Genomic DNA, 72089 nt, shown 5'->3' with positions numbered 1-72089 from the left:
TTTCCATGTCGACATCCTCCGTTAGCTTTATTAAAAACATGTTTCCATGTCGACATGCTCCGTTAGCTTTATTAAAAACTTGTTTCCATGTTGACATCCTCCGTTAGCTTTATTAAAAACTGGTTTCCATGTCCTCATCCTCCGTTAGCTTTATTTGCAACTTGTTTCCATGTCGACATGCTCCGTTAGCTTTATTAAAAACTGGTTTCCATGTCGACATCCTCCGTTAGCTTTATTCAAAACTGGTTCACATGTCGACGTCCTCCGTTAGCTTTATTCAAAACTGGTTCCCATGTCGTCATCCTCCGTTAGCTTTATTAAAAAATAGTTTCCATGTCAAAATCCTCCGTTAGTTTTATTAAAAACTGGTTTCCATGTCCTCATCCTCCGTTAGCTTTATTAAAAACTGGTTTCCATGTCCTCATCCTCCGTTAGCTTTATTAAAAACTGGTTTCCATGTCGACATCCTCCGTTAGCTTTATTAAAAACTGGTTTCCCTGTCAACATCCTCCGTTAGCTTTATTTAAAACTGGTTTCCATGTCGACATCCTGCGTTAGCTTTATTAAAAACTGGTTACCATGTCGACATGCTCCGTTAGCTTTATTCAAAACTGGTTCCCATGTTGTCATTGTCCGTTAGCTTTATTAAAAACTGGTTTCCATGTCCCCATCCTCCGTTAGCTTTATTAAAAACTGGTTTCCATGTAGTCATCCTACGTTTGCTTTATTTAAAACCGGTTCCCATGTTGACATCCTCCGTTAGCTTTATTAAAAACTGGTTTCCGTGTCGTCATCCTCCGTTAGCTTTACTGGAAACTGGTTTCCATGTCGACATCCTCCGTTAGCTTTATTAAAAACTGGTTTCCATGTCGACATCCTTCGTTAGCTTTATTAAAAACTTGTTTCCATGTTGACATCCTCCGTTAGCTTTATTAAAAACTGGTTTCCATGTCCTCATCCTCCGTTAGCTTTATTAAAAACTGGTTTCCATGTCGACATCCTCCGTTAGCTTTATTAAAAACATGTTTCCATGTCGACATGCTCCGTTAGCTTTATTAAAAACTTGTTTCCATGTTGACATCCTCCGTTAGCTTTATTAAAAACTGGTTTCCATGTCCTCATCCTCCGTTAGCTTTATTAAAAACTGGTTTCCATGTCGACATCCTCCGTTAGCTTTATTAAAAACATGTTTCCATGTCGACATGCTCCGTTAGCTTTATTCAAAACTGGTTCCCATGTCGAGGTCCTCCGTTAGCTTTATTAAAAACTGGTTTCCATGTCGACATCCTCCGTTAGCTTTGTTCAAAACTGGTTCCCATGTCGACATCCTCCGTTAGCCTTATTAAAAACTGGTTTCCATGTCGACATCCTCCGTTAGCTTTATTAAAACCTGGTTCCCATGTCGTCATCCTCCGTTAGCTTTATTAAAAAATAGTTTTCATGTCAAAATCCTCCGTTAGCTTTATTAAAAACTGGTTTCCATGTCGACATCCTCCGTTAGCTTTATTAAAAACTAGATTCCATGTCAAAATCCTCCGTTAGCTTTATTAAAAACTGGTTCCCATGTCGTCATTCTCCGTTAGCATTATTAAAAACTAGTTTCCATGTCAAAATCCTCCGTTAGCTTTGTTAAAAACTGGTTTCCATGTCGACATCCTCCGTTAGCTTTATTAAAAACTGGTTTCCATGTCCTCATCCTCCGTTAGCTTTATTAAAAACTGGTTTCCATGTCGTCATCCTCCGTTAGCTTTATTCAAAACCGGTTCCCATGTCGTCATTGTCCGTTAGCTTTATTAAAAACTGGTTTCCATGTCCCCATCCTCCGTTAGCTTTATTAAAAACTGGTTTCCATGTAGTCATCCTCCGTTTGCTTTATTTAAAACCAGTTCCCATGTTGACATCCTCCGTTAGCTTTATTAAAAACTGGTTTCTGTGTCAACATCCTTCGTTAGCTTTATTAAAAACTGGTTTTCATGTCGTTGTCCTCCATTAGCTTTATTCAAAAATGGTTTCCATGTCCTCATCCTCCATTAGCTTTATTAAAAACTTGTTTCCATGTAGTCATCCTCCGTTAGCCTTAATCAAAACCGGTTCCAATGTCGACATCCTCCGTTAGCTTTATTAAAAATTGCTTTCCATGTCGTCATCCTCCGTTAGCTTTATTCAAAACCGGTTTCAATGTCGACATCCTCCGTTAGCTTTATTAAAAATTGGTTTCCAATCGTCATCCTCCGTTAGCTTTACTGAAAACTGGTTTCCATGTCGACATCCTCCTTTAGCTTTATTAAAAACTTGTTTCCATGTCAACATCCTCCGTTAGCTTCATTTAAAACTGGTTTCCATGTCGACATCCTCAGTTAGCTTTATTAAAAACTGGTTTCCATGTCGACATCCTCCGTTAGCTTTATTAAAAACAGGTTTCCATGTCGACATGCTCCGTTAGCTTTATTCAAAACTGGTTTCCATGTCCTCATCCTCCTTTAGCTTTATTAAAAACTGGTTTGGATGCGATTCGGTAGGCCTTCCTCCTCGTAGATTTCTGATTTCCTCAACCAGGTGGACATTTTGTAGGCTCTGTTCCTCTAGCATTCATTTCTGAACTGCCTGTTGCGCTTGTTGGGCCAAGACAAATTGAGCTATCAACATGTCCATGCTGATGCTACGTATATGTCAACCCTGATCTGACCACGTTGTCAAATTTCCGCATTCTCCGCCACTTCTGGCAGACCAGATGCCTCCTACTTCTCTGTGAAAAAAATGGCCTTTCATCGAACCATCTTTGGCACACATTAAATCATGAACATTCTATTGTTGTTCACAACAAACACAAAAAAGACAGTCTGGATGACATCGCAGAAGAGAAAAGGGTGGAACATAGCAATAGATAATGTAAGTGTCATAATGAAGCGCTGGTGTTTAGCCAATTAAGAGGTTGTAAGTGTATTTGCCTTGGCTACAGTAAGTTCACAGAGACAGGTCAGAGCTTTCTTTCCCTCATTGGGAACCGTATCTTGTTGTCAATCACCCCACTTGAAATGCAGAGCTGGGATAAGGTTTAAAACTGAAACACAGAGCTGGGATAAGGTTTCAAACTGAAACACAGAGCTGGGATAAGGTTTCAAACTGAAACACAGAGCTGGGATAAGGTTTCAAACTGAAACACAGGGCTAGGATAAGGTTTCAAACTGAAACACAGAGCTGAGATAAGGTTTCAAACTGAAACACAGAGCTGAGATAAGGTTTCAAACTGAAACACAGGGCTAGGATAAGGTTTCAAACTGAAACACAGAGCTGGGATAAGGTTTCAAACTGAAACACAGAGCTGGGATAAGGTTTCAAACTGAAACACAGGGCTAGGATAAGGTTTCAAACTGAAACACAGAGCTGAGATAAGGTTTCAAAACTGAAACACAGAGCTGGGATAAGGTTTCAAACTGAAACACAGAGCTGGGATAAGGTTTCAAACTGAAACACAGTGCTAGGATAAGGTTTCAATCTGAAACACAGAGCTGGGATAAGGTTTCAAACTGAAACACAGTGCTAGGATAAGGTTTCAAACTGAAACACAGAGCTGAGATAAGGTTTCACACTGAAACACAGTGCTAGGATAAGGTTTCAATCTGAAACACAGAGCTGGGATAAGGTTTCAAACTGAAACACAGAGCTGGGATAAGGTTTCAAACTGAAAGACAGTGCTAGGATAAGGTTTCAAACTGAAACACAGAGCTGAGATAAGGTTTCAATCTGAAACACAGAGCTGGGATAAGGTTTCAAACTGAAACACAGTGCTAGGATAAGGTTTCAATCTGAAACACAGAGCTGGGATAAGGTTTCAAACTGAAACACAGAGCTGGGATAAGGTTTCAAACTGAAACACAGAGCTGAGATAAGGTTTCAAACTGAAACACAGAGCTGGGATAAGGTTTCAAACTGAAACACAGAGCTGGGATAAGGTTTCAAACTGAAACACAGAGCTGAGATATGGTTTCAAACTGAAACACAGAGCTGGGATTAAGGTTTCAAACTGAAACCTAGTGCTAGGATAAGGTTTCGATCTGAAACACAGAGCTTGTGTGTGTGCGTGCATGCGGGCGTGCATGCGGGCGTGCGTGTGTGCGTGAGTGCGTTGATGTGATTAATACATTTATCTACTGAGACAGTGAAAGACATCAGAGCATAAAAAGAGAGTGATTTCCCCAGGGAAACAACAGAGGGATGGAGTGATAGGGGAAAGGAGAGAGTAGGAAGGGGACATGTACTGTCACAGCATGTTCACAAACCCTTCTCACTAACCAAACCGTGACCAATCCACTATGTCCCTGATGTCCCCAAGGACATGTTGGCTATCAATGTTTTCATCAAGAACAACATAAACAAAAAGCCAGTTATGATCAACAATGGATTAGTAATATCTATGATAAAGCTATATTCATGTAGCCTGACTATGTTGAGCTACATTAAAGGGATTCTCCAGTACTTTTGAATACTTTTGAGCCAGTAGATCTGAAAGGATCGCCCACGAGCCAAAAGTGGTCCTCAAAAATTGCACATCACATACTGTATGTGCACCACGTCATTGCTCCGTCTCTCGCTCTATTGCATGTGCATCTTGTTACTGTCACTCAGATGGCAAGGGGCTGAGGGCTCATTGGCTAGAACTCGAATTGCTAGGGGAAATGGCACTGCACAGCTTCCAGAAAACAGTTGCTTTCAAACTAGGGATTTTGTGGCTAATTGAGGTAAGACAGTAATTTCTGCTCATAGATTATGCATATATGAACTACACATTGATACATCCAGCCCAAAGCGGGAGGTTTAAAACATAATTACTAGTTGACAAAGTACCGGAGCATGTCTTTAAGTTGTTACACAATAGCATTCCAAAGTACAGCACATTGTGCACCTTTGTAAAATGAGTAGTGGGAGGTATGTGTGTGTGTGTGTGTGTGTGTGTGTGTGTGTGTGTGTGCGTGTGTTGTATGTAGAGAGAAAGAGTGTGGGGGTCATTTCCACCTCTCTCAGCACCAGTCATCACTATTCTGCTAACTACTACAGTGTTTCCAAAACTCCTCCACTCTGCTGTCACTCACACATACCCACTGCCTACCCAGTATCAGCACAATGAAAAAGGAGAGAGAAGGAGAGAGGGGGGAGAAGGAGAGAGGGGGGGAGAGATTAGGGAGCGAAAGAGAGAGATGAAACAGCACACTCAGTCTGCACCTCATGTGATGTGCTCATGTCCAGCACACATAACCCACGTACTGTTTAGATGCTGTTCTATGGAGTTGTATGGAGTTGGCAGTTTTCTAAAAAAGGGAGTGTGTAAAATATTTTATTTTCACTGGAACAAAACAGCCCACTGCTAATACCACGCATCTCCTCACATCTCCTAAGACAGGGAATATGGCAGGCCCAAAGGAACTGTTCACTGAACATTTTCCTCTGGTGAATGATGACACAAGGCAGCAGTACAACAGTTCTAGTATAGAAAAGAGGGATGTCAATGCAGCCCTGCATGCAAACACTGTTTTACCTGGCTTATTGAGACACCAGTCAAGTCTGTGCATACAGAGTAACACAACAGAGAGAGAGAGAGAGAGAGAGAGAGAGAGACCACAGTGTGCAATCACAGCAGCAAGATTTGTGACCCTCTCCAAATATGATACTGACTCAATAGTATTGATTTCTTCTTTACAAACATGCACAGTCCTGATCACTAAAGCTCAGACAGTACCTTTAGGTCTCTGCATGCAAAACACTCTTCAAGTCATGATTCAAGAAACTCTCTTGTCTATGTGATGTGAAACAAGAGAGTACTGTAACTCTGCAGGAGAACACACCTGCCTCTGGATGGACGTTTCTTGTTATGGAAATAATGTCCAGCAGAACAGATCATATGATCATGTGATCAACCTGAGAGGACTGTTTCCAACTCAGTCTGGGTCACCGTCAAACCTGTTCAGAGAATAATAAACTTCTCTCTCTATCTCTGATCTCTCTGTCTCCTTCCCTCCTCTCCAGTTCCATATATGTTCCATCTTTCACCCCCCCCCCATCCCTCTGTCTCTTTCCCCAGAAGCTCTTGCCAATAGAGAGGTGCTGGATCCAGGACTCGACATACAGTACATTATAGTATACTGCCATCAAGTGGTGAAACAACAGGTTACATACCGGCTTAGTGAGATCAAGCAGCACAACAACAATCTCTACTGGTTAAAGTACTACACAACAATGTGTACATTTGATCGTGACAGTGCCCCTCTTCTAGGGGCTTTTACCACAACATTTTTTGTCAAATGAATGAAGAAATAGGTGAAAAAATAAATAAATCATGTGACAATAATCACTGGAGAGCACACACTCCTTTCCTGTCTACTCATTTCAAGCCAGACTGCAAATGTTTGTTAATGTTTGTTCGTGTTGTAACGTTTCAAGCGTTGTCAAGCATATGTCCCATAAGCCTGACATGTCCCATATTTGTATATAAAAGATCACTCGCGATTAGAAATGTTAACATTGCATCAGTTGCAACCAATATTGAGAACCGTATTTACATTTACATAATTTAGCAGACACTCTTATCCAGAGCGACTTACAAATTGGTGCATTCACCTTATGATATCCAGTGGAACAACCACTTTACAATAGTACATCTTTATCTTTTTTCGGGGGGTGGGGGGGTGGGGGGGGTTCGAAGGATTACTTTATCCTATCCCAGCTATTCCTTAAAGAGATGGGGTTTCAGGTGTCTCCGGGAGGTGGTGATTGACTCCGTTGTCCTGGCGTCATGAGGGAGCTTGTTCCACCATTGGGGTGCCAGAGCAGCGAACATTTTTGACTGGGCTGAGCGGGAACTGTGCTTCCGCAGAGGTAGGGAGGTGAGCAGGCCAGAGGTGGATGAACGCAGTGCCCTTCTTTGGGTGTAGGAGCCTGAAGGTACGGAGGTGCCGTTCCCCTCACAGCTCCGTAGGCAAGCACCATGGTCATGTAGCAGATGCGAGCTTCAACTGGAAGCCAGTGGAGTGGACACCAGTGGAATGTGTTTCAGCCTGGGGCTGCCTCGATATCATTCAGCTTTTTCCCGGGTTCTGAGAGCCTATGGGAGCCGTAGGAAGTGTCACGTTACAGAAAAGATCCTCAGTCTTCAATAAACAGAGCCAAGATGAACAAGAACTTGTCAGACAGGCCACTTCCTGTAAGGAATCTTCTCAGGTTTTTGCCTGCCATATGAGTTCTGTTATACTCACAGACACCATTCAAACAGTTTTAGAAACTTTAGGGTGTTTTCTTTCCAAAGCCAATAATTATATGCATATTCTAGTTACTGGGCAGGAGTAGTAACCAGATTAAATCGGGTACGTTTTTTATCCGGCCGTGCAAATACTGCCCCCTATCCCCAACAGGTTAACAAACGAGGATCGGATGTCGTCAACCTTCTTTTCAAAATGGTTGACGAAGTCATCCTCAGAGAGGGAGGAGGGGGGAGGGGGAGGAGGATTCAGGAGGGAGGAGAAGGTGGCAAAGAGCTTCCTAGGGTTAGAGGCAGATGCTTGGAATTTAGAGTGGTAGAAAGTGGCTTTAGCAGCAGAAACAGAGGAAGAACATGTAGAGAGGAGGGAGAGAAAAGATGCCAGGTCCGCAGGGAGGCTAGTTTTCCTTCATTTCCACTCTGCTGCCCGGAGCCCTGTTCTGTGAGCTCGCAATGAGTCGTCAAGCCACGGAGCAGGAGGGGAGGACCGAGTCGGCCGGGAGGATAGAGGACATAGAGAGTCAAAGGATGCAGAAAGGCAGGAGAGGATGGTTGAGGATGCAGAATCAGGAGATTGGTTGGAGAAGGCTTGAGCAGAGGGAAGAGATGATAGGATGGAAGAGGAGAGAGTAGCAAGAGAGAGAGCGAAGGTTGCGACGGCACAATAGCATCTGAGTAGGGGCAGAGTGAGTAGTGTTGGAGCAGAGCGAAAGGGAAAAGGATACAAGGTAGTGGTCGGAGACATGGAGGGGAGTTGCAGTGAGATTAGTAGAAGAACAGCATCTAGTAAAGATGAGGTCAAGCGTATTGCCTGCCTTGTGAGTAGGGGGGGACGGTGAGAGGGTGAGGTCAAAAGAGGAGAGGAGTGGAAAGAAGGAGGCAGAGAGAAATGAGTCAAAGGTAGACGTAGGGAGGTTAAAGTCACCCAGAACTGTGAGGGGTGAGCCATCCTCAGGAAAGGAGCTTATCAAGGCGTCAAGCTCATTGATGAACTCTCCAAGGGAACCTGGAGGGCGATAAATGATAACGATGTTAAGCTTGAATGGGCTAGTGACTGTGACAGCATGGAATTCAAAGGAGGAGATGGACAGATGGGTCAGGGGAGAAAGAGAGAATGTCCACTTGGGAGAGATGAGAATTCCAGTGCCACCACCCCGCTGACCAGATGCTCTCTGGGTATGCGAGAACACGTGGACAGATGAGGAGAGAGCAGTAGGAGTAGCAGTGTTTTCTGTGGTAATCCATGTTTCCGTCAGCACCAAGAAGTCGAGGGACTGGAGGGTAGCATAGGCTGAGATTAACTCTGCCTTGTTGGCCGCAGACCGGCAGTTCCAGAGGCTACTGGAGACCTGGAACTCCACGTGGGTCGTGCACGCTGGGACCACCACGTTAGAGTGGCAGCGGCCATGCGTGGTGAAGCGTTTGTGTGGCCTGTGCAGAGAGGAGAGAACAGGGATAGACAGACACATAGTTGACAGGCTACAGGAGAGGCTACGCTAACGCAAATGAGATTGGAATGAAAATTAACTAAACAACTGGGGAAGCGAGAGAGCAGGGCCTCCCTCACTAACCATTCACTGAAACACTGAAATATAACTTTTCCAACTTCCACTTTAGAAATTATAATTGATGTAAACTACAGTGGTTCAATGTTTCCAGGAATAGGCTCAAACTTAGTTTATTCAGCTAGATAACTTGGTACAGTATTCTTCCGTGAAACCCACCCAGTTTACCGTATCCTATGACGCCGTAGCTAACTAGCATGCTAGCATCCAATAACACACGGTTAGCACCAATACTTGGTTACAACAAACTACCAATGGATCATTCGTGTCCGTGTCTGGTTCCTTTCATAACGCAGAAGCAATTAAACGTTGGCTAGCTAACACAAAGTCAGTCCTGCTAGCTACACAAGTGGACTACACATCTCGAAAGTTCAGAAAGTTAAGCTTACGCTGCAAAAATCTTATTGACTAAAAATGATACAGTACTGCTAGCTGGTAGAGTTGGCTAGCTAGCAATGGCTGCATTTATCTTTATCTTTGATACAAAGACAACTATGTAGCTAGCTAACATTACACTAATCAAAACGTTCCATTGTAATGTATTTAGTTTCTACAGTACTGCTAATTGGTGAAGTTAGCTAGCTAGCAGTGGCTGTGGTGTTGTGGTGTTGACGCCGTTTGGAAAACGGCATCGCTGCGTCGCTGCGAACGAATACAGCTGGCTAGCTAACCTTGTTAGTTTCTCAAAGCTACACCTTTATCCTTGATACAAAGACAGCAAAGACAACTATGTAGCTAGCTAGCTAATCAAATCAAATTGTCCATATGACGAGGTGATCTCTCGGTAAACCATCAATACGCACTAAGATCACCTGCACAGCTGATCTCATTGGCAACCACTATTGGCCACTACAAAGAGATCTTCTGTTAAATCTGACAAATAATCTTGATGGTTGTACAGTCGTCTCAAATAAAACTGTGAAGGACCTCGGCGTTACTCTGGACCCTGATCTCTCTTTTGAAGAACATATCAAGACTGTTTCAAGGGCAGCTTTTTTCCATCTACGTAACATTGCAAAAATCAGAAACTTTCTGTCCACAAATGATGCAGAAAAATGTATCCATGCTTTTGTTAATTCTAGTTTGGACTACTGCAATGCTCTACTTTCCGGCTACCCGGATAAAGCGCTAAATAATCCTGACTAGAACCCCAAAATTTGATCATATTACTCCAGTGTTAGCCTCCCAACACTGGCTTCCAGTTAAGGCAAGGGCTGATTTCAAGGTTTTACTGCTAACCTACAAAGCATTACATGGGCTTGCCCCTACCTATCTTTCCTATCTTTGGTCCTGCCGTACATACCTACACGTACGCTACGGTCACAAGACGCAGGCCTCCTAATTGTCCCTAGAATTTCTAAGCAAACAGGTGGAGGCAGGGCTTTCTCCTATAGAGCTCCATTTTTATGGAATAGTCTGCCTACCCATGTGAGAGATGCAGACTAGGTCTCAACCTTGAAGTCTTTACTGAAGACTCATCTCTTCAGTGGGTCCTATGATTGAGTGTAGTCTGGCCCAGGAGAGTGAAGGTGAACGGAAAGGCTCTGGAGCAACGAACCGCCCTTGCTGTCTCTGCCTGGCCGGTTCCCCTCTCTCCACTGGGATTCTCTGCCTCTAACCCCATTACAGGGGCTGAGTCACTGGCTTATTGGTGTTCTTCCATGCCGTCCCTAGGAGGGGTGCGTCACTTGAGTGGGTTGAGTCACTGACGTGGTCTTCCTGTCTGGGTTGTGCCGTGGCGGAGATCTTTGTGGGGTATACTCGGCCTTGTCTCAGGATGGTAAGTTGGTGGTTGAAGTTATTCCTCTAGTGGTGTGGGGGCTGTGCTTTGGCAAAGTGGGGGGGGTTATATCCTTCCTGTTTGGCCCTGTCCGGGGGGTATCGTCGGATGGGGCCACATTGTCTCCTGACCCCTCTTGTCTCAGCCTCCAGTATTTATGCTGCAGTAGTTTATGTGTCGGGGGTCTTCTCTCCTCCTTGACCAGAAACCAGTAAGTGGTTGAGGAGCATGTCAATTTGTCAGTAGGAAAAGAGAAGACAGTCCTCCCATCCTCGATAGCCTCCTTTTGGCGAGGAAGCACGTTCAAAACAACTGGGATCTCGGAAATCTCCGACTTCCGATTTTAGTGCATTCAACACAACTAGGTACTTGGAAAAAAATAAGCACCAACTGGAAGAAATAGTTTTGAATGGTCTTCCAACTCGGAATTCCAAGTCGGACACTCTGGCATCGTTCTAGAGCTCCGACTATCCGACGTGAAGATCACTGACATCATGTTTTGATCTTGTTTTTTTCAGAATTCCCAGTTGTCTTGAAAGCGCCATTAGTCCTTCATGGAAGAGAAAAGGAGAAAAGCATGCAAACATTTTAAAACGATATGCTACTTTTATCTATAAAATATCTTGCACAACTACCTACATTTGTTATCACTTTATACATTTATTCTGGGATTCCATCCTGGAAATGTAATTTGCCTGATGAAGCGTGAATAGAGAAGGAGAGTTTCATTTCATCAAGCACAATTTTTGTCCACTTTCCTTCTCCTCACCACCTCTCCTCGATAGCCTTTGAGACCAGAGAGGCCAGAAGACGCAGAAGTTTAGCAAAGCTCATATTAATCCTCCTTAAAGGCACTGACCCATCTGAGCTGTTAGCTGGTAGGCCCTCACCAGTCTGAGCGGTTAGCTGGTAGGCCCTCACCCATCTGAGGGGTTGGCTGGTATGCCCTCACCCATCTGAGCGGTTGGCTGGTATTCTCTCACCCATCTGAGCAGTTGGCTGGTATGCCCTCACCCGTCTGAGCGGATGGCCCTCACCCGTCTGAGCGGTTTGGTTTTATGTGGTATTTGGTATTTTATTAGGATCCCCATTAGCTGTTGCAAAAGCAGCAACTTCTCTTCCTGGGGTCCACACAAAACATGAACCATAATACAGAATGACATAATACAGAACATCAATAGACAAGAACAGCTCAAGGACAGAACTACATACATTTTTAAAAAGGCACACATAGCCTACATATCAATACATATACACAAACTATCTAGGTCAAATAGATGAGAAGCGTTGTGCTGCGAGGTGTTGCTTTATCTGTTTTTGGAAGCCAGGTTTGCTGTTTATTTGAGCAATCTGAGATGGAAGGAAGTTCAATGCAATAAGGCTCTACATAATACTGTACGTTTTCATGAATTTGTTCTGGATTTGGGGACTACTATGTGTCATGTTTGGTGGGGTAAGTGTGAGTGTCAGACCTGTGTGTAAGTTTACTATGCAAATAATTTGGGATTCTCAACACATTAATGTTTCTTATAAAAAGAAGTGATGCAGTCAGTCTCTCCTCAACTCTTAGCCAAGAGAGACTGGCATGCATAGTATTTATATCAGCCCTCTGATTACAATGAAGAGCAAAACGTGCCGCTCTGTTCTGGGCCAGCTGCAGCTTAACTAGGTCTTTCCTTGCAGCACTGGACCACACGACAGGACAATAATCAAGATTAGACAAAACTAGAGCCTGGAGAACTTGCTTTTTGGAGTGTGGTGTCAAAAAACCAGAACATCTCTTTATTACGGACAGACCTCTCCCCATCTTTACAACCATTGAATCTATATGTTTTGACTATGACAGTTTACAATCTAAGGTAACGCCAAGTAATTTAGTCTCCTCAATTTGTTCAATGCTGTCACGTCCTGACCAGTAAAAGGGGTAATTTGTTATTGTAGTTTTGTCAGGGCGTGGCAGGGTGTTTTTGTTTTGTGTGTGTGTCGGGGTTTTTGGTTTTTGTTCTATGTTTTCTATTTCTATGTGGGTTTTCTAGTTTTTCTATTTCTATGTTAGTTTTGGGAACGACCTCCAATTAGATGCAGCTGGTTCTCGTTGCTTCTAATTGGAGGCCATATTTAAGTGGGTTTATTTTCTCTTGTGTTGGTGGGTGGTTGTCCCAGTCTATGTACCTTACAGGACAGTTTTGTCGTTCTTTTGTTCAGTGTTAATTTCTTTAATAAATCAAGAAGATGATTCACATCCCCGCTGCAGTTTGGTCCGATCATTACGACGCATATGACAAACGCCACACAATTCATTATCAGATTCAGCTGAGGTCTACCACTTAAGGAATGATTTGTACCAAATACAATGCTCTTCAGAACCAGTTTATTACTGGTCACCCATTCCAAAACAGACTGCAACTCTTAGTTAAGGGTTTCAGTGACTTTGTTAGCTGCAGTTGCTGATGCTTATATGGATGAATCATCAGCATACATGGACACACATGCTTTGTTTAATGCCAGTGGCAGGTCATTGGTTGGCTGGTATGCCCTCACTCATCTGAGGGGTTGGCTGGTATGCACTCACCCATCTGAGCAGTTGGCTGGTATGCCCTCACCCTTCTGAGGGGTTGGTTAGTATGCCATCACCCATCAGAGCGGTTAGCTGGTATGCCCTCACCCATCTGAGCAGTTGGCTGGAATCAGAGAGGTGCGGGGGCTGCCTTAATCGACATCCACAGCGCCCAGGGAACAGTGGTTTAACTGCCTTGCTCAGGGGCAGAATTACATATTTTTACCTTGTCAGTTTGGGGATTCGATCCTGCAACCTTTCGGTTACTGGCCCAACGCTCTAACCACTAGGCTACCTGCCACCCCATGTGAGAAACTTACTCCTGAACCTGAAGTGTCTAGCTTGCGTTGCCTCTTCAGCTAGCGAAGAAGCTTGAGGGTGGACGGTCTCGTGTGTTTGCGAGGCAGAGGTCCCGAGTTTGCGCCAGGTATGGCCCAAACCGGGACGAAGTGGTACTCTCTAAGCAAGCAGTGTAACGTCCTTTACACCTGCAATAGGAATATATAACCGGAATGATAAGGATATTCATATACCAGCACATATACATCAACAAAACTTATAAACATTTCTCTGGTGAGAGAGAAACTAATAACTCTGACAGGCTAGACTCTCTCTTGACTGGTGGAGAGCTTATCTGATCTGCCCCGGTGCCACAGGGTTGTAAATTACTCTGTGCATGTGCAAGCCTCAAGAACTGTCTCTGAAACGTCTATTAGGGTCTAGAACTGTCCATAGTACTAGTGAATGCTGGCACAGACAATATAAACAACATGCAGATGTTGTATCTGAAATATACATACAAATTAGCTGCATGTTACACAGTACAGTATGCACAGTTACAAATGTAGGGAAGCAACTATTTGGGACTGAGCATTGCTGACAGCATAAAACCCACAACTGGAAACAAACACCTCACTTTCTGGATGCACACAGAATATTCCAAGTAAACACACAGATAACATGGTCGGTAGCCAAACGTGCGTCTTCATCTGCCGACAACCACAGCCACTCTTACCTGGAGTAGAAGGGGTCAGAGTCCAAATGTGCATTCGGGCCTTCTGATTGGTGGAAACCAGGAGGCTGTGATATACAACTGAAAAAGAGATTAATCACAATAACCGGACTGTGGGGAAAGTCACATGCACAATTCAAATTGCTTTAGCAATGGCTAATATACAGTACTTCACATAAGTAGGCAACACTGACCAATAAGCCATCCATCCTCAACAGCTCCCACCTGTTGGCTTATTGGCCAACATGGCTGTTCTGCAGACTGAAGGAGTCGTGCGTTCCACCTGGCCAACATGGCTGTTCTGCAGACTGAAGGAGTCGTGCGTTCCACCTGGCCAACATGGCTGTTCTGCAGACTGAAGGAGTCGTGCGTTCCACCTGGCCAACATGGCTGTTCTGCAGACTGAAGGAGTTCTGGGTTCCACCTGACCAACATGGCTGTTTCTGCAGACTGAAGGAGTTGTGCGTTCCACCTGGCCAATTTGCCACCATTCAGCAGTGTATTTTACGCATCACAACCTAGCATCTGCACATTAAGAGTGGAAGCCTTTTCTGTTCACATAGTTGAACTTGTTTGGGGACCGTGCTTTTATGGCAATGTGGGTGCCATCTATCCGTTCATATTTGGGAACCCATTGATGGCATCCTGGTAAAGAAACCCCTCTTGACTTCAACCTGTTGTGTGATGGTGTATGGAAATTGTATGTGTTAATGTTTGTTTTGCTAACAATTGCATCCAAAACACTGGCTCATCGAATATACGTACTTTCCAGTTCCAATTTATGTCATCCATTAATAACAAGTCTAATACAGTATGTCTTCCATTAATAACTAGTCTAATACAGTATGTCTTCCATTAATAACAAGTCTAATACAGTATGTCATCCATTAATAACTAGTCTAATACAGTATGTCATCCATTAATAACTAGTCTAATACAGTATGTCATCCATTAATAACTAGTCTTAATACAGTATGTCATCCATTAATAACTAGTCTAATACAGTATGTCTTCCATTAATAACTAGTCTAATACAGTATGTCTTCCATTAATAACTAGTCTAATAGAGTATGTCTTCCATTAATAACTAGTCTAATAGAGTATGTCATCCATTAATAACTAGTCTAATACAGTATGTCTTCCATTAATAACTAGTCTAATCGAGTATGTCTTCCATGAATAACTAGTCTAATACAGTATGTCTTCCATTAATAACTAGTCTAATAGAGTATGTCTTCCATTAATAACTAGTCTAATACAGTATGTCATCCATTAATAACTAGTCTAATACAGTATGTCATCCATTAATAACTAGTCTAATACAGTATGTCTTCCATTAATAACTAGTCTAATAGAGTATGTCATCCATTAATAACTAGTCTAATACAGTATGTCATCCATTAATAACTAGTCTTAATACAGTATGTCATCCATTAATAACTAGTCTAATACAGTATGTCATCCATTAATAACTAGTCTAATACAGTATGTCATCCATTAATAACTAGTCTAATAGAGTATGTCATTCATTAATAACTAGTCTAATACACTATGTCATCCATTAATAACTAGTCTAATACAGTATGTCATCCATTAATAACTAGTCTAATACAGTATGTCATCCATTAATAACTAGTCTAATACAGTATGTCATCCATTAATAACTAGTCTAATACAGAATGTCATCCATTAATAACTAGTCTAATACAGTATGTCATCCATTAATAACTAGTCTAATACAGTATGTCATCCATTAATAACTAGTCTAATACAGTATGTCATCCATTAATAACTAGTCTAATACAGTATGTCATCCATTAATAACTAGTCTAATACAGTATGTCATCCATTAATAACTAGTCTAATACAGTATGGTCAAGTGGAAAATAAAGTGTTCCTGAACTGTCCACATCTAAAATTAGTAACTAAATCAAGCCAATCATGATTGTGTTAATTTAAAATGTTTTCATTAAATTATAGTTTAATTTGTCTACTGCACTGCACTGTACTGAACTATACTCTACCCAAGTTTACTGTACTCGAGTTTCAATTCACAATTCACTGGGTCTATATTCTTAGAATAAATATTTTTTATTAATTATCAACCTTGCTAATTTCCATGTTCCTGATAGGTCAAGATTTCATTGGGGGCGGGAGTAGAGAACCTAGACCCAGCTGTGTGGTACAGTATCTAAGTCGTTTGACACGGTAACTGGAGATCAACTGATCTGCTTGTTTATTCTTGTGGGGTTTTGGTTGTAAGCAAGTTTGTTTTAACACACTGGTGCATGTCATCTCCCGTTAGTATTGTTTTAAGGAATCCCAGTGCTGTGCGTTAAGTCTGCCTGTTGGTTGCATTTGACCCATTGGTTTTTAGATTTAAAATGTCCAAATGATGGCTGCCTGCCTACTCCCCACCACCGTGGACTGTTAGTGGACTGTTAGTGGACTGTTTGTGGACTTATCACAGGAGCACTATCCAGCAGGTGTGCCCGCTCAGTATTTGGATTGTTCCATAAAAAAAGGAGGATATTTTCCTAATATCTTTATTCATTGAATATTTCTGTGATAATATGGCCTGATATGTTGAAGTGTATTATGTATTGGCCAGTGATATACAAACTACTTAGAAATATTGAATAGATTAAATTATGTGTTTGTTATTTTGAGTTTGTACTGTATGATAGTGTTGGTTGACGAATCCTTACAACTGAATAATACAAAACAAACAAAGCTCAAGTCATACATAACTTTAATTCAGTTATAAAAACTACATATTTACAAAAGCTTGATAAACCTCTGTAATATACAGAGTATGTAAACTACAGAAAAGTTACACATTCATAATTACACACAGACATAATATTAATGTAAAAAAAAAAAACACTGTCATTGCTACAGTAGACCAGAGTAAAGATGGCCGACATCTTTGTCTGTGTGGTGTCTGTAGGACTGATACTATCTTTATGGAGAGCATCTGTGAGGGTGTGAACAGATCTATCATCATCCTGCTCAGTCTGTGGCTGAACAGCGTCTGTCTGTCTTTCTAACGTTACTGTTTGCACGATCAACATCAACAACATTTCCGTGTCTGTAGGGCTGTCTTTGTGGGTTACCTCTGTGTCTGTCTTTGAGAGGAGTCTATGTCTGTATATGTGTCTGTGTGACTGCTGTCTGTAGGGCTGTCTTTGTGGGTTACCTCTGTGTCTGTCTTTGAGAGGAGTCTATGTCTGTATATGTGTCTGTGTGACTGCTGTCTGTAGGGCTGTCTTTGTGGGTTACCTCTGTGTCTGTCTTTGAGAGGAGTCTATGTCTGTATATGTGTCTGTGTGACTGCTGTCTGTAGGGCTGTCTTTGTGGGTTACCTCTGTGTCTGTCTTTGAGAGGAGTCTATGTCTGTATCTGTGTCTGTGTGACTGCTGTCTGTAGGGCTGTCTTTGTGGGTTACCTCTGTGTCTGTCTTTGAGATGAGTCTATGTCTGTATCTGTGTCTGTGTGACTGCTGTCTGTAGGGCTGTCTTTGTAGGGTGTGTCTGTATCTGTGTCTGTGGCCGTTGAATCGCTATGTTTGATGCATGTGTCTGTTGGCATAGTCTCAGTGTTGTTAGGGTCACAAGGTATTCTGTCTATACTGTCAGTGTCCTCTGTTATTGTAGTGTCTACAAATGCACTGCTTGTTGTTGTATAGTCATTCTGTGTGTGTTCAACGTCTGCTTGACCAGGGCTTGTGTCTGTACTGTCAGTGTCTTGGTCTGTGTGAGTAGCCTCTGGGAGGATCTTTTCTGGATTTGAATTACTGGTTTCTCTGTCTCCTTTAAACACATCAGAATCGGCTTCATGGCTATCTGCATTGGTGTGACTGCTATCCTTACAGTTAGCATCTTTGGAATTTGCTTCTGCATCGATAGAGTCACCACATCCAGTCTCAGTCTCTGTTTCTCTATTTTCGGTAACTGGATGCTGTTTCTCTGTAGTGTCTGGGTGTCCTATCTCTATCTCTCCCCTCTCCATGTCTCCAAGTCCTGTATGTTGTCCCTCTGTGTCTCCCATCTCCATGTCTCCAAGTCCTGTATGTTGTCCCTCTGTGTCTCCCCTCTCCATGTCCTGTCGTCCAGCAGGCTCCAACCTCAGGCTACGTGCACTGTCCATGTCAATAGCCTCTTTGGGGATAGTATCTGTATGCTCACTGTATCCAGTCTCTGGCTCAGTCTCCATGTCTGTGTTTCTCGTCTCCAGGTCTGTATCACATGTTACTCCTCCTCTCTCTTCTGTCTCTTCTCCTCTCCCCTCCGTCTCTTCTCTTCCCTCCGTCTCCATCTCTCCTCCTCTGCCCTCCATCTCTCCTCTCCACTCCTCTGTCTCTTCTCTTCTCCCCTCTGTCTCTTCTCTTCCCTCCATCTCTGTTTCTCCTCCTCTGCCCTCAATCTCTCCTCTCCACTCCTCTGTCTCTCCTTCCCTCCCATCCATCTCTTCCAGCCCAGAGAGTTCCCTCCTCAGGCTCTGTGCCCTGTCCCTGTAAGCCTGGCAGAGCAGTGGGTCTGGCATGTGGTTGGCATGGATCTCTGCCAGCTTCATGTAGACCACATACAGCGCCTGTGGGTTGCCACGGTCCTCCAAGGCAGCAGCTAGAGCCAGCTGGAAGTAGCCCACCGAGTCATAGGTATCCTGGGGAGAAGGAGGGCGGGGGAGATGGGGGGGGTGGAGATATGGGGGGGAGGAGGAGGACAGAGGTGTTGGGAATAATTGGCCTTTTAGGTAATGTATTCATTAATAGCGTAAAAGGGTTTGTTACAATCTATCAGTGGTGTAAAGTACTTAAGTAAAAATACTTTAAAGTCCTACTTTAGTTTTTTGGAGTATCTGTACTTAACTTTTTATATTTTTGACAACTTTTACTTTTACTTCACGACATTCCTAAAGAAAATCTGTACTTTTTACTCCATACATTTTCCCTGACACCCAAAAGTACTCGTTATATTTTGAATGCTTAGCAGGACAGGAAAATGGTATAATTCAAGCACTTATCAAGAGAACATCCCTGCTTTGTCACGCCCTGATCTGTTTCACCTGTCCTTGTGATTGTCTCCACACCCTCCAGGTGTCGCTTGTTTTCCCCAGTTTATCCCTGTGTTTCCTGTCTCTCTGTGCCAGTTTGTCTTGTATGTTTCCAAGTCAACCAGCGTGTTTCCCCGTTCTCCTGCTTTTTGCATTCTCCTTTTTCTAGTCCTCTCGGTTTTGACCCTTGCCTGTTTCTGGACTTTGTACCGGCCTGCTTGACCATTCAGCCTGCATTGACCACGGGCCTGTCTGCCACTCTGTACCTCCTGGACTCTGATCTGGTTTTGACCTTTTTGCCTTTGCCTGTCCACGACCATTGTCTTGCTTACCCCTTTGGATTATTAAACATTGTAAGACTCCAACCATCTGCCTCCTGTGTCTGCATTTGGGTCTCGCCTTGTGCCTTGATATGCTTATCCCTACTGACTCTCATTTGGAGGACTCACTAAACATAAATGCTTAATTTGTAAATTGTCTTGAGTGTTGGAGTGTGCCCCTCCTGACTATCTGTAAATAAAAAAACAAGAACATCAGAATTTTACTTAAGTAGTATTTTACTGGGTGACTTTTACTTGAGTCATTTTCTGGTATTGTTACTTTTACTCAAGAATGACAATGGGTACTTTTTCCACCACTGCTATCTCTCTCTCCTGCTCTCTTTCTCCCTCTCTCTCACATGCTGTAGTGCTATTAAACTGGAAAGCCTATACAAATTAATGAACTACCCGATAGTAAAGACAATCATCTGTACTTCTGCCCTCCAGAGCCGGAGCCTTTACCTTTAATTTGTGCAGCGTCATGTCCCCCAGCCTGCAGTAGAGCTTGGTGTAGTATCTAGCCTCCAGGGGGTGCTGCAGAACAGCAGGGCTGAGAGACAGAGACTTGAGGTAGTAGTTCTCTGTCATCTCATACTGCTCCAGACTGTAGTACACCGTAGCCAGGCGGTGGTACGCTGCGCGCTCGTTCACACACACACCTGGAGGACAATAACGTAGCAGGATGGTTATCTACATGAATGGAATGAACAGATTCTAACTAAGATTGGTAGTCCTGGTTATAGGAAGCAGACCAGTAGCTGGAAGCCGAAGGGTTGCTGCTTCAAATCCCGGTCCAGGTGATAAAAGTGCCTCTCCCTTCCCCCCCTCCCTCCCTACATTACCTGTTTTGGTACTGATCTGTACAGCCAGAATGGCGTACTGTAGAGCCTCTTCATGCTCTTCCTGGGTCATCAGTAATTCAGTCAGTTTACTCAGCAGTCTGAACTCTGAGTGGACGTCATGGATGCTCCGAGCAAACGGGAGACTGCCGTCCTAAAACAAGACCACTGGTGTTATAATGTGTTGCTTTTAACAGGCTCAGGCCAGGGTATAAAGACAAGCCTGTTATAATGTGTTGCTTTTAACAGGCTCAGGCCAGGGTATAAAGACAAGCCTGTTATAATGTGTTGCTTTTAACAGGCTCAGGCCAGGGTATAAAGACAAGCCTGTTATAATGTGTTGCTTTTACAGGCTCTGGCCAGGGTATACATTTTTACATTTTACATTTTAGTCATTTAGCAGACGCTCTTATCCAGAGCGACTTACAGTAGTGAATGCATACATTTCATACAATTTCATACATTTTTCTTTCTGTGCTGGCCCCCAGTGGGAATCGAACCCACAACCCTGGTGTTGCAAACACCATGCTCTACCAACTGAGCTACAGGGAAGGCCATAAATATGTCTTCCAGCCAGCCAGGAGTCGAACCTAGAATCTTCTGATCCGTAGTCAGACACGTTATCCATTGCGCCACTGAACAGGTATAAAGCCTGTTCTAAATGTGTGTAAAATGGCACACTAGTCCAATTAAAATCTTAAGTGTCACTCATTTTCCAATTGAATTGAAACGATTATACAGAAAGTGACTTTGAAATACATGTTACCAATAAGTCATAACAATCTGTAATCTCATGGAGGTGATGGACACTCCAAAACCTAATTTCCTCCTCTGGTGATCAATAAAGTTCAATTCAATAACATCCACTCATCCACACCCTGTAGAAGGGCAGTGATGCCAGTCTGTTCCTGTGGCCTTTGAAGAAGATGTCTCCTGCCTCCTCGTAGATACTCATGGCGAAGCGAGGGTCATTCATCCTCAGGGCTGTCTTCACCGCTGCCTGCAAGTCAATCAGAATCAATCCATAATCAATACATCACCATATTGATCCAATGATGTGAGGGAACGTCTCGTATGATATTTACATTTTGGAAAATGCCAAAGTACCAGTACTATAACATGGGACATATAATTCATTAAACTCTTACCTTCTTGTTTGGCATTTGAATCATACAACGCAGGATGTTGGAAACAAGGTTTATAGAGAGACAGAGATTGTGACATCATATGATAAAACGTGCTATGAAGATGATATGATCCAGTGTGATTATAGGTCAGCTATGGGGAGAAGATGGTTATCACTGTGTTTGTTGACTGATAAGAGTCCATAATGTTCATGTTCATTCAGACACACATAGAGACACTAATTTACTTCCCTCTTTCTCTCCTCTTCTATCTTTCACTCTCCTCTTTGCTGTCTCTACTCCTTCTTCTCCATCCCTCCCCCTCTCGCATGGTGGTACATGTCAACCAGTTAATCTTTGTGGATGAGGTAATAGATCTCTCTCTGTACCTTTCTCTCTTCCCCCTTTCTCTCTTCCCCCTTTCTCTCTGGACTCACCTGTAGGTACATGTCAGCCAGTTCGTCTTCATGGATGAGGTAGTAGATGCGTCCCACCTGAAGCCACGTCTCTGACTCTTCCTCTCTCTTCCCCAGGTCAATGGAGATACGCAAACTCTGCTTACTGTAGTCCAGAGACTTCCTTGATGATCTGTTTGAATTGAATAACTTTATTAATCCTCAGACACTGCTTAGTGTAGTCCAGTGACTTCCTCGAAGACCTGAGAATAGCAAAACAGTAATTAATTCCAAATAAGTTTTTTTGCAGTGTTGATAGGAGAGAGAGGGAGATAGAAACACAGAGTGAAAGACAGAGAGAGAGATCAAAATTGAGACAGAGATGTAAACCTAGTTCTCAGTATTGAGGGACAGGTAGAGATATATACACCTATTTCACAGTATTGAGGGACAGACAGATATATAAACCTACTTCTCAGTATTGAGGGAGAGGTAGAGACAGACAGAGATATATAAACCTACTTCTCAGTATTGAGGGAGAGGTAGAGACAGACAGACAGATATATAAACCTACTTCTCAGTATTGAGGGAGAGGTAGAGACAGACAGAGATATATAAACCTACTTCTCAGTATTGAGGGCGAGGTAGAGACAGACAGAGATATATAAACCTACTTCTCAGTATTGAGGGAGAGGTAGAGACAGACAGACAGATATATAAACCTACTTCTCAGTATTGAGGGAGAGGTAGAGACAGACAGAGATATTTAAACCTACTTCTCAGTATTGAGGGAGAGGTAGAGACAGACAGAGATATATAAACCTACTTCTCAGTATTGAGGGAGAGGTAGAGACAGACAGACAGATATATAAACCTACTTCTCAGTATTGAGGGAGAGGTAGAGACAGACAGAGATATATAAACCTACTTCTCAGTATTGAGGGAGAGGTAGAGACAGACAGAGATATATAAACCTACTTCTCAGTATTGAGGGAGAGGTAGAGACAGACAGACATATATATAAACCTACTTCTCAGTATTGAGGGAGAGGTAGAGACAGACAGAGATATATAAACCTACTTCTCAGTATTGAGGGAGAAGTAGAGACAGACAGAGATATATAAACCTACTTCTCAGTATTGAGGGAGAGGTAGAGACAGACAGAGATATATAAACCTACTTCTCAGTATTGAGGGAGAGGTAGAGACAGACAGACAGATATATAAACCTACTTCTCAGTATTGAGGGAGAGGTAGAGACAGACAGACAGATATATAAAACTACTTCTCAGTATTGAGGGAGAGGTAGAGACAGACAGAGATATATAAACCTACTTCTCAGTATTGAGGGAGAGGTAGAGACAGACAGACAGATATATAAACCTACTTCTCAGTATTGAGGGAGAGGTAGAGACAGACAGACAGATATATAAACCTACTTCTCAGTATTGAGGGAGAGGTAGAGACAGACAGACAGATATATAAACCTACTTCTCAGTATTGAGGGAGAGGTAGAGACAGACAGAGATATATAAACCTACTTCTCAGTATTGAGGGAGAGGTAGAGACAGACAGACAGATATATAAACCTACTTCTCAGTATTGAGGGAGAGGTAGAGACAGACAGAGATATATAAACCTACTTCTCAGTATTGAGGGAGAGGTAGAGACAGACAGAGATATATAAACCTACTTCTCAGTATTGAGGGAGAGGTAGAGACAGACAGAGATATATAAACCTACTTCTCAGTATTGAGGGAGAGGTAGAGACAGACAGAGATATATAAACCTACTTCTCAGTATTGAGGGAGAGGTAGAGACAGACAGACAGATATATAAACCTACTTCTCAGTATTGAGGGAGAGGTAGAGACAGACAGAGATATATAAACCTACTTCTCAGTATTGAGGGAGAGGTAGAGACAGACAGAGATATATAAACCTACTTCTCAGTATTGAGGGAGAGGTAGAGACAGACAGATATATAAACCTACTTCTCAGTATTGAGGGAGAGGTAGAGACAGACAGACAGATATATAAACCTACTTCTCAGTATTGAGGGAGAGGTAGAGACAGACAGACAGATATATAAACCTACTTCTCAGTATTGAGGGAGAGGTAGAGACAGACAGATATATAAACCTACTTCTCAGTATTGAGGGAGAGGTAGAGACAGACAGACAGATATATATAAACCTACTTCTCAGTATTGAGGGAGAGGTAGAGACAGACAGAGATATATAAACCTACTTCTCAGTATTGAGGGAGAGGTAGAGACAGACAGATATATAAACCTACTTCTCAGTATTGAGGGAGAGGTAGAGACAGACAGAGATATATAAACCTACTTCTCAGTATTGAGGGAGAGGTACAGACAGACAGATATATAAACCTACTTCTCAGTATTGAGGGAGAGGTAGAGACAGACAGACAGATATATAAACCTACTTCTCAGTATTGAGGGAGAGGTAGAGACAGACAGACAGATATATAAACCTACTTCTCAGTATTGAGGGAGAGGTAGAGACAGACAGAGATATATAAACCTACTTCTCAGTATTGAGGGAGAGGTAGAGACAGACAGAGATATATAAACCTACTTCTCAGTATTGAGGGAGAGGTAGAGACAGACAGACAGATATATAAACCTACTTCTCAGTATTGAGGGAGAGGTAGAGACAGACAGAGATATATAAACCTACTTCTCAGTATTGAGGGAGAGGTAGAGACAGACAGATATATAAACCTACTTCTCAGTATTGAGGGAGAGGTAGACACAGACAGAGATATATAAACCTACTTCTCAGTATTGAGGGAGAGGTAGAGACAGACAGAGATATATAAACCTACTTCTCAGTATTGAGGGAGAGGTAGAGACAGACAGACAGACAGAGATATAAACCTACTTCTCAGTATTGAGGGAGAGGTAGAGACAGACAGAGATATATAAACCTACTTCTCAGTATTGAGGGAGAGGTAGAGACAGACAGACAGAGATATAAACCTACTTCTCAGTATTGAGGGAGAGGTAGAGACAGACAGACAGATATATAAACCTACTTCTCAGTATTGAGGGAGAGGTAGAGACAGACAGACAGATATATAAACCTACTTCTCAGTATTGAGGGAGAGGTAGAGACAGACAGATATATAAACCTACTTCTCAGTATTGAGGGAGAGGTAGAGACAGACAGACAGAGATATATAAACCTACTTCTCAGTATTGAGGGAGAGGTAGAGACAGACAGAGATATATAAACCTACTTCTCAGTATTGAGGGAGAGGTAGAGACAGACAGACAGATATATAAACCTACGTCTCAGTATTGAGGGAGAGGTAGAGACAGACAGAGATATATAAACCTACTTCTCAGTATTGAGGGAGAGGTAGAGACAGACAGACAGATATATAAACCTACTTCTCAGTATTGAGGGAGAGGTAGAGACAGACAGAGATATATAAACCTACTTCTCAGTATTGAGGGAGAGGTAGAGACAGACAGACAGATATATAAACCTACTTCTCAGTATTGAGGGAGAGGTAGAGACAGACAGAGATATATAAACCTACTTCTCAGTATTGAGGGAGAGGTAGAGACAGACAGAGATATATAAACCTACTTCTCAGTATTGAGGGAGAGGTAGAGACAGACAGAGATATATAAACCTACTTCTCAGTATTGAGGGAGAGGTAGAGACAGACAGAGATATATAAACCTACTTCTCAGTATTGAGGGAGAGGTAGAGACAGACAGACAGATATATAAACCTACTTCTCAGTATTGAGGGAGAGGTAGAGACAGACAGACAGATATATAAACCTACTTCTCAGTATTGAGGGAGAGGTAGAGACAGACAGAGATATATAAACCTACTTCTCAGTATTGAGAGAGAGGTAGAGACAGACAGAGATATATAAACCTACTTCTCAGTATTGAGGGAGAGGTAGAGACAGACAGACAGATATATAAACCTACTTCTCAGTATTGAGGGAGAGGTAGAGACAGACAGAGATATATAAACCTACTTCTCAGTATTGAGGGAGAGGTAGAGACAGACAGAGATATATAAACCTACTTCTCAGTATTGAGGGAGAGGTAGAGACAGACAGACAGATATATAAACCTACTTCTCAGTATTGAGGGAGAGGTAGAGACAGACAGAGATATATAAACCTACTTCTCAGTATTGAGGGAGAGGTAGAGACAGACAGACAGATATATAAACCTACTTCTCAGTATTGAGGGAGAGGTAGAGACAGACAGAGATATATAAACCTACTTCTCAGTATTGAGGGAGAGGTAGAGACAGACAGAGATATATAAACCTACTTCTCAGTATTGAGGGAGAGGTAGAGACAGACAGACAGATATATAAACCTACTTCTCAGTATTGAGGGAGAGGTAGAGAGAGACAGAGATATATAAACCTACTTCTCAGTATTGAGGGAGAGGTAGAGACAGACAGAGATATATAAACCTACTTCTCAGTATTGAGGGAGAGGTAGAGACAGACAGACAGATATATAAACCTACTTCTCAGTATTGAGGGAGAGGTAGAGACAGACAGAGAGATATAAACCTACTTCTCAGTATTGAGGGAGAGGTAGAGACAGACAGACAGATATATAAACCTACTTCTCAGTATTGAGGGAGAGGTAGAGACAGACAGAGATATATAAACCTACTTCTCAGTATTGAGGGAGAGGTAGAGACAGACAGAGATATATAAACCTACTTCTCAGTATTGAGGGAGAGGTAGAGACAGACAGAGATATATAAACCTACTTCTCAGTATTGAGGGAGAGGTAGAGACAGACAGACAGATATATAAACCTACTTCTCAGTATTGAGGGAGAGGTAGAGACAGACAGACAGATATATAAACCTACTTCTCAGTATTGAGGGAGAGGTAGAGACAGACAGAGATATATAAACCTACTTCTCAGTATTGAGGGAGAGGTAGAGACAGACAGAGATATATAAACCTACTTCTCAGTATTGAGGGAGAGGTAGAGACAGACAGACAGATATATAAACCTACTTCTCAGTATTGAGGGAGAGGTAGAGACAGACAGACAGATATATAAACCTACTTCTCAGTATTGAGGGAGAGGTAGAGACAGACAGAGATATATAAACCTACTTCTCAGTATTGAGGGAGAGGTAGAGACAGACAGAGATATATAAACCTACTTCTCAGTATTGAGGGAGAGGTAGAGACAGACAGACAGATATATAAACCTACTTCTCAGTATTGAGGGAGAGGTAGAGACAGACAGACAGATATATAAACCTACTTCTCAGTATTGAGGGAGAGGTAGAGACAGACAGACAGATATATAAACCTACGCCTCAGTATTGAGGGAGAGGTAGAGACAGACAGAGATATATAAACCTACTTCTCAGTATTGAGGGAGAGGTAGAGACAGACAGACAGATATATAAACCTACTTCTCAGTATTGAGGGAGAGGTAGAGACAGACAGAGATATATAAACCTACTTCTCAGTATTGAGGGAGAGGTAGAGACAGACAGAGATATATAAACCTACTTCTCAGTATTGAGGGAGAGGTAGAGACAGACAGAGATATATAAACCTACTTCTCAGTATTGAGGGAGAGGTAGAGACAGACAGAGATATATAAACCTACTTCTCAGTATTGAGGGAGAGGTAGAGACAGACAGACAGATATATAAACCTACTTCTCAGTATTGAGGGAGAGGTAGAGACAGACAGACAGATATATAAACCTACTTCTCAGTATTGAGGGAGAGGTAGAGACAGACAGAGATATATAAACCTACTTCTCAGTATTGAGAGAGAGGTAGAGACAGACAGAGATATATAAACCTACTTCTCAGTATTGAGGGAGAGGTAGAGACAGACAGACAGATATATAAACCTACTTCTCAGTATTGAGGGAGAGGTAGAGACAGACAGAGATATATAAACCTACTTCTCAGTATTGAGGGAGAGGTAGAGACAGACAGAGATATATAAACCTACTTCTCAGTATTGAGGGAGAGGTAGAGACAGACAGACAGATATATAAACCTACTTCTCAGTATTGAGGGAGAGGTAGAGACAGACAGAGATATATAAACCTACTTCTCAGTATTGAGGGAGAGGTAGAGACAGACAGACAGATATATAAACCTACTTCTCAGTATTGAGGGAGAGGTAGAGACAGACAGACAGATATATAAACCTACTTCTCAGTATTGAGGGAGAGGTAGAGACAGACAGAGATATATAAACCTACTTCTCAGTATTGAGGGAGAGGTAGAGACAGACAGAGATATATAAACCTACTTCTCAGTATTGAGGGAGAGGTAGAGACAGACAGACAGATATATAAACCTACTTCTCAGTATTGAGGGAGAGGTAGAGACAGACAGAGATATATAAACCTACTTCTCAGTATTGAGAGAGAGGTAGAGACAGACAGAGATATATAAACCTACTTCTCAGTATTGAGGGAGAGGTAGAGACAGACAGAGATATATAAACCTACTTCTCAGTATTGAGGGAGAGGTAGAGACAGACAGAGATATATAAACCTACTTCTCAGTATTGAGGGAGAGGTAGAGACAGACAGAGATATATAAACCTACTTCTCAGTATTGAGGGAGAGGTAGAGACAGACAGAGATATATAAACCTACTTCTCAGTATTGAGAGAGAGGTAGAGACAGACAGAGATATATAAACCTACTTCTCAGTATTGAGGGAGAGGTAGAGACAGACAGACAGATATATAAACCTACTTCTCAGTATTGAGGGAGAGGTAGAGACAGACAGAGATATATAAACCTACTTCTCAGTATTGAGGGAGAGGTAGAGACAGACAGAGATATATAATCCTACTTCTCAGTATTGAGGGAGAGGTAGAGACAGACAGACAGATATATAAACCTACTTCTCAGTATTGAGGGAGAGGTAGAGACAGACAGACAGATATATAAACGTACTTCTCAGTATTGAGGGAGAGGTAGAGACAGACAGACAGATATATAAACCTACTTCTCAGTATTGAGGGAGAGGTAGAGACAGACAGACAGATAGATAAACCTACTTCTCAGTATTGAGGGAGAGGTAGAGACAGACAGAGATATATAAACCTACTTCTCAGTATTGAGGGAGAGGTAGAGACAGACAGACAGATATATAAACCTACTTCTCAGTATTGAGGGAGAGGTAGAGACAGACAGAGATATATAAACCTACTTCTCAGTATTGAGGGAGAGGTAGAGACAGACAGAGATATATAAACCTACTTCTCAGTATTGAGGGAGAGGTAGCGACAGACAGAGATATATAAACCTACTTCTCAGTATTGAGAGAGAGGTAGAGACAGACAGAGATATATAAACCTACTTCTCAGTATTGAGGGAGAGGTAGAGACAGACAGAGATATATAAACCTACTTCTCAGTATTGAGGGAGAGGTAGAGACAGACAGAGATATATAAACCTACTTCTCAGTATTGAGGGAGAGGTAGAGACAGACAGAGATATATAAACCTACTTCTCAGTATTGAGGGAGAGGTAGAGACAGACAGACAGATATATAAACCTACTTCTCAGTATTGAGGGAGAGGTAGAGACAGACAGAGATATATAAACCTACTTCTCAGTATTGAGGGAGAGGTAGAGACAGACAGAGATATATAAACCTACTTCTCAGTATTGAGGGAGAGGTAGAGACAGACAGAGATATATAAACCTACTTCTCAGTATTGAGGGAGAGGTAGAGACAGACAGACAGATATATAAACCTACTTCTCAGTATTGAGGGAGAGGTAGAGACAGACAGACAGATATATAAACCTACTTCTCAGTATTGAGGGAGAGGTAGAGACAGACAGACAGATATATAAACCTACTTCTCAGTATTGAGGGAGAGGTAGAGACAGACAGACAGATATATAAACCTACTTCTCAGTATTGAGGGAGAGGTAGAGACAGACAGAGATATATAAACCTACTTCTCAGTATTGAGGGAGAGGTAGAGACAGACAGACAGATATATAAACCTACTTCTCAGTATTGAGGGAGAGGTAGAGACAGACAGAGATATATAAACCTACTTCTCAGTATTGAGGGAGAGGTAGAGACAGACAGAGATATAAAAACCTACTTCTCAGTATTGAGGGAGAGGTAGAGACAGACAGACAGATATATAAACCTACTTCTCAGTATTGAGGGAGAGGTAGAGACAGACAGACAGATATTTAAACCTACTTCTCAGTATTGAGGGAGAGGTAGAGACAGACAGAGATATATAAACCTACTTCTCAGTATTGAGGGAGAGGTAGAGGCTGCTGAGGATCTCTAGATATTCTCCCTCTAGTCTCTTGTCCTTCAGGTCCCTGGACACAGACACACAGTGCTCATAGTAGAGGATACTCTGTCCATACAGCAGCACGTCAGCATAGTGACGACTCAGGACTTTAGCCACCACCATCTGACCTAGAGAGAGAGAGAGGGGACAGAGGACTGAGAGTGGCTACTTTTGATTTACATGCAATAATCCTCATTGGTTGTTGTCTTTCTTAGTTTAGTTGAACTAGCGTTATTGTTAGGTTTTGGATTAGAGTTCGTTTTGACAGTATTATTAAACGTGTAGGTTCCTGGTGTGGAGGGTTAGGGTTAAGGTAACTCACTGGGTAGGTTCCTGGCGTAGAGGGTTAGGGTTAAGGTAACTCACTGGGTAGGTTCCTGGTGTGGAGGGTTAGGGTTAAGGTAACTCACTGGGTAGGTTCCTGGTGTGGAGGGTTAGGGTTAAGGTAACTCACTGGGTAGTTTCCTGGTGTGGAGGGTTAGGGTTAAGGTAACTCATTGGGTAGATTCCTGGTGTGGAGGGTTAGGGTTAAGGTAACTCACTGGGTAGATTCCTGGTGTGGAAGGTTAGGGTTAAGGTAACTCACTGGGTAGATTCCTGGTGTGGAGGGTTAGGGTTAAGGTAACTCACTGGGTAGGTTCCTGGCATAGAGGGTTACGGTTAAGGTAACTCACTGGGTAGGTTCCTGGTGTGGAGGGTTAGGGTTAAGGTAACTCACTGGGTAGGTTCCTGGCGTAGAGGGTTAGGGTTACGGTAACTCACTGGGTAGATTCCTGGTGTGGAAGGTTAGGGTTAAGGTAACTCACTGGGTAGGTTCCTGGCGTAGAGGGTTAGGGTTAAGGTAACTCACTGGGTAGGTTCCTGGCGTAGAGGGTTAGGGTTAAGGTAACTCACTGGGTAGGTTCCTGGTGTGGAGGGTTAGGGTTAAGATAACTCACTGGGTAGGTTCCTGGTGTGGAGGGTTAGGGTTAAGGTAACTCACTGGATAGATTCCTGGTGTGGAGGGTTAGTGTTAAGGTAACTCACCGTGGAGGTTCCTGGCCTGGAGGGTTAGGGTTAAGGTAACTCACTGGGTAGGTTCCTGGCCTGGAGGGATATGAGGAGGCCCATCTCATAACACAGCCTGACGTCCTGGCTCCTCCCCCTGTCCTTGTAGCTCCGCCCCAGCCATAGGTAGGTCTGGACGTGCTCCTCGTCAACGGGACTCTCCCAGATCTCCAGGAACAACCACAGAGACCTGAGGGAAATATAGTAGGAAACAGTTCCACTCACTCAACAGGCTACAACCATGTAGAGATACAGACCAGTCCCACTCAGCAGGTTACAACCATGTAGAGATACAGACCAGTCCCACTCAGCAGGCTACAACCATGTAGAGATACAGACCAGTCCCACTCAGCAGGCTACAACCATGTAGAGATACAGACCAGTCCCACTCAGCAGGTTACAACCATGTAGAGATAGAGACCAGTCCCACTCAGCAGGTTACAACCATGTAGAGATACAGACCAGTCCCACTCAGCAGGTTACAACTATGTAGAGATACAGACCAGTCCCACTCAGCAGGTTACAACCATGTAGAGATACAGACCAGTCCCACTCAGCAGGCTACAACCATGTAGAGATACAGACCAGTCCCACTCAGCAGGTTACAACCATGTAGAGATACAGACCAGTCCCACTCAGCAGGTTACAACCATGTAGAGATACAGACCAGTCCCACTCAGCAGGTTACAACCATGTAGAGATACAGACCAGTCCCACTCAGCAGGTTACAACCATGTAGAGATACAGACCAGTCCCACTCAGCAGGCTACAACCATGTAGAGATACAGACCAGTCCCACTCAGCAGGTTACAACCCTGTAGAGATACAGACCAGTCCCACTCAGCAGGTTACAACCATGTAGAGATACAGACCAGTCCCACTCAGCAGGCTACAACCATGTAGAGATACAGACCAGTCCCACTCAGCAGGTTACAACCATGTAGAGATACAGACCAGTCCCACTCAGCAGGTTACAACCATGTAGAGATACAGACCAGTCCCACTCAGCAGGTTACAACCATGTAGAGATACAGACCAGTCCCACTCAGCAGGTTACAACCATGTAGAGATACAGACCAGTCCCACTCAGCAGGTTACAACCATGTAGAGATACAGACCAGTCCCACTCAGCAGGTTACAACCATGTAGAGATACAGACCAGTCCCACTCAGCAGGCTACAACCATGTAGAGATACAGACCAGTCCCACTCAGCAGGTTACAACCATGTAGAGATACAGACCAGTCCCACTCAGCAGGTTACAACCATGTAGAGATACAGACCAGTCCCACTCAGCAGGTTACAACCATGTAGAGATACAGACCAGTCCCACTCAGCAGGTTACAACCATGTAGAGATACAGACCAGTCCCACTCAGCAGGCTACAACCATGTAGAGATACAGACCAGTCCCACTCAGCAGGTTACAACCATGTAGAGATACAGACCAGTCCCACTCAGCAGGTTACAACCATGTAGAGATACAGACCAGTCCCACTAAGCAGGTTACAACCATGTAGAGATACAGACCAGTCCCACTCAGCAGGTTACAACCATGTAGAGATACAGACCAGTCCCACTCAGCAGGCTACAACCATGTACAGATACAGACCAGTCCCACTCAGCAGGTTACAACCATGTAGAGATACAGACCAGTCCCACTCAGCAGGTTACAACCATGTAGAGATACAGACCAGTCCCACTCAGCAGGCTACAACCATGTAGAGATACAGACCAGTCCCACTCAGCAGGTTACAACCCTGTAGAGATACAGACCAGTCCCACTCAGCAGGTTACAACCATGTAGAGATACAGACCAGTCCCACTCAGCAGGTTACAACCATGTAGAGATACAGACCAGTCCCACTCAGCAGGCTACAACCATGTAGAGATACAGACCAGTCCCACTCAGCAGGTTACAACCATGTAGAGATACAGACCAGTCCCACTCAGCAGGTTACAACCATGTAGAGATACAGACCAGTCCCACTCAGCAGGCTACAACCATGTAGAGATACAGACCAGTCCCACTCAGCAGGTTACAACCATGTAGAGATACAGACCAGTCCCACTCAGCAGGTTACAACCATGTAGAGATACAGACCAGTCCCACTCAGCAGGTTACAACCATGTAGAGATACAGACCAGTCCCACTGAGCAGGTTACAACCATGTAGAGATACAGACCAGTCCCACTCAGCAGGTTACAACCATGTAGAGATACAGACCAGTCCCACTCAGCAGGTTACAACCATGTAGAGATACAGACCAGTCCCACTCAGCAGGTTACAACCATGTAGAGATACAGACCAGTCCCACTCAGCAGGTTATAACCATGTAGAGATACAGACCAGTCCCACTCAGCAGGTTACAACCATGTAGAGATACAGACCAGTCCCACTCAGCAGGCTACAACCATGTAGAGATACAGACCAGTCCCACTCAGCAGGTTACAACCATGTAGAGATACAGACCAGTCCCACTCAGCAGGTTACAACCATGTAGAGATACAGACCAGTCCCACTCAGCAGGTTACAACCATGTAGAGATACAGACCAGTCCCACTCAGCAGGCTACAACCATGTAGAGATACAGACCAGTCCCACTCAGCAGGTTACAACCATGTAGAGATACAGACCAGTCCCACTCAGCAGGTTACAACCATGTAGAGATACAGACCAGTCCCACTCAGCAGGCTACAACCATGTAGAGATACAGACCAGTCCCACTCAGCAGGCTACAACCATGTAGAGATACAGACCAGTCCCACTCAGCAGGTTACAACCATGTAGAGATACAGACCAGTCCCACTCAGCAGGTTACAACCATGTAGAGATACAGACCAGTCCCACTCAGCAGGTTACAACCATGTAGAGATACAGACCAGTCCCACTCAGCAGGTTACAACCATGTAGAGATACAGACCAGTCCCACTCAGCAGGTTACAACCATGTAGAGATACAGACCAGTCCCACTCAGCAGGTTACAACCATGTAGAGATACAGACCAGTCCCACTCAGCAGGTTACAACCATGTAGAGATACAGACCAGTCCCACTCAGCAGGTTACAACCATGTAGAGATACAGACCAGTCCCACTCAGCAGGTTACAACCATGTAGAGATACAGACCAGTCCCACTCAGCAGGTTACAACCATGTAGAGATACAGACCAGTCCCACTCAGCAGGTTACAACCATGTAGAGATACAGACACTAACATTCTAACACAACCTGTAAAGGATTAATCATTTTACAACCGTAACACTCACGGATGTAAGCATCCACCTACTGTACACGCACACACACGCACGCACGCGCACACACACACACACACACACACACACACACACACACACACACACACACACACACACACACACACACACACACTCCCTCCTTGCTGACCTAAATAGGAATCGTTCTGCCAGTGTGGGTGCCCCCACGCCCAGTGCCAGACAGCCCAGGTTGGCGAGGGCCAGGGCCTGGTTCCTCTGGTTGCCACTCTCCCTGGAGATGGTGAGGGCGTGATGGAGGTGGCTGCCGGCCTCTGGGATGTGACCCTGCCGCCGCAGACACAGAGCCAGCAGGTTGTGGACCACTCCCACCTGTGTCGGGCTGTCGGTTCCCTGAAAGAGAAGAGAGGAGATAGAGGTTTGATTGATTCATTGATTACAAGATCTTTACTACTCCTGTTAAAAACTACTGTAACACGAGCAGGTGGCAAGGCAGAGCTGCTACCTTGTTCCTTACATCTGACCAGTTCTTTCAGAGCTAAACAAATGTGCAGTGGATAGGGACTAGGGGTCAATGTTGACTATGGTAATGATACTCACAATAGTTTAGAGATATCTGCAATGTTGTTAGTTATCTTTAGTAGTTACCTGTAGAGACTGCAGTTACCTGTAGAGACTGTAGTTACCTGTCGAGACTGCAGTTACCTGTAGAGACTGTAGTTACCTGTAGAGACTGCAGTTACCTGTAGAGACTGTAGTTACCTGTCGAGACTGCAGTTACCTGTAGAGACTGTAGTTACCTGTAGAGACTGTAGTTACCTGTAGAGACTGCAGTTACCTGTAGAGACTGCAGTTACCTGTAGAGACTGTAGTTACCTGTAGAGACTGTAGTCACCTGTAGAAACTGCAGTTACCTGTAGATACTGTAGTTACCTGTAGAGACTGTAGTCACCTGTAGAGACTACAGTTACCTGTAGAGACTGCAGTTACCTGTAGAGACTGTAGTTACCTGTAGAGACTGCAGTTACCTGTAGAGACTGTAGTCACCTGTAGAGACTGCAGTTACCTGTAGAGACTGTAGTTACCTGTAGAGACTGTAGTTACCTGTAGAGACTGCAGTTACCTGTAGAGACTGCAGTTACCTGTACAGACTGTAGGTACCTGTAGAGACTGTAGTTACCTGTAGAGACTGTGGTTACCTGTAGAGACTGCAGTTACCGGTAGAGACTGTAGTTACCTGTAGAGACTGCAGTTACCTGTAGAGACTGTCGTTACCCGTCGAGACTGCAGTTACCTGTAGAGACTGTAGTTACCGGTAGAGACTGTAGTTACCTGTAGAGACTGTAGTTACCTGTAAAGACTGCAGTTACCTGTAGAGACTGCAGTTACCTGTAGAGACTGTAGTTACCTGTAGAGACTGTAGTTACCTGTAGAGACTGTAGTTACCTGTAGAGACAGCAGTTACCTGTAGAGACTGTGGTTACCTGTCGAGACTGCAGTTACCTGTAGAGACTGCAGTTACCTGTAGAGACTGCAGTTACCTGTAGAGACTGTAGTTACCTGTAGAGACTGTAGTTACCTGTAGAGACTGCAGTTACCTGTAGAGACAGCAGTTACCTGTAGAGACTGCAGTTACCTGTAGAGACAGCAGTTACCTGTAGAGACCGCAGTTACCTGTAGAGACTGTAGTTACCTGTAGAGACTGCAGTTACCTGTAGAGACTGTAGTTACCTGTCGAGACTGTAGTTACCTGTAGAGACTGCATTCACCTGTAGAGACTGTAGTTACCTGTAGAGTCTGTAGTTACCTGTAGAGACTGCAGTTACCTGTAGAGACTGTAGTTACCTGTAGTGACTGCAGTTACCTGTAAAGACTGTAGTTACCTGTAGAGACTGTAGTTACCTGTAGAGCCTGCAGTTACCTGTAGAGACTGTAGTTACCTGTCGAGCCTGCAGTTACCTGTAGAGACTGCAGTTACCGGTAGAGACTGTAGTTACCTGTAGAGACTGCAGTTACCTGTAGAGACTGCAGTTACCGGTAGAGACTGTAGTTACCTGTAGAGACTGCAGTTACCTGTAGAGACTGTAGTTACCTGTCGAGACTGCAGTTACCTGTAGAGACTGCAGTTACCGGTAGAGACTGTAGTTACCGGTAGAGACTGTAGTTACCTGTAGAGACTGCAGTTACCTGTAGAGACTGTAGTTACCTGTAGAGACTGCAGTTACCTGTAGAGACTGTAGTTACCTGTAGAGACTGTAGTTACCTGTAGAGACTGCAGTTACCGGTAGAGACTGTAGTTACCTGTAGAGACTGCAGTTACCTGTAGAGACTGTAGTTACCTGTAGAGACTGCAGTTACCTGTCGAGACTGCAGTTACCTGTAGAGACTGTAGTTACCTGTAGAGACTGTAGTTACCTGTAGAGACTGCAGTTACCTGTAGAGACTGCAGTTACCTGTAGAGACTGCAGTTACCTGTAGAGACCGCAGTTACCTGTAGAGACTGTAGTTACCTGTAGAGACTGCAGTTACCTGTAGAGACTGTAGTTACCTGTTGAGACTGTAGTTACCTGTAGAGACTGCAGTCACCTGTAGAGACTGTAGTTACCTATAGAGACTGCAGTTACCTGTAGAGACTGCAGTTACCTGTAGAGACTGCAGTTACCTGTAGTGACTGCAGTTACCTGTAAAGACTGTAGTTACCTGTAGAGACTGTAGTTACCTGTAGACTGTAGTCACCTGTAGAGACTGTAGTTACCTGTAGAGATTGCAGTCACCTGTAGAGACTGTAGTTACCTGTAGAGACTGTAGTTACCTGTAGAGACTGTAGTTACCTGTAGTGACTGTAGTTACCTGTAAAGACTGTAGTTACCTGTAGAGACTGCAGTTACCTGTAGAGACTGTAGTTACCTGTAGAGACTGCAGTTACCTGTAGAGACTATAGTTACCTGTAGTGACTGCAGTTACCTGTAGTGACTGCAGTTACCTGTAGAGACTGTAGTTACCTGTAGAGACTGTAGTTACCTGTAGAGACTGCAGTTACCTGTAGAGACTGCAGTTACCGGTAGAGACTGTAGTTACCTGTAGAGACTGCAGTTACCGGTAGAGACTGTAGTTACCTGTAGAGACTGCAGTCACCTGTAGAGACTGTAGTTACCTGTAGAGACTGCAGTCACCTGTAGAGACTGTAGTTACCTGTAGAGACTGCAGTCACCTGTAGAGACTGTAGTTACCTGTAGATACTGTAGTTACCTGTAGAGACTGCAGTTACCTGTAGAGACTGCAGTTACCTGTAGAGACTGTAGTCACCTGTAGAGACTGCAGTTACCTGTAGAGACTGTAGTTACCTGTAGAGACTGTAGTCACCTGTAGAGACTGCAGTTACCTGTAGAGACTGTAGTTACCTGTAGAGACTGTAGTCACCTGTAGAGACTGCAGTTACCTGTAGAGACTGCAGTTACCTGTAGAGACTGTAGTCACCTGTAGAGACTGCAGTTACCTGTAGAGACTGTAGTTACCTGTAGAGCCTGCAGTTACCTGTAGAGACTGCAGTTACCTGTAGAGACTGTAGTTACCTGTAGAGACTGTGGTTACCTGTAGAGACTGCAGTTACCGGTAGAGACTGTAGTTACCTGTAGAGACTGCAGTTACCTGTAGAGACTGTCGTTACCCGTCGAGACTGCAGTTACCTGTAGAGACTGCAGTTACCGGTAGAGACTGTAGTTACCTGTAGAGACTGTAGTTACCTGTAGAGACTGTAGTTACCTGTAGAGACTGCAGTTACCTGTAGAGACTGTAGTTACCTGTAGAGACTGTAGTTACCTGTAGAGACAGCAGTTACCTGTAGAGACAGCAGTTACCTGTAGAGACCGCGGTTACCTGTAGAGACTGTGGTTACCTGTCGAGACTGCAGTTACCTGTAGAGACTGCAGTTACCTGTAGAGACTGTAGTTACCTGTAGAGACTGTAGTTACCTGTAGAGACTGCAGTTACCTGTAGAGACAGCAGTTACCTGTAGAGACTGCAGTTACCTGTAGAGACAGCAGTTACCTGTAGAGACAGCAGTTACCTGTAGAGACCGCAGTTACCTGTAGAGACTGTAGTTACCTGTAGACACTGCAGTTACCTGTAGAGACTGTAGTTACCTGTCGAGACTGTAGTTACCTGTAGAGACTGCAGTTACCTGTAGAGACTGCAGTTACCTGTAGAGACTGTAGTTACCTGTAGTGACTGCAGTTACCTGTAAAGACTGTAGTTACCTGTAGAGACTGTAGTTACCTGTAGAGACTGTAGTTACCTGTAGAGACTGTAGTTACCTGTCGAGCCTGCAGTTACCTGTAGAGACTGCTGTTACCGGTAGAGACTGTAGTTACCTGTAGAGACTGCAGTTACCTGTAGAGACTGCAGTTACCGGTAGAGACTGTAGTTACCTGTAGAGACTGTAGTTACCTGTCGAGACTGCAGTTACCTGTAGAGACTGCAGTTACCGGTAGAGACTGTAGTTACCTGTAGAGACTGCAGTTACCTGTAGAGACTGCAGTTACCTGTAGAGACTGCAGTTACCTGTAGAGACTGTAGTTACCTGTAGAGACTGCAGTTACCGGTAGAGACTGTAGTTACCTGTAGAGACTGTAGTTACCTGTAGAGACTGCAGTTACCTGTAGAGACTGCAGTTACCTGTCGAGACTGCAGTTACCTGTAGAGACTGTAGTTACCTGTAGAGACTGTAGTTACCTGTAGAGACTGCAGTTACCTGTAGAGACTGCAGTTACCTGTAGAGACCGCAGTTACCTGTAGAGACTGTAGTTACCTGTAGAGACTGCAGTTACCTGTAGAGACTGTAGTTACCTGTCGAGACTGTAGTTACCTGTAGAGACTGCAGTCACCTGTAGAGACTGCAGTCACCTGTAGAGACTGCAGTTACCTGTAGAGACTGCAGTTACCTGTAGAGACTGTAGTTACCTGTAGTGACTGCAGTTACCTGTAAAGACTGTAGTTACCTGTAGAGACTGTAGTTACCTGTAGATTGTAGTCACCTGTAGAGACTGTAGTTACCTGTAGAGACTGCAGTCACCTGTAGAGACTGTAGTTACCTGTAGAGACTGGAGTTACCTGTAGAGACTGTAGTTACCTGTAGTGACTGTAGTTACCTGTAAAGACTGTAGTTACCTGTAGAGACTGTAGTTACCTGTAGAGACTGCAGTTACCTGTAGAGACTGTAGTTACCTGTAGAGACTGCAGTTACCTGTAGAGACTATAGTTACCTGTAGAGACAGCAGTTACCTGTAGTGACTGTAGTTACCTGTAGAGACAGCAGTTACCTGTAGAGACCGCGGTTACCTGTAGAGACTGCAGTTACCTGTAGAGACTGTAGTTACCTGTAGAGACTGCAGTTACCTGTAGAGACTGCAGTTACCGGTAGAGACTGTAGTTACCTGTAGAGACTGCAGTTACCGGTAGAGACTGTAGTTACCTGTAGAGACTGCAGTCACCTGTAGAGACTGTAGTTACCTGTAGAGACTGCAGTCACCTGTAGAGACTGTAGTTACCTGTAGAGACTGCAGTCACCTGTAGAGACTGTAGTTACCTGTAGATACTGTAGTTACCTGTAGTGACTGTAGTTACCTGTAGAGACTGTAGTTACCTGTAGTGACTGTAGTAGTGGCTGTAGGGTGTTCTGTGCCCTCTCAGGCTGTCCCGTCAGGACTAACAACCATCCCATCAGTACTGAAGCCTCGAACCCCTCCTCCTCGTTGATACCTCCCCCGGTCTGTACAGCCTGCTGGGCACAGGGCAGGGCCTTCACCAGAGCGCCGTGTTGCTGGTACACACAGGCCAAGCCCAGACACAGGTCTCTCTGGGTCTTAAGGTCCTCACCACGCTCTGCAATGGCCAGAGCCTGCTGAAGATACACCACGATCTGGGCGGGGAGAAGGGACGTCCCCTCTTTCCATCGCGGATTCAGACGCACCTATGGAAAATGTACATGTAAAACATTTAAAGAGTCATATGTTATTTATAATTTTTTGGTTTGTGTTGGATATTTCCAGTGTGTCTGTTGTATACTTTGTATCAATATGTAATTTGTTTTTGGAATATTAGAATGTGATGGCCTAACAAACAAACCATAGCCTACCGAGTTCCTGCTGAACAGTTCTATCCTGTGGAAGGCGTCCTGTAGTGAGTGGTCCTGTCCAGAGTCCAGGCTGAGTGATGCCAGGGCCAGGTAGGGCATGTATTTACGGTGGTAGAGCCGGGACAGGAGCCAGTTGAGGTCCAGGGGGGCGATGGGGCGTCCCTCCTCAGCAGACAGGGTAACAGTAAGGAACTGGAGACGCTCCACGAAGGGCAGGGCGTCATCTATCTTTCTATGTTCATAATCGGAAAAATAATAACTATATATTTGATTTATAACAAACTTTTCACAGATATATTGAAACAAAGGACATAGAGTGTGTCCAATATGGCACCCTATTCACTATATAGTGCACTATTTTTGACCAGAGCACTATGGGACCTGGTCAAAAGAATTGCACTATATAGGCTATAGGATTCCATTTGGGAGCTTTGACAACACAGACAACACCAACCTAAGGAGGAGGAAGAGGCTGGCAGTGAGGTAGCAGACCCGTGCCTCCAGGTGTTTGTCCCCTTCCACCACAGACCTCCGCAGCACCAGCTTCAGCAGCTCAAACTCATCCAGGGAGGTGAAGGTGTGTCTGGGGAGACAGAGGAGCAGAGCACTGGCCTTCTCCAGGGTCGGGGGCAGCTTGTCGGCCATCTTCTGTTTGAGGTAGATGGCTGTGAGGTTGGTGTACAGGGCGATGAGGAGAGGGAGGTCAGAGAAACCGTCAACAGAGACGCCAAGGGCTTCCTCGTAATACACACGGGCCTGGAAGAGAGGGGTGGGAGATTAACATTTAAGTTCATTTAAGAGCACACTCATAATATGTGTGCTCTTAAATTAACTGTGCTCTTATGTGCTCTTAAATTAACATATTATGCATGTGTGTTTGTGTGTGTATGCATAAATGTGTGTGTGCATGTGCTGTGTCCATATGTGTACATACTCCAGTGTTCCTCCCTTCTGCCCTACCTGGGAGTACTTGAGCTTCTTGGCGCAGAGCCTCCCCAGTAGGAAGCATGCCCGTCGGTGTGCCCAGGCCATGCCCGTTCTCTTGGCCCCCTCCCTGACAATCTCCAGATGGCCCAGTAGCTCATCCTCACTCTGTCCTGAGAACGTCAGCCACAGGAAGGAGTGGTTTAGGTCATAGAGGGGCAGGAAGTCCTCCTGGAGGAGAGGAGAGGAGGAAAAGAGAGGAGAGGAGAAGAGGAGAGGAGGAGAAGAGAGGAGAGGAGAGGGACTACTTTATTGCCAATCAACAGTGAATGAACAAACAAACACAACTATACAAACCAGACACAAACCCCTAAATCTCTTAAATTACAAAACAGTGGTCCTTTGACCTCTCACCTGGAAGTGATGCATGTTGAGCAGAGTCAGGGTTGGGTCACAGACCTCTGACTCCACCCCCTCCCAGCTCCCCTCCTCCAGGAAAAGGGCCGGGTCTTCCTGGAACTCATTCATCTCTCTGAAGGTGTCGTCCAGACTGAAGGACAGCAACTCCCCGTCACCGCCACGCCCCAAAGCATTCTGGGAGGTGTAGAAGGAGGGGCGGGGCGAGGAGTGAGAGAGGGAGGGGCGGGGGGAGGAGTGGTAGGGGGGTGTAGCGTCACTCTTCTCTGAGATGATGGATTGCCGGGCGCTGGCGGGGGGCTTATGCTCTGAGAGAGAAAGATATGAACACTGAATATAAAGGTTCAGGTACACTGTATGTGAAACCCCATGTACTGTACATTAGAAATGTAGCTATGAAACTTCCTTCACTGTCCTAGCAGTCAAGGAAGCTTGTACTTGCAGTTCAGCTTGGTGCTGCAATATGTGCCAATTCAACAAAATAATAAAATATTATCTCCCTTGTCATGGGCGCAACTTTGGTTTTATACGTTTTTTATTTTATCCTGTCGGATAAACACTCCAAACAGCCTACCCTACTGCTCAGGGGAGTCTGCATGGTCCTAAAGCACACTGTTGCCTCATTTTGTATCACATTCCAATGATAAAAATGCAATTTCGGAATGGGCATCCCCAGTGAAAGTTACGCCCCTGTCCCTTGTAAAATGAAATGTAAGCAAAAACTGAAACATTATTAGTTTCCTTCTCTCCTCAGGAAAGAAAAGTAAAGAGTTTGACTATGTATAGAGTTCCCCTTTTAGTGTTCTGGCCTACTTATTCTGTTGTTTCCAAAACATCTACAGCTGTCAGAGAAAAAATGTTCTTGGCTTTGACTGAGACAGAAGGATATATTGACCTCTAAACAATCTTCTACCATTCAGCTGAGGTTGTATTAACAATCTGATAAACAAAGTATTAACTTTGATAAATATCTTATTACCTTGTTAATAGATAACGTATTACTAACCTTGTTTTGGTTGGTTTCTGATGTACGTAAAATCAGACTGATCCAGTCTATCTGTGGGAAGAAATATATATTTAACTAGTGTTTCACATACAGTGGTTCTTCCTTTAAAAGTTGCTTCGTAATGTAGCACAGCTTGCGGGCTCATGCAGAATTCTATGGCACATTATTTAACTGTCAGCCATTGTTTCCATTTATGCTAGTTGATGCTAGTTTGACCAGCAGAGGGCATCTTTGAGAAGCTAAGTTATTGAAATGAAATGGGGCTGTAGGCCTAAGGTCCTGTGTACTGTAGCTGTTTTAGCGTAACTTACCTATTGGCAAAGCAGACAGTACAGGTCTTTAAATACAGTCAAGCATTTTAGTTACAAAATGAAATAACAAAGGGAGCCTTGAATAATTAAACAATGAATAAACCGCAACATGCCAGCTAAAGCGATTTAATTCAGGAATGGTATAACAAAGTGGTTCCCTACCTACAGTAGTCTGGCTGTACTCAGTATAACACACTGGTTCCCTGCCTACAGTAGTGTGAAAGTACTCAGTATAATACAGTGGTTCCCTGCCTACAGTAGTGTGAAAGTACTCAGTATAACGCAGTGGTTCCTTACCTATAATAGTCTGACAGTACTCAGTATAACACAGTGGTTCCCTGCCTACAGTAGTGTGAAAGTACTCAGTAATTCTCTATACTGTATAGACTAAGGGATCCTCTCCTACCTAGTCTGTAGACAGTACTGATGTCAGAGGAGAAGAGTCTCTCTAGGAGGCCGCTGTCTCTGGGTTCACTACTGCAGGGGTTAATCTGGGCCATTGACGCACGTTCCTCCTCACTCAGAAACACCAGTTGTCCATCTCTGAGAAGGAGGGAGAGAGAGCGAGAGTGAGAGAGCAGAGAGAGGGAGGGGGAGAGAGACAAAGAAAGCATTATCACCCACATGACTGCTCTCAACCACCCCTCCATCCCTCCACCCTTCCATCCCTCCATCCAACCCTCCATCCTTCTATCCCCCCACCCCCCCACCCCTCCATCTCTCTACACCTCCCTCCCTTTACCCCTACACCCCTCTGCAACCATAAATCCTTCCATCCCTGCCCTCTCCATCTCTCTACTCCTCCATCCTGCCATCACTCCATCCCACCACCTGAAGCCACTACTATTGACAACAGATAAACAGATAGACCAGGTAAATGTGAACAGAATAAGAAAACATGACATGTTGTCCACTGTCCTAACTGTTAATAGAAGACTGAGAACAGTTGAGGGGTGAATAAAAACATGTTTTGAAAGAAAATTGATATTTTGAAAATTAGATTGTGCACAAATAATTTGTGAACACATAATTGTGGAAACAAAAAGTATTTGTGTTAAAAATAACTGTTCACAGCAAAAAGATGATAAGTTCATAATATTATTCACAGTGGTTTGGTATTGTAATGCTGTTATCTATAGCCCTCACAGTGGTTTGGTATTGTAATGCTGTTATCTATAGCCCTCACAGTGGTTTGGTATTGTAATGCTGTTATGTATTGCCCTCACAGTGGTTTGGTATTGTAATGCTGTTATCTATAGCCCTCACAGTGGTTTGGTATTGTAATGCTGTTATCTATAGCCCTCACAGTGGTTTGGTATTGTAATGCTGTTATCTATAGCCCTCACAGTGGTTTGGTATTGTAATGCTGTTATCTATAGCCCTCACAGTGGTTTGGTATTGTAATGCTGTTATCTATAGCCCTCACAGTGGTTTGGTATTGTAATGCTGTTATCTATAGCCCTCACAGTGGTTTGGTATTGTAATGCTGTTATGTATTGCCCTCACAGTGGTTTGGTATTGTAATGCTGTTATCTTTTGCCCTCACAGTGGTTTGGTATTGTAATGCTGTTATGTGTTGCCCTCACAGTGGTTTGGTATTGTAATGCTGTTATCTATAGCCCTCACAGTGGTTTGGTATTGTAATGCTGTTATCTATAGCCCTCACAGTGGTTTGGTATTGTAATGCTGTTATCTATAGCCCTCACAGTGGTTTGGTATTGTAATGCTGTTATCTATAGCCCTCACAGTGGTTTGGTATTGTAATGCTGTTATCTATAGCCCTCACAGTGGTTTGGTATTGTAATGCTGTTATCTATAGCCCTCACAGTGGTTTGGTATTGTAATGCTGTTATCTATAGCCCTCACAGTGGTTTGGTATTGTAATGCTGTTATCTATAGCCCTCACAGTGGTTTGGTATTGTAATGCTGTTATCTATAGCCCTCATAGTGGTTTGGTATTGTAATGCTGTTATGTATTGCCCTCACAGTGGTTTGGTATTGTAATGCTGTTATGTGTTGCCCTCACAGTGGTTTGGTATTGTAATGCTGTTATCTATAGCCCTCACAGTGGTTTGGTATTGTAATGCTGTTATCTATAGCCCTCACAGTGGTTTGGTATTGTAATGCTGTTATCTATAGCCCTCACAGTGGTTTGGTGTTGTAATGCTGTTATCTATAGCCCTCACAGTGGTTTGGTATTGTAATGCTGTTATGTATTGCCCTCACAGTGGTTTGGTATTGTAATGCTGTTATCTATAGCCCTCACAGTGGTTTGGTATTGTAATGCTGTAATCTATAGCCCTCACAGTGGTTTGGTATTGTAATGCTGTTATGTATTGCCCTCACAGTGGTTTGGTATTGTAATGCTGTTATCTATAGCCCTCACAGTGGTTTGGTATTGTAATGCTGTTATCTATAGCCCTCACAGTGGTTTGGTATTGTAATGCTGTTATGTATTGCCCTCACAGTGGTTTGGTATTTTAATGCTGTTATCTATAGCCCTCACAGTGGTTTGGTATTGTAATGCTGTTATGTATTGCCTTCACAGTGGTTTGGTATTGTAATGCTGTTATCTATAGCCCTCATAGTGGTTTGGTATTGTAATGCTGTTATGTATTGCCCTCACAGTGGTTTGGTATTGTAATGCTGTTATCTATAGCCCTCACAGTGGTTTGGTATTGTAATGCTGTTATCTATAGCCCTCACAGTGGTTTGGTATTGTAATGCTGTTATCTATAGCCCTCACAGTGGTTTGGTGTTGTAATGCTGTTATCTATAGCCCTCACAGTCGTTTGGGACTGTAATGCTGTAATCTATAGCCCTCACAGTGGTTTGGTATTGTAATGCTGTTATCTATAGCCCTCACAGTGGTTTGGTATTGTAATGCTGTTATCTATAGCCCTCACAGTGGTTTGGTATTGTAATGCTGTTATCTATAGCCCTCACAGTGGTTTGGTATTGTAATGCTGTTATGTATTGCCCTCACAGTGGATTGGTATTGTAATGCTGTTATCTATAGCCCTCACAGTGATTTGGTATTGTAATGCTGTTATCTATAGCCCTCACAGTGGTTTGGTATTGTAATGCTGTTATGTATTGCCCTCACAGTGGTTTGGTATTGTAATGCTGTTATCTATAGCCCTCACAGTGGTTTGGTATTGTAATGCTGTTATCTATAGCCCTCACAGTGGTTTGGTATTGTAATGCTTTTATCTATAGCCCTCACAGTGGTTTGGTATTGTAATGCTGTTATGTATTGCCCTCACAGTGGTTTGGTATTGTAATGCTGTTATCTATTGCCCTCACAGTGGTTTGGTATTGTAATGCTGTTATGTATTGCCCTCACAGTGGTTTGGTATTGTAATGCTGTTATCTATAGCCCTCACAGTGGTTTGGTATTGTAATGCTGTTATCTATAGCCCTCACAGTGGTTTGGTGTTGTAATGCTGTTATCTATAGCCCTCACAGTGGTTTGGTATTGTAATGCTGTTATGTATTGCCCTCACAGTGGTTTGGTATTGTAATGCTGTTATCTATAGCCCTCACAGTGGTTTGGTATTGTAATGCTGTAATCTATAGCCCTCACAGTGGTTTGGTATTGTAATGCTCTTATGTATTGCCCTCACAGTGGTTTGGTATTGTAATGCTGTTATCTATAGCCCTCACAGTGGTTTGGTATTGTAATGCTGTTATCTATAGCCCTCACAGTGGTTTGGTATTGTAATGCTGTTATGTATTGCCCTCACAGTGGTTTGGTATTTTAATGCTGTTATCTATAGCCCTCACAGTGGTTTGGTATTGTAATGCTCTTATCTATAGCCCTCACAGTGGTTTGGTATTGGAATGCTGTTATGTATTGCCCTCACAGTGGTTTGGTATTGTAATGCAGTTATCTATAGCCCTCACAGTGGTTTGGTATTGAAATGCTGTTATCTATAGCCCTCACAGTGGTTTGGTATTGTAATGCTGTTATCTATAGCCCTCACAGTGGTTTGGTATTGTAATGCTGTTATCTATAGCCCTCACAGTGGTTTGGTATTGGAATGCTGTTATGTATTGCCCTCACAGTGGTTTGGTATGGTAATGCTGTTATCTATAGCCCTCACAGTGGTTTGGTATTGAAATGCTGTTATCTATAGCCCTCACAGTGGTTTGGTATTGTAATGCTGTTATCTATAGCCCTCACAGTGGTTTGGTATTGGAATGCTGTTATGTATTGCCCTCACAGTGGTTTGGTATGGTAATGCTGTTATCTATAGCCCTCACAGTGGTTTGGTATTGTAATGCTGTTATCTATAGCCCTCACAGTGGTTTGGTATTGTAATGCTGTTATCTATAGCCCTCACAGTGGTTTGGTGTTGTAATGCTGTTATCTATAGCCCTCACAGTGGTTTGGTATTGTAATGCTGTTATGTATTGCCCTCACAGTGGTTTGGTATTGTAATGCTGTTATCTATAGCCCTCACAGTGGTTTGGTATTGTAATGCTGTAATCTATAGCCCTCACAGTGGTTTGGTATTGTAATGCTGTTATGTATTGCCCTCACAGTGGTTTGGTATTGTAATGCTGTTATCTATAGCCCTCACAGTGGTTTGGTATTGTAATGCTGTTATCTATAGCCCTCACAGTGGTTTGGTATTGTAATGCTGTTATGTATTGCCCTCACAGTGGTTTGGTATTTTAATGCTGTTATCTATAGCCCTCACAGTGGTTTGGTATTGTAATGCTGTTATGTATTGCCTTCACAGTGGTTTGGTATTGTAATGCTGTTATCTATAGCCCTCATAGTGGTTTGGTATTGTAATGCTGTTATGTATTGCCCTCACAGTGGTTTGGTATTGTAATGCTGTTATCTATAGCCCTCACAGTGGTTTGGTATTGTAATGCTGTTATCTATAGCCCTCACAGTGGTTTGGTATTGTAATGCTGTTATCTATAGCCCTCACAGTGGTTTGGTGTTGTAATGCTGTTATCTATAGCCCTCACAGTCGTTTGGTACTGTAATGCTGTAATCTATAGCCCTCACAGTGGTTTGGTATTGTAATGCTGTTATCTATAGCCCTCACAGTGGTTTGGTATTGTAATGCTGTTATCTATAGCCCTCACAGTGGTTTGGTATTGTAATGCTGTTATCTATAGCCCTCACAGTGGTTTGGTATTGTAATGCTGTTATGTATTGCCCTCACAGTGGATTGGTATTGTAATGCTGTTATCTATAGCCCTCACAGTGATTTGGTATTGTAATGCTGTTATCTATAGCCCTCACAGTGGTTTGGTATTGTAATGCTGTTATGTATTGCCCTCACAGTGGTTTGGTATTGTAATGCTGTTATCTATAGCCCTCACAGTGGTTTGGTATTGTAATGCTGTTATCTATAGCCCTCACAGTGGTTTGGTATTGTAATGCTTTTATCTATAGCCCTCACAGTGGTTTGGTATTGTAATGCTGTTATGTATTGCCCTCACAGTGGTTTGGTATTGTAATGCTGTTATCTTTTGCCCTCACAGTGGTTTGGTATTGTAATGCTGTTATGTATTGCCCTCACAGTGGTTTGGTATTGTAATGCTGTTATCTATAGCCCTCACAGTGGTTTGGTATTGTAATGCTGTTATCTATAGCCCTCACAGTGGTTTGGTGTTGTAATGCTGTTATCTATAGCCCTCACAGTGGTTTGGTATTGTAATGCTGTTATGTATTGCCCTCACAGTGGTTTGGTATTGTAATGCTGTTATCTATAGCCCTCACAGTGGTTTGGTATTGTAATGCTGTAATCTATAGCCCTCACAGTGGTTTGGTATTGTAATGCTCTTATGTATTGCCCTCACAGTGGTTTGGTATTGTAATGCTGTTATGTATTGCCCTCACAGTGGTTTGGTATTTTAATGCTGTTATCTATAGCCCTCACAGTGGTTTGGTATTGTAATGCTCTTATCTATAGCCCTCACAGTGGTTTGGTATTGGAATGCTGTTATGTATTGCCCTCACAGTGGTTTGGTATTGTAATGCAGTTATCTATAGCCCTCACAGTGGTTTGGTATTGAAATGCTGTTATCTATAGCCCTCACAGTGGTTTGGTATTGTAATGCTGTTATCTATAGCCCTCACAGTGGTTTGGTATTGTAATGCTGTTATCTATAGCCCTCACAGTGGTTTGGTATTGAAATGCTGTTATGTTTTGCCCTCGCAGTGGTTTGGTATTGTAATGCTGTTATCTATAGCCCTCACAGTGGTTTGGTATTGAAATGCTGTTATCTATAGCCCTCACAGTGGTTTGGTATTGAAATGCTGTTATGTATTGCCCTCACAGTGGTTTGGTATTGTAATGCTGTTATGTATTGCTCTTACAGTGGTTTGGTATTGTAATGTTGCTATGCCATCAAACCCCTGCAACTTATCCAGAACGCTGCAGCCCGCCTGGTTTTCAACCTTCTCAAGTTCTCCCATGTCACCCCGCTCCCCCACACACTCCACTGGCTTCCAGTCGAAGCTCGCATCCACTACAAGACCATGGTGCTTATCTACAGAACAGCAAGAGGAACTGCCCCTCCCTATGCTCAAACCCTACACCCTAACCCAAGCTCTTCGTTCTGCTGCATCTGATCTCTTGGCCCTCCCACCTCTACAAGAGGGCAGCTCCCACTCAGCCCAGTCCAAGCTCTTCTCTGTCCTGGCACCGTAATGGTGAAACCAGCTTCCCCCTGAAGCTAGGACAACAGTCCCTGCCCATCTTCAGAAACCCCCTGAAACCCTGCCTCTTCAAAGAGTATCTTAAATAATCCCCCTCCTCACCTCGACCCCCCCACTTCTAGCTCTGACTTTGCTGACAGCTACTTTATTGAGGAAAAGTGTGTTAATAGGCCTGTGATATGTGCTTGTCTCACCTAGCTATCTGAAGATGAATGCACTAACTGCAAGTCGCTCTGGATAAGAGTGTCTACTAAATGACTAAACATTTTAAATTGAAATGTATTGCTCTTACAGTGGTTTGGCATTGAGTGGCTTGACGTGAGCCTTGTGTACGAAGCCAGTGTTTCCTGTAGAGCAGTGTGTTCCTATGAACAGGTCCAGACCTCGGAGTAGCATCCCCTCTATTTCAATCAGGTCACCTTGACTCAGCTGGAGCTCATCAGAACCTACTGGGTTGTGGTCCACTACAGCCTCACAGGATCCGGTTACTGCAGGGGGAGGGGAGAGAGGAGGGGGTTGGAGGAAATATCTAGTATTTGTATTGAACACTGGCCATGGCATGAGTGTGGTGTGGTGTAGATAGAAGGTTCCTGCCCTCACCTATAGGGTGATCAAACTGTCCTCTCTGAAGGGTTAGGTTTAGGGTTAGGTTTAGGTTTAAGGTAAGGGCCTCACCTATAGGGTGATCAAACTGTCCTCTCTCTGAAGGGTTCGGTTTAGGGTTAGGTTTAGGGTTAGGTTTAGGGTTAGGTTTAGGGTTAGGTTTAGGCTTAGGTTTAGGGTAAGGGCCTCACCTATAGGGTGGTCAAATTGTCCTCTCTCTGAAGGGGAGCATCCGGCACAGTCAGAGTGCTTCCTCAGGAACCACCTACACAAACAGGAAACACATCAGCTTGGGACAAAATGGCTGCCATATTTCCCTACAAAATATGAGGCAAGAGGAAATACAAGTGTGAAAATGAAGGATAGAGGTTGATAGCTTATAGTGTGACTGAGTATGTCACTGTGTCATGTTATAAGGTGTACATACAGCATAGGATATAATGTGACTCACTGGTAGAAGGGGTATGGGTTAGGGGGTAGAGACTAGGTATCTCACTGGTAGAAGGGGTATGGGTTAGGGGTTAGGAAATAGGTAACTCACTGGTAGAAGGGGTATGGGTTAGGGGGTAGGGACTAGGTAACTCACTGGTAGAAGGGGTAGAAGTTAGGGGATAGAGACTAGGTATCTCACTGGTAGAAGGGGTAGAAGTTAGGGGATAGAGACTAGGTAACTCACTGGTAGAAAGGGTAGAAGTTAGGGGATAGAGACTAGGTAACTCACTGGTAGAAAGGGTAGAAGTTAGGGGATAGAGACTAGGTAACTCACTGGTAGAAAGGGTAGAAGTTAGGGGATAGAGACTAGGTAACTCACTGGTAGAAGGGGTAGAAGTTAAGGGATAGAGACTAGGTAACTCACTGGTAGAAGGGGTAGAAGTTAGGGAGTAGAGACTAGGTAACTCACTGGTAGAAAGGGTAGAAGTTAGGGGATAGAGACTAGGTAACTCACTGGTAGAAGGGGTAGAAGTTAGGGGATAGAGACTAGGTAACTCACTGGTAGAAGGGGTAGAAGTTAGGGAGTAGAGACTAGGTAACTCACTGGTAGAAGGGGTAGAAGTTAGGGAGTAGAGACTAGGTAACTCACTGGTAGAAGGGGTAGAAGTTAAGGGATAGAGACTAGGTAACTCACTGGTAGAAGGGGTATAAGTTAGGGGATAGAGACTAGGTAACTCACTGGTAGAAGGGGTAGAAGTTAGGGAGTAGAGACTAGGTAACTCACTGGTAGAAAGGGTAGAAGTTAGGGGATAGAGACTAGGTAACTCACTGGTAGAAGGGGTAGAAGTTAGGGGGTAGGGACTAGGTAACTCACTGGTAGAAAGGGTAGAAGTTAGGGGATAGAGACTAGGTAACTCACTGGTAGAAGGGGTAGAAGTTAGGGGATAGAGACTAGGTAACTCACTGGTAGAAGGGGTATGGGTTAGGGGGTAGGGACTAGGTAACTCACTGGTAGAAAGGGTAGAAGTTAGGGGATAGAGACTAGGTAACTCACTGGTAGAAGGGGTAGAAGTTAGGGGATAGAGACTAGGTAACTCACTGGTAGAAGGGGTAGAAGTTAGGGGATAGAGACTAGGTAACTCACTGGTAGAAGGGGTAGAAGTTAGGGGATAGAGACTAGGTAACTCACTGGTAGAAGGGGTAGAAGTTAGGGGATAGAGACTAGGTAACTCACTGGTAGAAAGGGTAGAAGTTAGGGGATAGAGACTAGGTAACTCGCTGGTAGAAGGGGTAGAAGTTAGGGGATAGAGACTAGGTAACTCACTGGTAGAAAGGGTAGAAGTTAGGGGGTAGGGACTAGGTAACTCACTGGTAGAAGGGGTAGAAGTTAGGGGATAGAGACTAGGTAACTCACTGGTAGAAGGGGTAGAAGTTAGGGGATAGAGACTAGGTAACTCACTGGTAGAAGGGGTAGAAGTTAGGGGGATAGAGACTAGGTAACTCACTGGTAGAAGGGGTATGGGTTAGGGGATAGAGACTAGGTAACTCACTGGTAGAAGGGGTATGGGTTAGGGGATAGAGACTAGGTAACTCACTGGTAGAAGGGGTAGAAGTTAGGGGATAGAGACTAGGTATCTCACTGGTAGAAGGGGTAGAAGTTAGGGGATAGAGACTAGGTAACTCACTGGTAGAAGGGGTAGAAGTTAGGGGATAGAGACTAGGTAACTCACTGGTAGAAGGGGTAGAAGTTAGGGGATAGAGACTAGGTATCTCACTGGTAGAAGGGGTAGAAGTTAGGGGGATAGAGACTAGGTAACTCACTGGTAGAAGGGGTAGAAGTTAGGGGATAGAGACTAGGTAACTCACTGGTAGAAGGGGTAGAAGTTAGGGGATAGAGACTAGGTAACTCACTGGTAGAAGGGGTAGAAGTTAAGGGATAGAGACTAGGTAACTCACTGGTAGAAGGGGTAGAAGTTAGGGGGATAGAGACTAGGTAACTCACTGGTAGAAGGGGTAGAAGTTAGGGGATAGAGACTAGGTAACTCACTGGTAGAAGGGGTAGAAGTTAGGGGGTAGAGACTAGGTAACTCACTGGTAGAAGGGGTATGGGTTAGGGAGTAGAGACTAGGTAACTCACTGGTAGAAGGGGTATGGGTTAGGGAGTAGAGACTAGGTAACTCACTGGTAGAAGGGGTAGAAGTTAGGGAGTAGAGACTAGGTAACTCACTGGTAGAAGGGGTATGGGTTAGGGGGATAGAGACTAGGTAACTCACTGGTAGAAGGGGTATGGGTTAGGGAGTAGAGACTAGGTATCTCACTGGTAGCAGGGGTAGAAGTTAGGGGATAGAGACTAGGTAACTCACTGGTAGAAAGGGTAGAAGTTAGGGGATAGAGACTAGGTAACTCACTGGTAGAAAGGGTAGAAGTTAGGGGATAGAGACTAGGTAACTCACTGGTAGAAGGGGTAGAAGTTAGGGAGTAGAGACTAGGTAACTCACTGGTAGAAGGGGTAGAAGTTAGGGGATAGAGACTAGGTAACTCACTGGTAGAAGGGGTAGAAGTTAGGGGATAGAGACTAGGTAACTCACTGGTAGAAGGGGTAGAAGTTAGGGAGTAGAGACTAGGTAACTCACTGGTAGAAGGGGTAGAAGTTAGGGGATAGAGACTAGGTAACTCACTGGTAGCAGGGGTAGAAGTTAAGGGATAGAGACTAGGTAACTCACTGGTAGAAGGGGTAGAAGTTAGGGGATAGAGACTAGGTAACTCACTGGTAGAAGGGGTATGGGTTAGAGAGTAGAGACTAGGTAACTCACTGGTAGAAGGGGTATGGGTTAGGGAGTAGAGACTAGGTAACTCACTGGTAGAAGGGGTAGAAGTTAGGGGATAGAGACTAGGTAACTCACTGGTAGAAGGGGTAGAAGTTAGGGGATAGAGACTAGGTATCTCACTGGTAGCAGGGGTAGAAGTTAGGGGGTAGAGACTAGGTAACTCACTGGTAGAAGGGGTAGAAGTTAGGGGATAGAGACTAGGTAACTCACTGGTAGAAAGGGTAGAAGTTAGGGGGTAGGGACTAGGTAACTCACTGGTAGAAAGGGTAGAAGTTAGGGGATAGAGACTAGGTAACTCACTGGTAGAAGGGGTATGGGTTAGAGAGTAGAGACTAGGTATCTCACTGGTAGAAGGGGTATGGGTTAGGGGGTAGAGACTAGGTAACTTACTGGTAGCAGGGGTAGAAGTTAGGGGATAGAGACTAGGTAACTCACTGGTAGAAGGGGTATGGGTTAGAGAGTAGAGACTAGGTATCTCACTGGTAGAAGGGGTATGGGTTAGGGGGTAGAGACTAGGTAACTTACTGGTAGCAGGGGTAGAAGTTAGGGGATAGAGACTAGGTAACTCACTGGTAGAAAGGGTAGAAGTTAGGGGATAGAGACTAGGTAACTCACTGGTAGAAGGGGTAGAAGTTAGGGGATAGAGACTAGGTAACTCACTGGTAGAAGGGGTAGAAGTTAGGGGATAGAGACTAGGTAACTCACTGGTAGAAGGGGTAGAAGTTAGGGGATAGAGACTAGGTATCTCACTGGTAGAAGGGTTATGGGTTAGGGGGTAGAGACTAGGTAACTCACTGGTAGAAGGGGTAGAAGTTAGGGGATAGAGACTAGGTAACTCACTGGTAGAAGGGGTAGAAGTTAGGGGATAGAGACTAGGTAACTCACTGGTAGAAGGGGTAGAAGTTAGGGGATAGAGACTAGGTAACTCACTGGTAGAAAGGGTAGAAGTTAGGGGATAGAGACTAGGTAACTCACTGGTAGAAGGGGTATAAGTTAGGGGATAGAGACTAGGTAACTCACTGGTAGAAGGGGTATGGCAGCGGCTGCATGGTGTTGACAGGCACTAGTCCATGTTGCCCGGTGGAGAGAAGGGTGCCCTCCCAGTGACTGTCCTGCCCCGTGTCTCTAACCATCAGCAAGTCGTTACGTCTGAAACACAGCTCCTCTTCCTCATCACTATGCTCACCACTGCTCACCAGCGCCTTGGCAAAGAACGAACCTAGGGGAGAGAGATACATAGAGGTGAATAACATGCAAAGGAACACCACACCAGATGCAGGTTTCTGTAAAGAATGAACATTCGACAGAACTAAAGGATCTTTTCATGGAACTGAGGCTCTGTCCTACGTCACAGAATACTGGTTTAAAAATCAATTCTCATCATACACACGCCTTCCTGTCACTGGCTATTGATTCCTCTCAGCCATTAGGGAGAACAGTGCTTCCTCTTAAAACAGTATGCCTACAATGGAAATGGAGGGTAAGAAAATAGCTCTCTAAAGTATGTTAAGTTAATGGCTGACAAACTGTATAGTGAAAAAGGGCACTGTGGTTGTTTTGCTGTTCCATAAGGAGTTCGTAGAGTGTATAATGTCTTCATAACGTGTCCATAAGGAGTTCGTAGAGTGTATAATGTCTTCAATGAGTTCAAGTGTCTATCCCAACCCTTCTGCAGCAGCAGTCCCAGGTAGTGTGGCCAGGTGTTGTTCATAATATGGTTATAATATGTCATAAGGTGTTCATAAGGTGTTCATAGGGTGTTTATAAAGAGTTCATAAGGTGTTCGTTCACCCTCCTGCAGCAGCAGTCCCAGGTAGAGTGTGGCCAGGTGTTCCTCGTCAACAGTCACAGTGATCTCCAGGTCCCTCAGTAGCTCAGTGTCCAGCCAGAATGACTGGTCACATAGGAAATTCTCCAGGCACCGCGCCACATAGCCTGGACATACAAAATACACATAATATGTTCATAACATGTCATAAGGTGTTTATAACATGGCATATGGTGTTCATACGTTTCACCACGCCACATAGCCTAGACAAACAACAAAGTAAGAGGAAGTTGTCCCTATATCCTGATGTAAGGCCTGTTTTTTCCAGGTCGATTCATTAGGATTGGGTGCGGGGACGCTGATCCTAGATCTGTGCCTATTGGCAACTTCTAACCAGGCTGGACATAATAATCAGCTATCAGACTATGTTAATGAGAGTTTCATCCAGGTCAGGTAGACTAGGATAGTACAGCATACCCAGAGCCAGGTAGGTAGAGAACTTCCACATCTCCTCTACAGTCTTGAAGGTGATGACAAAGCTGTCCTTCTCAGCGTGGACAGACAGCAGACGGGCAGACAGGTCCTGTACGGAGGCAGAAAAACCAAAGACATTGATGAAGGAGCAGAGAGGATGCAGAGGTCACCTTTATGTTAAACCGATTCCTGGCCCCTACATCAGGGAGAAAATACTTTTAGCAGGACACTGGTTGGGACTGCACCTTTGGTCTAGGCGAGGTCATCTGTTTCGGCATGCCTTGACCTCTAACTTCTAATCCCTGACCTATGACCTGTGACTAACCTTGAAGAGTTGGATGACGTCCTGACTGTTGCTCTCGACGACCCTGAGTCTGGTACGGAGCGCCTCCTGTAGTTCAGAGTCAGGTATTACACCTGAGCACCGCCGACCGCTGAACACTAGAACCACGTCTACATACACACACACACACACACAACACACACACAAACGCATGTACACACGCACATATGCACACGTGCACACACACACACTGTCAGTCTCGACATCACCGGTAGGCGTATTGACTAATAGTGTGATATTGTCATGTAGAGGTCAATATGCAGAGGTAAAGCTGTTTATGTGACTTTTCGATAAAGGTAAGTGAGTGTATTACAGAGCCATTCTCAGTGAGTGTATTACAGAGCCATTCTCAGGGAGTGTATTACAGAGCCATTCTCAGTGAGTGTATTACAGAGCCATTCTCAGTGAGTGTATTACAGAGCCATTCTCAGGGAGTGTATTACAGAGCCATTCTCAGGGAGTGTATTACAGAGCCATTCTCAGTGAGTGTATTACAGAGCCATTCTCAGTGAGTGTATTACAGAGCCATTCTCAGTGAGTGTATTACAGAGCCATTCTCAGTGAGTGTATTACAGAGCCATTCTCAGGGAGTGTATTACAGAGCCATTCTCAGTGAGTGTATTACAGAGCCATTCTCAGGGAGTGTATTACAGAGCCATTCTCAGTGAGTGTATTACAGAGCCATTCTCATTGAGTGTATTACAGAGCCATTCTCAGTGAGTGTATTACAGAGCCATTCTCAGTGAGTGTATTACAGAGCCATTCTCAGGGAGTGTATTACAGAGCTATTCTCAGTGAGTGTATTACAGAGCCATTCTCAGGGAGTGTATTACAGAGCCATTCTCAGTGAGTGTATTGCAGAGCCATTCTCAGTGAGTGTATTACAGAGCCATTCTCAGGGAGTGTATTACAGAGCCATTCTCAGGGAGTGTATTACAGAGCTCAGTGAGCTCATTGAGTGTCTCAGTGTTAGACAAGGAATAACAGATCTATTACAGCCTTGAGTGACTCTTAGTGGAAGTTTAAAAGGGACCGTTTAACATTAGGTCCATTTAGGAGAGAGCTAGACAGGAACCTGCTGGAGGAAAGTCACAGATTATCATAGAGTAGCTAAGTAGCTGTGTCTACTGCAACATTAACGTTAAGGGAAGATGAAGAGTCATCAGTTTTCTTGCAGGATTCTGACATACAAACAGACAACATGAATGATAAAGTAATGATCTAGACGACTGAATAGAATAGAGACAGGATACAGTAGAGATGCTGTGATAGCATCAACACCAACAGATCCACAATAAGCATCACACCTCACAGCCATGACCAGCAGCTGTTAACACTACAACATTAGCAGTTAGCACATCCATAGCAGGAATAGAGAGAGAAACACCCTGGCTGTCCCAAATAGCATCGTATGGGTCAAAAGTAGCACCTATAGGTAATCGGGTGCCATTTGGAACACATCCGTACAGAGTATCTGTGAGTAGAAGAACAGTACCTGAGGAGAACCTCTCTCCCATGGCCAGTGACACGGTGCTTCCTCTGGTGAACGCCTCCTTCCTTGTCCAGTAACTGTCTAGCTCCACCTCCCCTTCTCCAGACTCCACCCCCGGACCCTCCTCCTCCCCTGGAGAAACCAGGAAACAGAGGTCAGATCAGAGGAACCCTCAGGAAGGAAGGGGGTGATACAGTTGTTTGGGGGTTGATTTTAAAAATAGACTTTTGTTTCAGCAACATGTGCTCTGTAAGCAAGTTCAAGATCATCCATCAACCTTGTTGTGTGACAACTATGAAGGGGAATGGAGACCAAATAGTGGACATGTCTACAAAACAACACCAGCTGTCACGTCCTGACCATAGTAAGTGGTTATTTTCTATGGTAGAGTAGGTCAGGGCGTGACAGGGGGTGTTTGTCTATGTTTTGTATTTCTTTGTTCAGTTTCTAGTGTTGTATTTATATGTTGGTTTTGTTTGGTATGATCTCCAATTAGAGGCAGCTGGTCATCGTTGTCTCTAATTGGAGGTCATATTTAAGCTGATGTTTGTCCCACCTGTTTTTGTGGGTGATTATTTGTGAGTAGTGTTTGTTTCTCCTCTGCGTCACGGTTTGTTGTTTTTGTATATTTCAGTTATTTGATGTATTGTATAGGTTCACGGATTAAATACATATGTGGAACTACAACCATGCTGCACTTTGGTCTGATCCTTTAGACAACTGTGACACCAGCATTTACCATCATTTAGTGTCCACATTGCTTCATTGTCTATCCTTCTGGAATGCAAAACAGTCAAGGTAACGAGACAAAGTGACAGAATTGGTGGTTTGTCTATGTTACTTATGAGAGAACATTCACACTAAAGTTGCATATCTGCTGGTGTACAGTATATTCTTTGATCCAGCTGATGAGGGTTTCAATAGTGCTGAGTTTTTTTCTCCAGAACATCAACAGGACATGAAGAGTCTATCATAGCCCACACATCTATTACCGTACTGCAGCTCCCAGATGGTCTATTACAATATAATGACCTGCTCTGGTTGTCCTGACAGGGCTTTGTGACCGGTGACGGCTTCACACACACGTGTTCACACACACACGCACGCACGCATGCACGCACACACACACACACACACACACACACACACACACACACACACACACACACACACACACACACACACACACACACACAAACAAACACACACAGACACACAAACACACACACACAGACACACACAGAAACACACACACACACAAAGGCTTTATGAGCGGCTGGGCTGGCTTCCCCATGTTGTTGTCCCATTGTACAGAGAGGATGTCCCAAACACATCCTCAATCTGGGACTGACCGGTGACCGGTGGCATGACACAACAGCCTGAAAGAATACTCTCGAGCAGCCAGAAAGAATCCTCCCACTTAAATGACCACTGTTATGTTGTTTAGGCTACAGCGTAATACAATATTTCATTGTTTGCTACAGTACAAATCCAGAAGCATTCAAACTCCAAATTAGTCTGGGCAATATAACTCATGCAGGACATGGAAAGGAGGAACATAATTGGGATAGAATCAGCTGGATGTTTTGTGAAGGTCATCGAAGGCTTTTTTACTGTACTCTACCTCGATTCATAACATCATTTCCTGTGAAGTGCTCATTGGTTCCCGCTAGCGTGTACGGTGGTTCCCTCCATAGTGCATCCAGCTCAGCAGGGGAGATGTCTGGGAGGGGGGAAGGAGATAAGTGTGACATCACATCATCAGTATATGGTCGCTTTCCCCTGATCAGACGTTGCATGCATCAACCAATGGTTGCACGCCACGTCATCGACTGTGCCGTCGGGCACCAGATTGCTATAGAATATGATGTGGTTAGCTGATAAAGTACCTATCTGGGAGATTAGTTTAACATACATCTGTAAATGTCTGGGAGGGGGAAGGAGATTAGTGTAACACAAAGTAGTAAACACCATCAAGGGGTCCATGTCAATTGTCTAAAGTGGATTCCTCTCCTTATATCTCCATCAATAGTCTGATGAGGGGAAGGATAGCAGGAAGGATACATTTACTAGTCCTGAAGGAAAATTGTGTTGGTTGAAAATGTTGTATCACAAACATGTCAAACAGCAAAAAGTAAACAGATATGTATCGTCTTTACAAGAAAAGCAGCTAGCCATCAGACATCGTAAGACAGCGCTTCCCAATCCTGGTCCTGGGGAGCCCAAAGGTTGCAAATGTTTGTTTTTGCCATAGCAGTATGGCCTTACCAGCCACCCTGATCTAGAGACAGATACTAGCACTATGGCCTCACCAGCCACCCTGATCTAGAGACAGATACTAGCACTATGGCCTCACCAGCCACCCTGATCTAGAGACAGATACTAGCACTATGGCCTTACCAGCCACCCTGATCTAGAGACAGATACTAGCACTATGGCCTCACCAGCCACCCTGATCTAGAGACAGATACTAGCACTATGGCCTCACCAGCCACCCTGATCTAGAGACAGATACTAGCACTATGGCCTCACCAGCCACCCTGATCTAGAGACAGATACTAGCACTATGGCCTTACCAGCCACCCTGATCTAGAGACAGATACTAGCACTATGGCCTCACCAGCCACCCTGATCTAGAGACAGATACTAGCACTATGGCCTTACCAGCCACCCTGATCTAGAGACAGATACTAGCACTATGGCCTCACCAGCCACCCTGATCTAGAGACAGATACTAGCACTATGGCCTTACCAGCCACCCTGATCTAGAGACAGATACTAGCACGATGGCCTCACCAGCCACCCTGATCTAGAGACAGATACTAGCACTATGGCCTCACCAGCCACCCTGATCTAGAGACAGATACTAGCACTATGGCCTCACCAGCCACCCTGATCTAGAGACAGATACTAGCACTATGGCCTCACCAGCCACCCTGATCTAGAGACAGATACTAGCACTATGGCCTTACCAGCCACCCTGATCTAGAGACAGATACTAGCACTATGGCCTTACCAGCCACCCTGATCTAGAGACAGATACTAGCACTATGGCCTCACCAGCCACCCTGATCTAGAGACAGATACTAGCACTATGGCCTTACCAGCCACCCTGATCTAGAGACAGATACTAGCACTATGGCCTCACCAGCCACCCTGATCTAGAGACAGATACTAGCACTATGGCCTTACCAGCCACCCTGATCTAGAGACAGATACTAGCACTATGGCCTTACCAGCCACCCTGATCTAGAGACAGATACTAGCACTATGGCCTTACCAGCCACCCTGATCTAGAGACAGATACTAGCACTATGGCCTCACCAGCCACCCTGATCTAGAGACAGATACTAGCACTATGGCCTTACCAGCCACCCTGATCTAGAGACAGATACTAACACTATGGCCTTACCAGCCACCCTGATCTAGAGACAGATACTAGCACTATGGCCTTACCAGCCACCCTGATCTAGAGACAGATACTAGCACTATGGCCTCACCAGCCACCCTGATCTAGAGACAGATACTAGCACTATGGCCTTACCAGCCACCCTGATCTAGAGACAGATACTAACACTATGGCCTCACCAGCCACCCTGATCTAGAGACAGATACTAGCACTATGGCCTTACCAGCCACCCTGATCTAGAGACAGATACTAGCACTATGGCCTCACCAGCCACCCTGATCTAGAGACAGATACTAGCACTATGGTCTTACCAGCCACCCTGATCTAGAGACAGATACTAGCACTATGGCCTTACCAGCCACCCTGATCTAGAGACAGATACTAGCACTATGGCCTTACCAGCCACCCTGATCTAGAGACAGATACTAGCACTATGGCCTCACCAGCCACCCTGATCTAGAGACAGATACTAGCACTACACACCTGGTTCAAATAATCAAAGCTTGATGATGAGTTGATTATTAGATGTAGATGTGTGGTGCTAGGGCAAAATCCAAAACGTGCACCCCCTGGGGTCCAGGGTCCAGGATTGGGAAACGCTGTGGTAAGGGTTGACAGGGGATGGGAAACACAATGGCAAGAAGCAGATAGGTCACACAATGACCCACAGACAAACATCTGCACTGACATCATCAGCCAAAAACCCCACACAACACTGAACGTTACCAATGAAACAACAGCTCAGCAAGACGAGAGAACATTCAGACTAGAACACACTCGAGGACAAGCATGCCCTGTAAATGGAACAAAACAACGGTAAGCCTTTGTGTATTGTATAATAAACTGTATTGGTAAGCTACAGCTGACAGTCAATGTCAAAATTGTCTCCATGCTTTTTGACCTTGTCGTAATAATGGTAATATTACCCAACATAGCAGAGAGACTCTCTACACAGGACAAAGCATGAAGACAAGACAATACACAATGATTGACTGGTCCGTTATCCTGCCCTGAGACACAGAACACAACAAACTGTACAGTTTAGTAACAATATGACTGACAGGACTGCAACTACAGTACACACAACAAGCACAATCAAACACCACCTAACACAGCGTCACACTGACACACCATGCCCTGTACTATACTATACCTTCATGGGATAGCCTGTTACCCATATCATATAGATATACCTACAGCAGCAGTATCTGTCTGAACGAGAGAGTTTACTGCTCTCTGTCTTCTCATGTCAGTGACCGACTAGCCTCAGCTACAGGCTGTGGGTACAGACGGCAGGGTGAAGTGGAACCAACCTGGGAAGAGAGGGCAGCGTTTGAGAAGCGGAGAGCAGCAGGAGGACGAGGAGGCCCGGAGAGGAGTGCAACAGCACCACGCCATGTGTACCAGCAGCTTACAGCTCCCAGAAATCAATGCTGCCAACAGCCGCAGCTCTCAGCACAGCTCTCAGCTACTAAGCATTCAGACTGACTGTCTGGTGGTCTGGCTCTGTCTGTCCTCAGAGACAGCTCTCTCTTTTTCTCTCCTGCTCTGATCTCTCTCTCTCTCTCGTTCTGATCTCTCTCTCTCTTTCCTGCTCTGATCTCTCTTTCTCACTTTCTCTTTTTCTGATCTCTCTCTCTCTCTCCTGTGTTGGATGTCTGATCTGTCACTTTCGTTCTCTCTCCAGTTAAGTCTCTTTAGAGCTTCTTCCTGTATCTCTCTAACCCCGTCTATCCTCTACTACAATCCTCTCTCTCTCTCCTCTTTCTCTGGAAATTCATCTCTCCCTCTCTCCCCCCTCCACCACCCACACACCTCTCTCTCTCTCTCTCTCTCTCTCTCTCTCCCTCTCTCTCTCTCTCTAGCTGCTGCCCAGTCTGTGAATACACAAAGCACTCTTTTCTGATGGCATGTGTGAGTGGGGTGGTTAGTGAGAGAGAATGTGTATGTGTGTGTGTGTGTGTGTGTGTGTGTGTGTGTGTGTGTGTGTGTGTGTGTGTGTGTGTGTGTGTGTGTGTGTGTGTGAGAGAGAGACCCCACTGTTTGTGCTGCTGAGACAGAGTAGTGCTGACCAACTGTAAGAGAATGCCAGCAGAGTGCAGCAGGCTACAAGGTCACTCTACAAGAGGTTACTGGGCACAGGTCTAAGATCAGCTTACCCTCCCCCACTCATAACCAGTAGAGGGGATAACACAAAACAAACCTTTCCCATGATCAGGGGAAACACCATCCTACTCTCTGCAAGGTCACAAAGCGGTGCTGATCTAGGAGTGCTGACTGAGGATCAGTTTAGTCTTTCAGATCATAATGAATACGATTTTATAGACAGGGGGAACCTGATCCTAGATCAGCTCTACTACTCAGATGCATCGTTAATACCCGCCTCTAGGGACAGGGACTGGGATCAGATGGGGAGTTCTGATTGGCCGAAAGCTTGAGTGCTGTACATTGTGGGAGGATGCTACGCTGTTCAAATAAAACGCTTTGAAACACAAAACTAGTGGCAACTGAGCTGCCACAAACTTAGGGTATTGAAACATCATCCTGAGACGTTTTGAAACATGACATGGTGTGTTGTAACACACTTAATTAAGAGTTGTGCAACACCATGCCAGGGACAGGGAACACTAACAGAAAGGTTTAAAAAACTATTATGGTGTTTCGAGTTTCCAATTCCTGTAAATGGGATTCACTTCTCTTGTTGTTTATTCCCTTCTCTTGTTGTTTATTCCCTTCTCTTGTTGTTTATTCCCTTCTCTTGTTGTTTATTCCCTTCTCTTGTTGTTTATTCACTTCTCTTGTTGTTTATTCCCTTCTCTTGTTGTTTATTCCGTTCTCTTGTTGTTTATTCCCTTCTCTTGTTGTTTATTCCCTTTCTCTTGTTGTTTATTCCCTTCTCTTGTTGTTTATTCCCTTCTCTTGTTGTTTATTCCCTTCTCTTGTTGTTTATTCCTTTCTCTTGTTGTTTATTCCCTTCTCTTGTTGTTTATTCCCTTCTCTTGTTGTTTATTCCTTTCTCTTGTTGTTTATTCACTTCTCTTGTTGTTTATTCCCTTCTCTTGTTGTTTATCCCTTCTCTTGTTGTTTATTCCCTTCTCTTGTTGTTTATTCCCTTCTCTTGTTGTTTATTCCCTTCTCTTGTTGTTTTATTCCTTCTCTTGTTGTTTATTCCCTTCTCTTGTTGTTTATTCCTTCTCTTGTTGTTTATTCCCTTCTCTTGTTGTTTATTCCCTTCTCTTGTTGTTTATTCCCTTCTCTTGTTGTTTATTCCCTTCTCTTGTTGTTTATTCCCTCTCTTGTTGTTTATTCCTTTCTCTTGTTGTTTATTCCCTTCTATTGTTGTTTATTCCCTTCTATTGTTGTTTATTCCCTTCTCTTGTTGTTTATTCCCTTCTCTTGTTGTTTATTCCCTTATTGTTGTTGATCCCTTCTCTTGTTGTTTATTCCTTCTCTTGTTGTTTATTCCCTTCTATTGTTGTTTATTCCCTTCTCTTGTTGTTTATTCCCTTCTCTTGTTGTTTATTCCCTTCTATTGTTGTTTATTCCCTTCTATTGTTGTTTATTCACTTCTCTTGTTGTTTATTCCCTTCTCTTGTTGTTTATTCCTTTCTATTGTTGTTTATTCCCTTCTATTGTTGTTTATTCCCTTCTCTTGTTGTTTATTCCCTTCTCTTGTTGTTTATTCCCTATTCTTGTTGTTTATTCCCTTCTCTTATTGTTTATTCCCTTCTCTTGTTGTTTATTCCTTTCTCTTATTGTTTATTCCCTTGTTGTTTATTCCATTCTCTTGTTGTTTGTTCCTTTCTATTATTGTTTATTTCTTTCTATTGTTGTTTATTCCCTTCTCTTGTTGTTTATTCCTTTCTCTTATTGTTTATTCCCTTCTCTTGTTGTTTATCCCTTCTCTTGTTGTTTGTTCCTTTCTATTATTGTTTATTCCCTTCTCATGTTGTTTATTCCCTTCTCTTGTTGTTTATTCCCTTTTCATATTGTTTATTCCCTTCTCTAATTGTTTATTCCCTTCTCTTATATGGCCTGTTGATAAACTCAAGCATGCAGTATTAATGAAAAAGCAGGCCTTCATTTGCAACAAAAACAAATAAATGATCATTGAATGAAAATTGCAGCTTCCCTTGGCTTCTAGCATAGCACCCATTAGCGTCTGAAATGCTACACAAAACACACGTTCTTGTTGAGTGAATTTCTTTTTCTGTTTCGTTCTTCGATTTGATAACATTTTGTACTCATGTTTTCATTGACGCACACTTTCTTGGCATGTTTGGTGTTCTCTCCCTTTCTGGGTTCATTGACCAAAATAGAGGGGAGGCACCTGCAAACGTGCCTGTTTTTACACTTAAACATAGAGTGGTCTAGAGGGGAGTCCTGTTACGATTGCCCTCTCTCCATCTCCATGCCGGAGATAAGGAGAATTCTGAACAGCACGGCAGCACAATGTTTGAAGTTCACTTTTGGTCTTCAACCTAAACATTCGTCTTCAGGCTTTAACTCAATGGGATTCACTAGTTTCTCACATGGCACATGGAGATGTGATTGAGTGGGTAACATTCCAAAGGAATGTGCTATCTTACTGTTCCACAAGTCAGAGGTTCGACTCTGCTTTTCCCACGTTCACTCCTCCTCTGTGTCATCATGTTTCTAATCTGTCTAAATAAAGCATTGAAAATATAAAGTTGGAATCTTATTCAGACTTGAGATCTGTTGACTTAATATGGACTTATGTAAAATGTTTTATAGACTGAAGTCCATGTTAAGTCTATATATCACAAGTCTGAATAAGGCCCCATGTGCTCAGTGTAACAACGGTGGTTCATCACAACAGTTAAGTCTGAAGACTGGCTGAGTCAGTGTTTTGGACAGTGTTTTGACAAGCAGGAGACCCGGGTTCAAATTCATATTGTCACGCACATACCAGCTTTATGCTGTAAATGTTATCTCTGCTATAAGTTGGACATGTTATCTCTGATATAAGTTGGACATGTCTCTGCTATAAGTTGGACATGTTATCTCTGCTATAAGTTGGACATGTTATCTCTGATATAAGTTGGACATGTCTCTGCTATAAGTTGAACATGTTATCTCTGCTATAAGTTGGACATGTTATCTCTGATATAAGTTGAACATGTCTCTACTATAAGTTGGACATGTTATCTCTGCTATAAGTTAGACATGTTATCTCTGATATAAGTTGGACATGTCTCTGCTATAAGTTGGACATGTTATCTCTGCTATAAGTTGGACATGTTATCTTTGATATAAGTTGGATATGTTATCTCTGATATAAGTTGGACATGTCTCTGCTATAAGTTGGACATGTCTCTGCTATAAGTTGGATATGTTATCTTTGATATAAGTTGAACATGTTATCTCTGCTATAAGTTGAACATGTCTCTGCTATAAGTTGGACATGTTATCTCTGCTATAAGTTGAACATGTTATCTCTGCTATAAGTTGAACATGTTATCTCTGCTATAAGTTGGACATGTTGTCTCTGCTATAAGTTTAACATGTCTCTGCTATAAGTTGGACATGTTATCTCTGCTATAAGTTGGACATGTTATCTCTGCTATAAGTTGGACATGTTATCTCTGCTATAAGTTGGACATGTTATCTCTGCTATAAGTTGAACATGTTATCTCTGCTATAAGTTGGACATGTTATCTCTGCTATAAGTTGAACATGTCTCTGCTATAAGTTGGACATATTATCTCTGCTATAAGTTGAACATGTCTCTGCTATAAGTTGGACATGTTATCTCTGCTATAAGTTGAACATGTCTCTGCTATAAGTTGGACATATTATCTCTGCTATAAGTTGAACATGTCTCTGCTATAAGTTGGACCTGTTATCTCTGCTATAAGTTGAACATTTTATCTCTACCATAAGTTTAACATGTTATCTTTGCTATAAGTTGAACATTTTATCTCTGCTATAAGTTGGACATTTTATCTCTGCCATAAATTGAACATGTTATCTCTGCTATATGTTACCTTACATAATCCTAAACATTTTGAATGTAACATAATTTATAACCTCACAATGAGCCTGGCAGATGTAGTATTAATTACTGCCATTGCCTACCCTAGGAAAAGTATTCAATTTCCCGTGTCCTCTTTAACAATTGAACATATTTCAGCAAACTGTGGACAAATATGATAGCTCTGTCTATTAATCTCAATACATTTATAAAATGTGTCACTGGAAATGAATGTATGAGAGAGACAGTCTGAAAAAGAATTTGTGTGATTTGATGCTGCCTTTTACATGTTCTGAAACCCCCAAAAGGTGTTTTCACAAGTTCCCAACTCTCTCTTAAAAAACACCAATGTTACCAGAGTGTACCTTGTGATTAATTCAAATGTCTGCCGCAGTACTGTTTCAGAGTACTTTCATTCTGTTTTAAACCACATTCTACTGTATGTATCAACACACATTGGGGTTTAAATTCAAAGACCTCAGCTTAGGAGCACTACTTTTCATGGTTTCAGTACACAATGATGGTGTTTTGAGTCTTTCTATTTTAACAGTGTAGGGGTAAGGAATGGGGTAGGTAGGGCATAACTAATCAAACCCTCATTGCCTACTTTCCACTTCTCTCTCCCTCTCTCTGTCATCCATTATTTCAATGCTAAAGTGAAGAAAACGAGGATGAAGATGCTCTTTCTCTAGAAACAACACCGGTCACTCCATTGAGGCATCCACGGTTGAGTCCCAAATGGCTCCCTATTCCCTATGTAGTGCACTACTTTTGGCCAGAGCCTTATGGGTCCTGGTCAAAAGTAGTGCACTATATAGGGAATAAGGTGCAATTTAGGACGAAGGCCATGTCCTGATTGAATCAGTGTGTCTTGTGAGTCAGACAGCTGTAAACAGCCTGAGGCTCTTTACAGGAGAAACAACACTCTGTTTCCAGACACCGACAGACACATTACAGAGAGATCTAATAGAGCAGGTTGACTCCCAAATGGTACCCTATTCCCTATGTAGTGCACTACTTTAGACCAGAGCTCTATCTGGTCAAAAGCCCTATCGGCCCTGACCAAAAGTAGTACACTACACTATAGGGAATAGAGAGGCCCCAGGAAGGCAGGCTCCTGAGCTCCTTATTACACAGGCTGGAGCACAGCATGTTGAAACGACAAACTGTTGTCCAACAGAGGATTTATACCCATATCTTCATCATCATGTCACAGACAAATCAATCATCTGATTCTAATGTAGACTAAGTCACAATGCCCTCCAAACACCTTGGCTGCTTTTGATCTAGCTAGACGTTGTTAGATTCAAAGATACATTTGCAGAAATGCTTCCGCATTTATGTAAGGTGTTTTCAGTCCCGTAGTAGGGAATCATGATCAGGAAATGTCATCCGTACGTTGCGGAATGTTCTAATCCATTGAATTTGATGACATCACAATGATACGCTAACTCATTCTCACATCCGTGGCATTCTGTAATGAACGTTGCTGCCAGCAGAACAGTTAACGTTCTAAACTACTCAAGAGGTTAACAGTTCATGGATGTCAATGAGTAGCAATGGAGAAGAGCAGAGTCAGAAAAACTGACAGATTTCTTTTAAACTGCCCTCCATGTTAGCACAATTTTTGTAATTGGGATTCTAGATCAATAGAATATCATTGTTACAGAACTTTTGATGCCAATATGAAGCCTAAGAACCTTCATAAACCTCAAACCTATATAGCTGGGCTATGGGTTCAACTGTATGGCTGTGGGGAAAGCGTGTATGAAATGGATGTCAGTGAGGGACAGGGGTAATATGAGACAGACAGGGGGCTCTAAGTTTAGCCTAACCCCCTGGAACAACACTGAACTACAGCTGAGAGATCCCCTCACTACAGTACAGTGGCTAACACAGAGAAACACACACACTTATCTACTGCAAATCATAGTCTAACGATCACACATTATCCATTGATCTCTTTTATTGCCTATGTCCTCAGATGGGAAGGAGAGAGAGACAGAGTGAGAGAGAGAGACAGAGAGCGAGAGAGAGAGACAGTGAGAGAGACAGAAAGAGAGAGAGAGAGAGTCCAGTCTATATTTTTTTCCCTCTTGAAGAGTAGGGGTGAAAGTAGTTTAATAAACATTCACAAAACACACACACTCCAATTGCACACCAGTGATACACACTCAGTAAACATTTTAGAGAGAGAGCGAGAGAGCGACAGATAGAGCGAGAGACGGAGAGAGAGAGAGAGAGAGAGAGCGAGAGAGAGAGAGAGAGAGAGAAAGAGAGAGAGAGAGAGAGAGAGAGAGAAAGAGAGAGAGAGAGACCACTGTAATTGTATGAAGCCATAATATGACATTTGAAATGTCTCTATCCCTTAGGAACTTTTGTGAGTGTAATGTTTACTGTTCATTTTTTATTATTTATTTCACTGTTTATTACCTATTTCACTTGCTTTGGCAATGTAAACATATTTCCCATGCCAATAAAGCCCTTTGAACTGAATTAAGTTGAATTGAGAGAGAGTAGGACTAACACACACACACAGTATAAGTTCAAGACAAAGTGGAACTTAAACATACTCAATGAATACAGACAGATAGTTAGAGAGAAGAGTGTCTCACCTCTGTCCTGCTGTCTGTTCTCTCCTGTCACTTCATTCCTCATGAGGGTGGTATTGGTACAGTAGTCCAGTACAGTAGTCCAGTACAGTAGTCCCAGTGTGTCCTCAGTCTGTTCACTGCCCAGTGAGGGAAACTTTCCTATCCGCCAGGCTAAAGCACAGTCATTCTGCTCCTGTCCCTGTTCCTGTGTTTGGATAGATCAACGGACAGCAGTGATTTCAGCCGTGAGAGAGTGTCTGACAGTGTGTGAGAAAGAGTGTGTGACAGTGTGTGAGAACAGAGTATGTTTGTGAGAAGAGACTGTGTGTATGTCAGGGGCAGCATGACTCTGACAACTGAGGAAGTACTGAAACTCCTCCCCCTCCAACTTCTATGGGACAGGGTTTCCACTAGATAACAGCAATAAACCCAGATTCCACGGTCACAACATCAAAACTGGCAACAACAGAAACATTTGGGAAAAAAATCTACTTAATTTAAGGTTAGGGTTAGGCATAAGGTTAGCAGTGTGGTTAAGGTTAGGGTTAAGGTTAGCAGTGTGGTTAAGGTTAGGGTTAAGGTTAGCAGTGTGGTTAAGGTTAGGGTTAAGGTTAGCAGTGTGGTTAAGGTTAGTTTTAAGGTTAAGGTTAGATTCAAAATACAATTTTAACAGGAGAAATTGTAGAATTGGGCAGGGTTTAGCCATAATTATGACTGTTGGTGTGTTAACAAGTAATGAGTCTTACGACACATGCTGCGGTTACTGTCTCAGGCTGCGTGGAGTGTAATCCACCGAGACTCTATGCCACAAAAAGTTACAAAACCTGGTCAGATAATTTCATGTCATCGGTCTCAAGTCAAAGTCGAGTCCCGAGTCTTGAGGCACCAAGTCCAAGTCAAGTCTCAAGTTACTTTATTTTCTATCAAGTTGAGTCTAAAGTCAGCAAATTTGTGACTCGAGTCCACGACTCTGGTGATGATCACGGGACAGAGACAGCTCTCTCTCTCTTTTTCTCAATTTAAGAGTTTTATTGGCATAGGAAACATATGTTAACATTGCCAAAGCAAGTGAAGTAGATATTAAACAAAAGTGAAATAAACAATAAAAATTAACAGTAAGCATTACACTCAAAGAAGTTCCAAAATAATAAACACATTTCAGATGTCATATTATGTGCAAATAGTTCAAGTACAAAAGGGAAAATAAATAAACATAAATATGGGTTGTATTTACAATGGTGTTTGTTCTTCACTGGTTGCCCTTTTCTTGTGGCAACAGGTCACAAATCTTGCTGCTGTGATTGCACACTGTGGTATTTCACCCAGTAGATATGGGAGTTTAACAAAATTGGGTTTGTTTTCGAATTCTTTGTGGATCTGTGTAATCTGAGGGAAATATGTGTCTCTAATATGGTCATACATTGAGCAGGAGGTTAGGAAGTGCAGCTCAGTTTCCATCTCATTTTGTGGGCAGTGTGCACATAGCCTGTCTTCTCTTGAGAGCCGGGTCTGCATACGGTGGCCTTTGTCAATGCCAAGGCTATGCTCACTGAGTCTGTACATAGTCAAAGCTTTCCTTCAGTTTGGGTCAGTCACAGTGGTCAGGTATTCTGCCACTGTGTACTCTCTGTTTAGGGCCAAATAGCATTCATTTGCTTTCTTTTTTTGTTAATTCTTTCCAATGTGTCAAGTAATTATCTTTTTGTTTTCTCATGATTTGGTTGGGTCTAATTGTGTTGCTGTTCTGGGGCTCTGTGGGGTCTGTTTGTGTTTGTGAACAGAGCCCCAGGACCAGCTTGCTTAGGAGACTCTTCTCCAGGTTCATCTCTCTGTAGGTGATGGCTTTGTTATGGAAGGTTTGGGAATCGCTTCCTTTTAGGTGGTTGTAAAATTTAACATCTCTTTTCTGGATTTTGATAATTAGTGGATATCGGCCTAATTCTGCTTTATATGCCTTATTTGGTGTTTTATGCGGAGTCTCAATTTGGTGTTTGTCCTATTTTGTGAACTCTTTGTTGATGAGTGGACCACAGAACTCACAACCATGAAGGGCAATGGGTTCTATAACTAATTCTCTCTCTCTGTCCTCTCATGCTCTCTTCTCTCTCTCTGTATCTCATCTTTCTCTACACTCTCGCTCTCTCTCCCTCTCTCTCT

The 72089-nt window shown here is 43.6% G+C and overlaps 1 protein-coding gene across 3 annotated transcripts; it reads right to left on the bottom strand.

Annotated features, from left to right (window-relative positions):
• Nucleotides 1-16898: 16898 nt before the first annotated feature.
• On the bottom strand, nt 16899-70265 carry LOC115205623 (SH3 domain and tetratricopeptide repeat-containing protein 2). Of its 3 annotated transcripts, XM_029771794.1 has the most exons (25): nt 69954-70265; nt 62497-62656; nt 59559-59657; nt 57938-58066; nt 56425-56552; nt 56103-56208; nt 55649-55792; nt 54878-55076; nt 50789-50862; nt 50287-50482; nt 43713-43849; nt 42996-43046; nt 41987-42297; nt 41609-41803; nt 41103-41404; nt 40649-40880; nt 40157-40483; nt 34688-34908; nt 31309-31475; nt 30189-30366; nt 21939-22089; nt 21255-21377; nt 20381-20531; nt 20001-20197; nt 16899-18828 (listed from the first exon to the last, which is right to left on the bottom strand). In XM_029771794.1, the coding sequence occupies exons 2-25, from the start codon at nt 62519-62521 to the stop codon at nt 17608-17610; spliced, it is 5064 nt and encodes a 1687-aa protein (XP_029627654.1). In that variant the 5' UTR covers nt 62522-62656; nt 69954-70265; the 3' UTR covers nt 16899-17607. The 3 variants fall into 3 exon arrangements, with proteins under 3 accessions (XP_029627654.1, XP_029627653.1, XP_029627652.1); XM_029771793.1 differs by lacking the exon at nt 62497-62656; XM_029771792.1 differs by lacking the exons at nt 62497-62656; nt 69954-70265 and adding an exon at nt 62657-62827.
• Nucleotides 70266-72089: the final 1824 nt, after the last annotated feature.

The sequence above is a fragment of the Salmo trutta genome, chromosome 13 (assembly GCF_901001165.1).
Source record: "Salmo trutta chromosome 13, fSalTru1.1, whole genome shotgun sequence".
Taxonomy (NCBI): Eukaryota; Metazoa; Chordata; class Actinopteri; order Salmoniformes; family Salmonidae; genus Salmo; species Salmo trutta.
Note: the sequence above shows the minus strand (reverse complement) of the source record. Positions and strands in the feature narration are given on the sequence as shown.

Excerpts from the sequence above, each read along its gene's own strand:
- LOC115205623 (XM_029771792.1), bottom strand. The coding sequence starts at position 62,741 with ATGGCGTGGTGCTGTTGCACTCCTCTCCGGGCCTCCTCGTCCTCCTGC. Across the intron at positions 59,658-62,656 it reads ACGCTGCCCTCTCTTCCCAG|ACATCTCCCCTGCTGAGCTG; the intron begins GTTGGTTCCACT and ends CCCCCCTCCCAG. Across the intron at positions 56,209-56,424 it reads ACGTCATCCAACTCTTCAAG|GACCTGTCTGCCCGTCTGCT; the intron begins GTTAGTCACAGG and ends GCCTCCGTACAG.